Below are 72089 nucleotides of genomic sequence, written 5' to 3'. Positions count from 1 at the left end.
ATTCACACAGAAATTTTGAAAATAGTTGAATTCAATTCATATTTTAAGGATATTTATATAAAAAAAAGTAAAAGTAGAACTTTGAAATCTTATTTCAATTAAAGATGAAAGAATTTAAATTTAAAAATTCCTTGAAATTCATTACCTTACTTTTATTCAGGGACCCGGAGCGAACCGTAACGAACCGCGAAACCGTTATAAACCATTATAAATATCGGAACCGTAACCGAACCGATATAATTATTTTTTAAAGGAGTGAAAAGATCCTTTATAAAAAAACAGGTTTAAACCGGTTTAAAGCAAAATAAAATTTATAATTCTAATTTTTACATTATTATCCTTGTGGTGTAATTATATATTTAACCATTCCGTCGTTATTTATAATTTTAATTATTAAATGATCAAAATATATGTGTGATCTATCCTTATATCCTTAATAAAGTATGTATTAATTTTTTAACTATTACTTAAATTTGTCCACAATCTTTTAATTATGCAAAATATCTAATTAAACAATTTGTAGATTTTTGATTTAGTTGTATTTATTAAATTAATTTAAGTATAATATCAGGCCTTTATTATAAATAATAAATTTGTGTTACATTATAAATTCTATTTAGTTTATCAAATAATTTTAATATGTTATATTTGTCTGACCTCATTTTTTTGTATTTATTTTTATAGTATTAGAACCATATTCCTATTTTTTATGTTTTAGTATGCAAAATATCAAAATAGCCAATTTGATTTAGTTACATTTATTTAATTAATTATAATATCATCACCCACCCTTGAATATGATAGTAGGCTATTATTTAAATTTCAAAATTATAAAATTTTTGAAGTTGTAATTTTATATATTATTTATAAAATTTTGGCATTTGAGTATATTTTAAAGCATTAGTTTTCTTAGAGGAATAGTAAATTTTTAAGTAATAATATTCATATAATTTGGCTTTACAACTTGGCAGTATTATCAATTTCAATTTTACAATATTTGTTTGCACAAATCTCATTTTATTTATTGTATTTACGTTAATAATTAATAAAAATTTACTTTATTTGCTTTTAGAAATATGGTCCGTCCCAAAATTAACCCAGTCCGTTCATTTTTTAGTCATAATATTCTCTTAAATGAATCAACCTGTATAATAGATAATTGCATAATGATAATTAAAGGTGACCATGCAGCTAATTTAGAAAGGCATATTCAAAGGCATCATTCTAAAGAATATAAATCCCTAACTACAAAAAAATTAAAGCTTTCCAAGCCTTTGAAATCAATATCAAAGCCTAGCCATAATATTTCTATTGAGCAGGCATTAAATTCTCTTATCAAAATTAAAATGGATAAAAACACATTAGTAAATTCGTGCACAGAACTTATTACGGTACATAGCCGGCCATTTAGCTTATTGGATGATTTAGCTTTTAAAAAAATTATCAACCCAATTATAACAAGACTTGGGGATAATTTTTCTATAAATTCAGAAAATATGAGGAATAATATTAATAAAATAGCCAGCAAATGCCTTGCTAATATAAAAAAAGAATTATTCAATAAAATGATTTCTGTAATATTAGATATTGCAGCAAGGTATGACAGAGCTATTCTAGGCGTCAATATTCAATTTATATCTGATGGAAAAATACAATTACGATCAATATGCATGAGAGAACTTACTGTAAAGCATACCTCGGTAAATATCAAAAAAGTTATTTTAGAAATATTTAAAACACACAACATAGATATTAACAAGATATATTTATCATAACTACTGATAATGCATCCAATATGGTGTTAATCAAGCTTTTAATGGAGCATGAAGATATTGACGACAAAGATATGATATTATCACATGAGAATAATTTATCAAATATTAGTAATATCGACGACATTGATGAAACTGATAATATTATATTTAGGATGACTGGAGCCTTGTTATTTGGAGTTCGATGCGCCTCCCACACATTTCATTTGGTGATAAATGATTGAATCAAATCCTCACCTAATGAATTATTAACAAAGCCAGATCATTGTGCAAAAAAATTCGCACACATATTTCATTAAATATCTTAACTCGTCTAAATCTTAAAAAGCCCCTTATAGTTTGCTGTACCAGGTGGAATTCTATCTACCTAATGCTAGAAAGATTGTTAGAATTAAAAGTTTATTATGATGAAATAGAAATGGATCAAGACATTGATCTTTGTGAAGATGAGTGGGATATAATTAAAGATATTTTGAAAGCTAAGAAGCCTTCTTTTATAATGACAAAAATTCTTCAAACTGAACAATTAACATTGGGCGATTTTTATGCTGCTTGGCTAAATTGTCTAATAGAAACACAAAAGGTACATACACCTTTTTCTCAGCACCTTTCAACATGTATCAAGGCAAAAGAGGCGAATATTAGAAATGATGCCTTTTGCGCAGCCTTATATATGGACCCACGTTATCAGATATTGCTGATAGAAGATGAAAAATTGACTGCCAAAGATCATTTAAATAAAACATGGAAAGCAATTCAGGTCCACATATTTTATTTAGCCTTATTTTGATTATTGTCCGGATTTATTTTAAAAGTTATTTTTCATTTAAAATATATAGGCCTTGGAAAATGATGATAGCCTAGAAATGGATATATTGCAATCTACCTATCGCTCCAAAGATCATAAAACAGATGATGAATTAGAAAAGCTTCTGATAGCCCGTGAGTCGGAATTTAAAAAAGCTACTTCAAATGCACACAAAGAACATAATATTAGAAATATTATTGAATTGTTTGAAGGTGTTGAAAGGATCGCCAAAAAATTATCAGTTTTCATATTTTGGGAATCGAAAAAATTTGAATATCCAGAATTGTATTTGCTCTTATAGCACTGGCATTTCCAGCAATCCAAGTTTCTGTAGAAAAGGCCTTTTCGGGGCTAAAATTTGTGTTATCGCCTCAACGAACAAATATGAATCCATTTATATTAGAAAATATATTACTTATTATACGTTCAAATAATATATTTAAAAATGAGTTATTTTGACATATATTTTTTTTATATATAATTTATATATGTTTATAATAAAAAATAAATTAGTGATGGCAAAATTTTTAATAAATTTATAATTAAAATCATTATATGATAGTGTTGCTTCAATAAAAAAAAATTTCTAACCGGAATGAACCTTTATAAACCTTTATAATTAGTAGAACCGAACCGAACCCTTATGAATTTATTCTTAAGAAACCAGAACGTAATCATTATAATTTTTTACATACTGAACCGTTATAAATAACGGTTCGTCCCTGATGGATACACTCAAAATGTGCTAATTTTGATAATTTCTTTACATTCCCTTATTGTATTGATTAGTTTATAGAGTGCTCTAGTAGGAAGGAATTTACCTATATTATATATCATCTTAAATAGTCTCATCTATTTCTGTGATTTTTTCTGGTCCTATAAGTTCATGCACTAGGTAGTCTTCAAATGTATGAAACCTAAATTTTGTGATAATTAAATATTGTGAGTTCAAGCTTTTATTTATATACCATTTTTTAAGTTGAGATAAGCACAGGCAAGATATACCTTTTACGCTGGTCTGCCTTTTTAACCATAGTATCAATAGTCTAATAAATTGATAAATTATTATTTTAATATTTTAAGTATAGTTTAAAAATATATTAGAATTTGATATATATAAATAATATAAACCATACCATGATAAAAATAAATAGATCTCCTACATGTATTATATAATAATATATAGGAATTCCAGGAAACTTTATCTATCACACTGCACACAGCACGAATTCAATTGTACACCGCAAACCATTTATCTTCGCATCAATGGTAGCTTTATTAAGAGATGACAGGCGAGGTGTCCGCGATAGAATCTCTATGACATGAGTTCTACAAACTTTTGCTATGTGGTTTGCCTTGCCGCATCGAACCATAAGTTTTTTTTTGTATGAAGTTAGATTTAAAACTAGATTTATAATTATTAAGAATATAATTATCATGATTTTATTTGTTGGCATTAGTGTTGTTAACGGCTTGATTTGGGCCGATTTTAAATGTTGAATAATGATTATTCTTTTTTATTTTGTAAAAAATACTTATTTAACTAGTACTTTTCATTTCATTTTGCCTTGATCATTTGGTAAGTTAACTATTGTAAAAAACACTTATTTTACTAGTTCTTTTTATTTCATTTCACCTTGATTTTATATATATAAATATATTCTAATTTTTGTATAAAAATGTATATATATTTATTAGTTGTAATTGTTTTGAAAAAGTCAGTTATACTAAAATAAAAATATTATTTTAACATGGTACTCCGGGTGATATGGTAAAAAATACTCACCATAATCCTTTATATTTTATTTTTTTGAATTTTTTCTCTTCCATTTTTTAATAATGGTGAGATTTAATATTTAACATGCAAAAACATTAAATAAAAACAAAAATTATTTTTTTCTTTCAACGATATTTTATTATACAATTTCGATGTATTCATTTAAAATATCCAACATTCCATCTGCGGTCTCAGTATATGATATTTTGTGGGAGCTTACCGATAATTGTGATGTTCAATAGAGGACCTGCTCATGGAGACATCTTCTTCTAATTTTATAATTTGAAGGAGATGCTACGTTACTACGAGGCCTCAAATGGCAAGTTCTTTGCATACAATGATTCAAAATTCGTGCAATTAAGATACACATTCGTGAAAATTTAAACATCATCATTTTTATATTACGAAAAAACACATTAACATTTTTGTTTATGATATATTATGTTAATGCAATATTTTATAAAAGTTAAGTGTTGTTAAAATGCCTAACTTTAGTCAACTATAAAATAGTGTAACTATGTATTTATCCAAAAATATTCAAATCAATCTTCAAGTTGAGACTCAGTTTAGAAGCTTAATTCAATTTTTTAAGCGAAAAGCTTGACCAAGCCACAATAGAGATGGTCAGTAATTTAACAACACTATAAAAGTTAATAATAAATGAACATAAAATTACCTGATTATACACCTTACAAATTTCCTAAGCTTATTGGACTACTGACTGAGGTTTACATAGATAGGGTGTTAAGTTACTTTTCGACCAGCACATAATAGGACTCCGTTAAAATAAATACTTTACTTGCTAATTTATCTGATGATGTGTTTGACAATATAATATATTTGTTCAAATACTGAGATTTTAGATTTTAATACAGTGATTAAGAAATTAGGATACCTTTTACCAATACAGGATAAAAATATTTCAATTAACAAATTTAACTTATCATGCCAAAATTCTAATAAATTTTTTTTAGAATGGTACGTTAGAGTATCTAAATTAAATAAAAAATGTCATTTTTCAGATGATAGTAGGATAAAAGAAAAGTTAACGTCTTCCTTAAACGATAAAATAAAATATAAATTAAGTAAAAATATTAATTTAACCTTAAAAGAAATGGTGGAGATAGGAAGTAGATTAGATAGCATTAATAATAAATCAGATATTGATAATATAAGTTATGTGAATTACGATAAAAAGTCCGATAAAGATAAAAACTTTAACATTAAAGATAATGAGCACAAAGATTTAGTTAACCAAAGCTCTTCCGATAACAGTTTTCCTAGAAATAATTGCAGAAATAACAATAATAATTATTTTAACCTAATAATAATTTTAGAAATAATTTTAGACAAAATTATGATAATAGATATAATAATTATAATAGGAATAAAAATAGGAATTACGACAATAATAATTTTAGATACTATGTTAGGAATTATGGTAATAATAATTCTAGATACTATGATAATTATAATAACTATAACTACAACAACTATCGCTACAACAATAATAATCAATCTAATTATGGTAGAAATAATACATGGCATGATAATAATCAGAGAAAACAGATCCAATCTGGTGATCGAAATCGTTTACCATCCTATAGTAACAATTTAAATAATTATAGAGGTAGCGACAACAATCAGAGAAAGCAAATACGTGATGAAACTTTCAAAGATATTGAATTAAAACAAGTCATAAATCATATTAAGAACAACGTGCCTATAAAGAACAATATCTATAAAAACAATGAATTGGAATTTATAATTAAGGATTGTCTTTACAAAAGCAACAAAATCATAATTCCGTCTGCTATGATAAAAAATGTACTAGAGTCATTACATGAAGGTCACTTGGGAGCAGGAAAAATCAAATCCTTAGCCAAAGATTACATGTGGTGGTCTGGTATAAATAATGACATAGACATGGAAGTGAAAAGTTGTGACGATTGTAACATATATCATGAAAATCCTAAAAAGATACAAAAACCATGGGTTTCGGCAACCAAATCATTTGAAAGGATATACATAGATTATGCGGGTCCGTTTTTCACAAGAAATTGGTTGATAATAGTCGATGCCTATAGCAAATTTCCAATTATTGTTCCTGTTAAAAATATTACGACCGATGTTACTTTAAAAGAAATTTTTAAAACTATTTCGCTATATACCTGAAACTATAGTTACTGATAACGGCACTAACTTCACAAGTAATGATTTTAAAAAATTTTGCAATGATTATAATATCAAACATGTGCCCACGTCCGCATATCACCAGCAATTCAATGGAACGATTGGGACGCCAACGATTACGATGACTTATGAAACAACTTGATACCTAAAACGATAAACTGTTGGGAAAACTAACTTTCTATGACAGCTTTGAAGATTTTTTGGGAAGGTTCTTTTAGAAGAAGGAGAATGTTGAATAATAATTATTCTTAATTTTATTTTGTAAAAAATACTTATTTAACTAGTACTTTTTATTTCATTTTGCCTTGATTAATTGGTAAGTTAATTATTGTAAAAAACACTTATTTAACTAGTTCTTTTTATTTCATTTCGCCTTGATTTTTTATATATATATTCTATTTTTTATATAAAAATAGATATACACTACCGGTCATAAATGACTGCCCACCCTGCATTTTTACATAAAAAATTAACAACTTAAAACTTTTTAACTTATTTTGGTAAAAGCGAATTGATCAATTAATTTAAGATGTCTAGACGTGTTTAGAAATAAAAAACTCGGAATTTCTATAAATCTTTCTATGAAATTTTAGCCTTTGTAAACAACATGTCAAGAATGACCAATTTGGTAAAATAGGGTTTATTAGTTTTTTTCAGCAACAATTTTAAGTTGCCCATTGTTTTTTGGAAGAAAGTCATTAATCACATTCTAATCTGCTTATTAATACCTATTTTTAATTATTTTAAAACAAATTCCTAGATTTTTTTTTGTTTTAAATCATTGTTTAAAGAAACTTTCAGTCTTTATAAATTAATGATTAAAAGAAAAGAAATTTCTATTCCAACTAAATGCAAAATAATTAAATTGCACATAAGTGGTAAAAGTAATAGCCGAATTGCCAGAGAATTAACCCTACCTCGACGAACAGTCGATTGTATACTTAAAAGATTACGCAACAATAATACAATATCGAATCCAAAGAGGCCTGGAAGACCCTACAAAACGACTTTAAGCGATGATAGGTATATAGCAAGGATCAGTAAACGCAATCGACGTCTTGTCGCCTCAGAGATAGCTGCGGAGATTAATCTGTGGGAAAACCCGATAAGTGTCACAACTGTGAAAAGGCGCCTTAGGAGCTTTGAACTTTATGGTAGGGTAGCGGTCAAAAACCACTCTTGAGCAAAAAAAATAAACTCAAGCGATTAGACTGGGCACGAAAACATTAATTTTGGACATCTGTCAACTGGTGCCACGACTTATGGAGTTATGATTCAAAATTCGAAATCTTCGGTTCTAAAAGAAGGCAATATATCCGCCGCTTAGCTGGAGAGAGAATGAGCGATCACTGTAGAATTCCTACAGTCAAATTCGGAGGAGGATCTGTTATGGTGTGGGGATGCTTTGGTGCCGGGGCAACCGGCAACATTGTCAAAATTAAAGGAATCCTTAACAAGGAGGGATACCAGCAAATCATTTAGGACCATTTGATTTCATCAGGAAAGCGTTTGATCGGGAATAACTTTTTATTTCAACAAGATATTGACCCAAAGCATATATCCAGGCTATGCAAAGATTATTTACAAAATCTACAACAACACGGTATTCTCGAGTTGATGACTTGGCCATCCTAGTCTCTCGATCTCAATCCAATCGAACTTTTATGGGATCACTTTGATCGACAAGCGTGAAAAAGCCCTCTAACCTCTCATTTGCACCTTTGGGAAATATTAAAGAGAGAATAGAACAATATCAATTCCGAATATTTAAAAAATCTCAAAGATTACCAAAAATTTGTGTAGCAATTTTAAGAATAAAGGTGGTCATATTGATGAGACCAAAATTTGATCTTAATTAATTGCTATGTCTTTTATTTTTTGTAATTTTATGCAATAATATGTAAACTTATAAATAAATTTGATAAACATCATGTTGTGTATTATTTGTCTTATTTTAAAATGTTGAGAAAATGCAGGGTGGGCAATCATTTATGGCCGGTAGTGTATATAAGTTGTAATTGTTTTGAAAAAGTCAGTTATACTAAAATAAAAATATTATTTTTACATTAAAAAATGGCTAACTCAATATTTTAGCCAGAAAAATATTGTGTAAGCCTCGAGATTTAATTAATAGATGTTCAAACATTTGTGCCACCTGTAATCAAAATCTTAAGGCTTGCATAATATTTTTCCTAATAAAATATTGAGTTAGCCGTTTTTAAAAATCGGCTCAAAATGAGCCATTTAACCACTTTAGTTGGCATTATAACTATAATTAATAAATTTATTACCGTTATTATATCTATTATTCCTAAAATACGTGTTTTTAGAACCTTGCGTCTGCTTATGTTTATGATTTTGTTAACTTATACCTGGGTTTCCTTTTCCAAGGAAGAGAGCACGATAGCTAAACCCACCGTATCTTCAAGTGATATTGCCTTCGGTATACTTTGACCGAAGCTCTTTATCAAACTCAGGCAAGTCTAATCCTAAATCTCTTAAAGGTTCTTCAACAGGCTATTTAAAATGAAATAGTGAGGAAATACTTTTAACTTGATAGAAAAATCTATAATTGTTTCTCCGCCTCTTTTTAAGGTATAAAAACTATTACTATGTAGGAAAATACTCAGATATCCTTAAATATTTTCTTCAAACTATCACTATCAAGTAAAGTTATGTTATTAATGTTCACAATTAATTGGGTAATGGAAATTTTATATTTTAATTAAGTTATCCGTACCTATGTAAGCTATTAATAAATCTTTTTTTTATTATGATAGACAAATTTTTTTACTTTAAAGATGAGAATGGTAACGTTCAAATATTTTTTAAATAAGAAATAGTCCGATTTGGGTAATATTCATACAAAAAACCGAAATTGATTTAAAATACAGCGGGAAAATTTGTTATAACTTATATTTATTAATTAAAAGATATTTAAAAAAAAACTCAAGCAAAGCAATTGAAACACTATTTCTAAAAAAATAAATCTACCAAAAATGATATGTATTTGTTTATGAGCACATTTTATATACTATTTATTATACTAATTAGTGGTAATTCATAAAAACATAATTGACTTTTAAACTGGTTAAATATCGGTCAAACTGTTTTTTGAGGGGTGATATTGCTTATTTTAAGATATGGTTTTGCCGTTTTATATACTTTTGACCGCGCGTTCAATTTTCTTATTGCCTTTTTTTTAAAACTAGATTTAGGTATTAATAATCTGTATCAGGCCTAATTTCTCAGGCCTGGCCCGAAATTTTTTTTATTTGTCCCGAAATAAAACTGAAAATTATTTGTTCGCCAGGCTCGACCAGGCTCGAATTTATTTTAATATAGAAAAATTTAATTTTTTTTATTTTAAAAAAATATTCTATAAATAAAAAATATTAGCGTCTTGTTTCTATAAAATTTTTAAAATATATCAATTTATTTGATATTTAAAATTTAAAGCTCAGCCTGGGCAGAAATTCTCTAAAAAATGCTAGACCCGACCCGACGCAGCCCAAACTAAAATCATTTTTTTTAAATAGACTCGGTCAGGCCGGGCGGGGATTTGCAGATCTTTATTAGACATATCAATTTATATTGATGATATCTTTCATAAAATTTCTCGAGAATTATTTTTAACAATCTTACGTGTTTTTTCAAATTTCATTTCGTTTCCGTTTGAGTGAAAGTCACTTTAATTGATTCCTATTTTTACACATTATTTTACAATTCATTGCACAAGTATAGTATACATTTTTATTATTGCAAATCGTGTTACTTATTGAAATTAAATAAACCCTGGGTATATAAAAATTATAAGGAATAATTAATTTAATCATCTTGGCATGGGTCTTTTATTAATTTAAAATTATCTAATATTGAAGGTCAATCTTTGATTGCGTATTTGTGTATATTTTAAATATTAAATGTTTTCTTTAAAACTAAAAAATATGATCACTTTTACAAGATGTCAAATCTTCTTCGTCTCATAACTTTCACATCAACCTATAATAAACTATAAAGATTACTACAAATTTAAACAAAAAGATTTCTGATTTAAAGCTGCTAGATAGCAGCTAAACGAATGCCAGAAAATTCTAATAGTCTAACAAGGAGAAAGTAAAGCGATGCAGAGATAAACACCCATAATATCCGATTGATCTCTATAAAATTTTTTACTTTACATAAAAGTTTTATGTGAATAAAAGCTTATATCGAATGTGCGGTATTTGCATCAGTAATATTTTGATGAAACAAATATCAAAGTAATTCTGAAAAGGTTTTGGAAAAGGTTCTATGATTGACGATACTATTTAAGTCTCAAATCACGAAATGAAATGAAGATATTATTAGTATCAAAAATGACTAAGGGATTTAATAATAGAAATGACATAAAACAGTATAATAACAATGATTCCGAGTATAATAACTAGTGAAATCAATGCTTAATATGTGTTAATGAGAATTTTTAGCCCTATAATACCGCAACTGTATAGAGTAATATCTTTTTTGTTTATGAATGCATTTAAACATTATTATTTATACAAGTGAATTGTGAATAACATAAAAATTGCAAAAATAAGCCGAGGGCAAGTTTACCAGCCAAAATAAATTGGTGGCATTTAGTAATGTCTGCTGAAAGAGGATTGTTGGCGAAAATTCGACTAGAATAAATTCTTGTTTTTGCCAAAGTTTAAGTCAATGCAAGATTTTACTTAAAAATTATGTAATGCGTTTAATTCATTTATTTAAATTATATGTGCAAAGTGAAACTATATTTGCAATATGCCAGATTTTATATGTGCAATTTGTATGATTTTACATGTTACAACACTAGTCTTTTTATCTTTATTACATCCAACAAATTTTAATATATTTATTCCGAAAAGTCTGATCCAAAATAATAACTATTTATTTGCCCGGCTTAGATTAATTTAAATATAGAAATTAATTTTCACTGAAAACATAATCGAATTTTCGACTATTCTACAAACAAATATAAAATGTTGGTACCTTTTTTTTGGAAAAATCTTAAAATATATCAATTTTAATTGAAAATTTAAACCCGGCACGATTTTTTAAAAAATATTCGGCAGCCCGAACCGACTTTTATAAATAAAAATAGGGTTCAGACCGGGGCAGGTCGCTAGCCAAAGCATCGCTAGTCTGCCCCTTCTCACTAACACTTCACTACCATATAAACATATTCTATTTATCAATGATTATATAGAAATAACTAACTATAAGTGGCTTTTAATATATTGACCTTATAATATTTAATATTATAATTAATAATAATTTCAAAATATGATAAATTATTTGCTTTTTTTTTAATGATTTGTATAAGCTTTTATATAATGGATATATTATATTGATTGATTTTTTATTATAATTATCATCATTTTTATTTAGTTTTAATTTAATTTTTTTTTTGAAGCCAATTCCACTTTATCTATTTTTTACACCTGGCCAATATTTCCGGTGTTTAATTATAATATTTTTTAAAAAAATACCAGTTTTTCCACCTAAATATCAATTCTAGTAAGATGAGATATTTTGAAAATGATATTTAAAAAAATATATATTATATCGTATCAATTCAATTAAGGTGTAAAAAGTAGTATAAATATATTAAAAATTTTAAAATAAATTCTTTTTTTTTATTAAAATTTTTTTTTAAAAAAAAGATAATTATTTTTCTAATGGTTTGAGGTGTGAAAAGTTAAAAATTTATATAAAAATAACTGAAGAAGAGTGAGAAAAGTTCAAGGATGCTCTAAAATGTATTTTTTGAATTAATATAATATGTAAAGTATCCATATTAAATGTTATAGCCATAAAAACCAAAAACATTTATCTAAAAGGCACTTGTTTAACCTAACTGAATTTAAAAATAATTATATATAAAATAATCCTAATCCTATATACAGTGTTGTGATGATTTAATGAAACATATTGACGATTAAATTAAAACCCATCCATATAAAATTATAATCTTTGCAAAAATAAATAAAATATAGACAAAGCATTATTGAAATTTCTTTTATTATTCCTTTTGTTATTTTAATTAATTTTGCAAAGATTTTTTTTTCATTAAAAATAATAATTTTATATGGATGGGTTTTAATTTAATCGTCAATATGTTTCATTAAATCATCACAACACTGTATAGTGTATATAACGCTACATTTCAAAGTAAAAAAGTGGTGAGAGAGAGTATAATCTAAATTATCGACAAAGTGCGCAATCAGTCAATATATTTAATATATAGAATATTGCCTTGGTAACTTTTGTATGGGAAACCGGGGCTGCAACTTCAACTTGGATAACATTGCAAACTACAATAACATTAATCCTTTGAGCTAAATAGCTTAAATTTTATCAAAAAGTGTATTTTTAAATATGCTATCTACCATATGCCTTACTTTAATTGGGAGCTCCACAATTAAGAGGATTAACCCTGAAAAAAAACAGTCTTTTAGTCTTTTTTTTTTGACAATTTTATTTGACATTTCTTTCTTAGATTTTTATTTATTTATCATTTATAATTTTTATATAAAAACTAATTAAAAAGCTAGAAAAAAATATCAACTATTTGTATTACCAAAAAGGAACTGCAGGTATGTCGGAATATTTCAAGTTTAAATATAAAATTGTTGAGATATTGTATTTTTTAATTAAAAAAAAATTCAAAGTTTGAGAGATTCTCGCTATGTATTCTACATATCAGATGTAGTCGGAGTTTCTATTTTATCTAGAAGTCCTCAGTATTATTGCCCCCGGTCTGGAGTTTATTAGAGAATTTTTAGAATTTCAAATAATTAGTACGAATTTTTAGATTGTGGCAAATAAAAAATTTAAAAGCTCCCAAATAATTTCAATATGAATGTGCAATACAGGCATTAATCTATAAAATAAAATTAAAATCAAAGCTATATCTCTAACAGTTTTTTAATCAGATCATTATGAGTGAAAATCATTTTTTAGAACAGTCAACACTTCACCAGTGTTAACTCGTCATACCATATTATTTAAACAATTTATTATTAATATGAACCCTAAATATATTAAGAATATATTCTATTACTGGGGATGCGAACCCGGCAAAATTTTTGCCCGGGTTCCATTTAAGGTAAAAAAATAGTTGGGTTAGGCTCGGGTTCGATCTAGGGAAATATTTTTGAACCCGAGTTTGGTTCCGAGTTCAGCTCGGGTTTAAGAATTTTTGAATTTATAAAAGAAAAATTCCATATTTAAATCAAATTAAAAAAACTAGACATAAATTTAGTATAAAAGATAAATTTTTTATTTTATTTATTTTTTTAAAATTTACTACTAATAAAAAAAACTTTAACTTAATAAACTTACAAAGTTCTTAACACTCTAAAGTTATCTTAATCTCTTAACTGCAAGGGCTTTTTCAACTTATAAATATAATGGCAAATGAATATGATCAAGGAATACGTTTGCTTTATTAATTTAATCCAAAAGTAAGAATCATAATAATATTTTTAAAAAGAATATAAATTTAAAAAACAGCCTTTTTCAAATATAATTTTCAAAAGTATATATTTTAAAAAAATATAAATTTTCAAAAGTGAATTTTTCAAAGTGAATTTACAAAAGTTAATTAGTGAATATTACAAAGTGAATTTTTTCAAGTGAATTTTTTCAAGTGAATTTAAAAAAGTAAATATTTTTTGAGATGAAAATTATTACCAAACAAAAATCAAAACAAAATAATTAATTGACATTAAGTGTTTTTAATAATAATGATTTTTTTTTTCACCAATCACAATATCTTAGACTGTTGATTGGCATTTTGTATAAATATAGATATAATTATTTATAAAATACGCACAGACATAACAATTAACACTTCACTTAATTGGAAATTTGAAAATATTATAAAATCTCAATTAAATTATTAATATTTATTTACAATTAATTATACAAATATCTTAATATATAATTTTAAATAATACACTGACCGGTTGAACCCTGGTTCAAAAAAAATTCCCGGGTTTGGTTCGGGGTTTTGAAAATTTTATAAACGGGGTTCAGGTTCAGATTTTTTTCAAAAACCCGTGTTTTCTTCTCCGAATTTGGGTTCGGTTCGAATCCCTGTCTAAGACTTATGTAAACTAAACCTGAACTGTTATTTTTACCCATAACCCAAACTTGAACCCTAAACGATATTTATTTTGATTAAAATCCTAAAATTATTGTTATTCATAAAAGTTGTTAAAAAATACTTTTCACATAAATATAGATACATCTTCTAAAAACTTATCTCGATATAGATACGATACATCGTCTGAAAATATATCTAGATCAATTTTTATTATACTTATATAAGGTCCTAATTTAGAATTCTATTGTTAAGACTCAAATTTTGAAATGATCTAAAATTTTGATTTAGTTGATATCTTATCTATATACAGTGGCGTAGACAAGGGAACCCCCCCCCCCCCCCCCCCATGGAAAAAAATGTTTTTTTTATTAATTTTTTTTTTTTTTATAAAATAAAAAATTATTATTTTTTTATTGCGAATAATTATATTTAAAAAACGGTTTCAATTTAGAGAAATAAGATAATATATTATATATAATACTATATGAATATGAATATCACAATGAAATATATTTATAAAAAAAGGAGTTTTAATTTTAAATGATCACATCGTTTAAAAATATATATAAATTATATGAACTAAAATATTAAACAACAATAAGAATAAAGATATATTGTATTTGTAAATAATTTCTGGCATAGTTAAATTAGAATATTAAATAACAATAAAGATATTTTGTAAATATTTTCTGGCTTGGCATAGTTAAATTAGATATTTATAAATTTAATTATTAAATATATATTTTTAAATTTAAACTATTTAGATAGTTTGTTTTGTTTGATTGTATTTTTTAGCAAGAATTACATATTTTATTGCAATTTTATTTTTTTAAAATATAGTTATTTACATTCAATTTTTAATATAATAATCGTATAAAATTTATATATTTTGAAATTTATTTTTTTATATATTATTAAAATAAAAACATAGTTAAATAATAAATAAAATCTCTGCAAAATATTGTTATATGCAAAAATTTAATTAAAATAATTATTTTTAACATAGAATAAGATATATTGAGTTGATCATAAAATTGGAAGGTTTAGGGGGAGGCAAATTTTTTTTACATCGAATAGATTGAATTAATATACAATTTACTAAACATTGATAACATTTTCAAAATAATGCTTTTAGTCGCTTATTAATTTAAAATTTGTCAAACTCCCCCCCCCCCCCCCCCTTCCCCATGGATCAATCCTGGCTACGCCACTGTCTATATATAAAATATATATTAAATGAAAAATAAATTGGTAGATTTTAATAATACATTGTATAAAATATATAATTAAATGTCTATAAATAATAATTGTGAGACTTCAGTAAATGAACATTCTCAAAATTTTTATCATTAAAGCAATCTATAAAGACAGTTTAGGCCACAGTAAAAAATCTTTCTACCGGAGGTACTTAATGGCAGTGTGGTGTTATACTTTATGAATAACAATTTTATATTGAGATAATCTTTAAAAATACTAATGATGCTAAAAAAAATCTGATATTAAATTAATTAATTTTTTTTATGGGTGTTTTTTTAGATATTATAAAGATATATGAATTGATACCTATAACTAGACACTATAAAGGTACCTTATAATAGAATATAATCATATTTTAAAATTTTATTTTTTCTAAAAGTTGAAATTTTTCCTAACAAGCCCCAATAGCGGTGTTAGGCAAACCATTGCAAGATGCTTCCTAAACCATTAGTTTTTTTAGTTATAATGAATTGAAATGAATTTTTATTTATTAATAATTATACGCTTAGAATAATTTAATTATTTTATTGTTCAAAATATTATAATATTTTTAAATTGAAGCTAATTATATATAAAAATTTTAATTTAATAAACATTTTGGATAAGGAGGATTATGATTTCTTAGCATAAATCCTAAATACCAATCACACATAGCCATGAAATTTTCTCTCCAAGATTTTGAAATATTTTTCCATATTAACTGCCATATTTGTCGTGTATGGTTTAGCAAAGCCCCGCTAGCTTTAATTGAAACAATGTCTAGACAAAATAAATGTTCATAAAACTTTCTTAAATTATAAAAGAGGGTTAAGACTTTGCTATAGAATTTAATTTAAAATGATTACATAACTTAATAAAAATTAAAATTCTATCTTACAAAAATCTTTTGAATTTTGCATCAAAATTTAAATAAAATTTAATAATTAATTATTTCAAAAGATTTTTTGCTTATAGATGCATACTAATAAAAGCTATATTAGGATAAAATCTAAACCTTCTAGCTTATATAATTTTAAAATGAGATTAAGAGGGTTTCTAAGCCCCGAGTTTACCAAACCCCAGTCTCCCCTACTTTTTTACAATTATTTGTAAACTTTAATAATTGATCAACTAATCACTGCATTGATTGTTTTTTTTAAACTTAATTTACTTTCCATTTGTATTTAAGTACAATCAAATGTAAAATAAATATGAATTTTAAAATAAGCTTTATAAATTGACCAAGAAAATTTAATATTTGAACCCGCCGATGATGACTTGATTATTTCGCCTGTTTCTCATCATCATTGGTAATATTGATCTGATATATAAAAATATTCTCAATGTAAGTTAATATAAATATTAAATATAATTTACTACGTAATCCATTTGTAAGATCAAATATCTGGTTTGTTTTTGTAATAAAATAAACTCGGACCCAATATTTAATGAATTGATTTCAAATATTAATTCTTTTTTTATATTAAAAAATGTATCAAGGTAGAAAGATCAAATTTTTCTGTTTAGATACTTGTATCTATATACTTTAACAACTCTGTTATTGATATACAACGCAATATTTTATTAATTGTGTTATTTTTTTAAATATGTATTTATGCTCATTTTGTTCATTCTGTATATTTCAATAATACTTTTTTTTGATAAATTTTGAAATATACAAAAAAATATAATAGATGCACTTTACGATTTTTCGTTTTCTTAAAATATTTATAGTTCATATTTTCCATTGGAACACTTGTTCTATCTTCTTATCCAAACCCAATAGATGATCAATTAGAGTATACACTAATTAACTTCTACCCACATTCATAAAACATTGATAAAGTTTTATAGGATCCGGGCCGAGCTTGAACCCTCAAAAATATGTAAAATAATTTGATAGGAATGGTATCTAGATTGAAAAAAAATAATCGGTTGAGGCTTCGACAATCAAAAAAATTGGACTAGGTAGAATTGGGATTTTCGCGCCAGGCCTAAAGAAAATATAAAAAATATAGGCCGAATTCAAAGATAATTTTAAAAAATTGAACTGATCAGGCTATTAAAATAAATTCAAAAAATTCGGGATTGGGATAAAACAAAATAAATGTAAAATTGAGTCCGGCCAGGAAAAAATGAATTAGTAGAGCTTTAAGCAGTGATCCAATAGACGATTATTATTCATTTTTCATAAATTGAGACAATATTTTTTTTTTAAACACAGAAATCTTTAAATGTTTTGATATAAAAAAAAAATTATATAATATTTATATAACTAATGGTATAAAAATATACAATTTTTTAAACCATATGGTGATCCAAACGAAACACTGTGAATAATGAATGATAATAATAATAAAAAGGAAATAATCTTAATGAATAATTAACTTCAAAAAAAATATATCTTGGACAAATTTGGGTGCGAGGGGGGGGGGTGGATAAGATGAAGCTTTTTTCATTTTACTTAAGAAATATAATTATCATTTTATTTTATTTTATAATATAATATTTTGATAAAAAAAAATTTTTTTTTAAATTTAATATTGTTTGTTTATGTAATTAACGCGACAAAACATCATATTTTTATCATTTTTTAGATAAAATTATTTTTTTAACGACTTTAACCAACCATAAAAATTGTAGATTAATTTGTTAATTTTTATATTTTATATTTTAAAGATAAATGAATATTATTAATAAAAGTAATTATAATAATAAAATAATGCACATTACGCTGTATGTTTAGCCTAGGCTGAATCAACTTTTGAAACCACACCCTATTTTGGTTTGTTTTAAGTGTTTGGTGGCATTGTTATTTTTCGTATTTTTTAGTTTTTCTTTCACTTGCTTTTTAAACTGTTTAGGCAAATAAGTCAAACCAAGACACACCCTAACACCTTATTTTCCGCATTCACCTTTCCCGGAAATGTAAAATTTAGTTTTTAGCTTATAAAATATAATGTAACTTATTGCATGTATATTCTTTAAACTGTGTCGACGATCGGATTATTTTAACTGTTTGGCCCTAGGTTATTCAGTCCTTGAGCTAGTTTTGTTAAAATTCCGATTTGGGTCGATTTTTCATAATGGCCCATCAAGATTTTAGCTAATATAATATTATGTAAGCAATTTCGCAGCATTTCTGTCAGCTATGAGCAAAATCTTTAAGCTTATATAATTTTATTTTGGTTATAATTTTAATCGGATTTTTTAAAACGGACCTGAATTGGGCTTTTTAAGAACACTTCCTTGAGCTATTACACCTATTCTAATTAGTTTTAAGTTTTTATATTAAATAAATATTAATTGTTAATTTTTTAGGTATATAAATCTAAAGCCTTTATTTTTAGACTGTCTAGAAGAAGCTATATAGGCAGCTAGACAGATGACTGTTTAGAAATAATCCGAGCATTGACACGGCCTTATATTTTTTTTTGAATGTTTGCATCGTGGTTGGAAGATATAATATATATAATATACACCAATTTTTTATTAATATATATTAACCTATCCTATGATTCTGTTTCCGCTGAGTAGATCTAATAAAAAGAGGATCTCAACTTTAGGTATCAGAATCTCTATGTCAATTCCACGTTTAAAAAAATTATGATCCCTTTTAACTAAAGATAAATTTTTTTTTTAAAAAAAAACCTTAATATCAAAAATTTTTTATAGAAATGGATAGAGAATAATAATAACTCGTCCATAAAGTTTCTCAATGGACTAAAACAAATTGGAAACTTTTAAATGGAAAACATTAGAGGTGGGAAAGAAATGCACGAGAAAAAGCATTATCCAACATTGAGTCTTAAACGCTGTCTATATTGTAGTGTTGCTAAACGGCTAACTCAATTTTGGTCAGAAAAATATTGCCTAAGCCTCGAGATTTCGTTAATTGATGTCTAGACCTTTGTGACATCTATGATCAAAATCTTCAGGCTTACGTAATATTATTCTAGATAAAATATTGAGTTAGCCGTTTTAAAAAATCGGCTCAAATCGAGTCGTGTAATACTATATTGTATACATTATGCTATTATATAAGATATTATACAGGGGAAAATGTGTGTAGATAGAACTAACTAATTTTTTGGTAGTCGGGAGTCAAGTGGCAAAACAGAATAAAAAGTTCCTATAAATAAAAAATGCATCAATACCATCTGTCGATATTCCGTTACCTCAGGATATCCTATGGATACCAGCCATCAATAGATATATAAAAATTACAAAAAACCATAATTATCACTTAACCATATTTTATACAATAAAATATTATATAACAGAATAAAAATATAATATAATGTGTCTTATTTGCTGAGTGAAATAGAGAGACCATCATAATGTTTTATCATATAAATTTATACCTTTTTATTATGATTATTTTGATCATTACCTTCTTCATTTCATAATCAATTCTTATACATAAGCAATGATTTCCTCCATATATTTATATTTATAAAGTGCTTTTAAACTGAAAAAAATTCCATTTTCTAATATTAATGATTTATATAAATTTCTGGATTTTTAAATCAAAAAATAAAATATGAAATTTTAATTTTTTAAAAAAGTACAAAAAAATGAAATAACTCAAAGCTACATTTCGTAATACCCCCAAAATACATGCGTCATATACATATTTAAATATTTGATATTTATATGGATAGAATCCTTCAAACTATAAACACCAAGGGATTTATACGTTTTATTTAACCTTATATAAAAAACTATTTATTAATAATAAAAAGAAAGGTAATAAATGGTATCAATGAGGTTATACGATTCATGATTCAAAATTTTTCCAACAAGATTATAAATGACCATTATTCTTTTTTTATTTATAATATTTAAAATATTTGTATAATGTATAAGGACATCTATACTGGATGGATTCTCGTAAACACCAGAGATCTAGTTAAAGTCATGGTAAATGCCTATATTTGTTGTTGTAATGATTAATGAAACCTAAAATTTAACACAGTAATTTTAATATCTAATTTATTTTACAACCAAAAATATCAGATAAGAGACAAAATAATTATCTTATTTATATCACATAAATATTATATCCAAAAAAATACTAAATGAATTTTCATTTTTAATTTCGCCTTTATTACATAGTAAAAAAAACAAGGGGCAATTAAAACATAATTTTGGAACAAAGTAATAAAAAAGTATACTTTTACACTCACGATTTATATAATCAGTATTATCCGAGATCTTATTTAAATTAACACCAACGCTCATGGAGATCTCCCGATTATAATTATACACCCTGAATTCAGAATGATCCAACCTGTTTTTTTTTGCAAAATGATAAGTTTAAACTTGGTTTAATTTGCGAAATTTTAATAATATTTAGCAGAGATGTGCAAAAGGTTTTTCTAAGCCATGCTATGATTTTAAAAGAAAGATTCTTTTTAAACCTCCAAACTCTGTATGGTCCCTCACGCTTGCTTTGTGGAATATTGAACGATTGAATTATAATTTCATGTACTTCAACTTAAAATTCGGCATAGATAAAAATTATCAATTTAATTATCTATTTTAAGATAGTTTATTTAGTCAAATAAATATATATAACGAATTTTAACCAGGCGCTTACGCAGGAATTTGGTCTAAGGGGGTGGGATAATAAAATTTTTTAAAAAATATTATTGTTTCTTAAAAATATCAAGCATAAATTTATTAGGACTAATAACTAATACACAATTTTAAATTAATGTGAATTATAAAAAGATTATATGCAAAGAATCACTTAAATGACCCAAAATAGAAATTTGAATTTTTTGAGCCTTTACACAAAAATTTTATTAGGAATAATTGCATTTTGTATGTTATATTACAATGTAAAATCTAATCGTTGTGAATGAGCTAATTTTTCAATTATCTCATCCTTGCTTGTCGTCAAATGCCTATGAATATTCAAAAGATCCAAACTTTTCAATCTACTTTCAGATGTTGTACTTCTTGGTACGTTTTTCATAGACCTGCAGGCCCGGCCCCCGGCCGGACAGTATTTTAATTTTTTTAAATATACCCGGGCCGGGTTTGAATTTTTTAAAAAAACACCCAAGCCGGGCCTGAATTTTTTTAAAAAAAACACCCAATCCGGGCTGTATTTTTTAAAACAGCCTGTATTTGAAATCGTTATTATTAGCTATAAAAATAAAAAAAAATATAATTTATTTTAAAAAAACCGGGCCGGGCCTGAAAATTGTATTTTAAAAAAAGCCGAGTCGGGCCTAAATTTTTTTTAAAAAAAGCCGGGTCGGGCTTGAAAATTAAAAAAAAATATTATTGTTTTTTAAAAATATCAAGCATAAATTTATTAGGACTAATAACTATTTCTAATACACAATTTTAAATTAATGTGAATTATAAAAAAATTATATGTAAAGAATCAATGACCCAAAATAGAAATTTGAATTTTTTGAGCCTTTACACAAAAAGTTTATAAGGAATAATTGCATTTTGTATGTTATATTACAATGTAAAATCTAATCGTTGTGAATGAGCTAATTTTTCAATTATCTCATCCTTGCTTGTCGTCAAATGCCTATGAATATTCAAAAATCCAAACCTTTCAATCTACTTTCAGATGTTGTACTTCTTGGTATATTTTTCAGAGGCCTGCAGGCCCGGCCCCAGGCCGGACAGTATTTTATTTTTTTAAATATACCCTGTCGGGCCCGAATTTTTTAAAAAAACACCCAAGCTGGCCCTGAATTATTTTAAAAAAACACCCAATCCGGGATGTATTTTTTAAAAGAGCCTATATTTGAAATCGTTATTATTAGCTATAAAAATCAAAAATAAATATAATTTATTTTTTAAAAATCGGGGCCGGGCAGGAAAATTTTATTTAAAAAAAAGCCGGGCCGGGCCGGGCCGTATAAAATCTTTAAAAAAAATCCAGGCCGTGCCCTGCAAATGGTACTTCTGCAGGCCTCTGTTATTCTTCTTAAAAAAGAGAATGTTCTCTCATTTGTTTACTAATGGGAAGAGTTTATAAACCCTTTTAATATATTGGGAATTTAATCTAAAATGTGTTTGAAATAATGCAGAGCATCCATAACATTTTCTGTGACTATATCAACTATAGTTAAATAAACATAGTTATTCAGCTAATAAGGCATCATAAGATACTTTTCTTCATAATAAAAATCTAACAAATATTTTTTTTTCTATCACCATCTGAAAAAGGTTGGGAAGGCTTTTGTGGAAGTAATATTTGCATAGTATGTGCTACATGATGAATTAAAAATTCATTTATTTGGGTTATAAATGTATCTGTATTTAAGATATACTCTTCTACTGATCCTATATTAATGTTTTAACGATGAGCTTGCCTTGCTACAAGTCGAGGGAGACAAATATTAAACACGTATAGCTCTGCTTTTGACTCAACAATAAAATATAAAATATGAAATTCTTCATTAACATTAGCCCTAACTTGAGTTCTGATAAAATGCTCTCCGCTATTCTCATCTTCTTAATCAAGTCAATGTCATGTTTTTGAAAAGTAATACTTAAAATAGTTGTATAATTAAATAATACATTCTAATGAGAAATAAAATTTGGAATAAGCATTGAATCCAATAATTTTCTTGCTTCTGAGGAAATATTTCTTTCAGGCCATTGTGATATTTCAGTAATAGCAAATAATTGGCTCTTCTAACTCCTTAAAAACTGTTACTGCTTGATGGCAAAGACTCTCTCTCGTTGGACAAGGTTGCAAATTCTTTTTCCCTGTTGGAAAAGAAGTTTCAGAAATAATTATTATTTGACTAGAAATTTGAAAATGGTAGATAAATATTACGCCACTATAAATTTGAAAATAATAAGTAAATATTACACCGGAAAACTTGAAATCGAAATTAATTGATAAAATAACTTAGTAGATAAATGTGATAATAAATGTAATTATATATAAATTTAATATGAGATACGAATAAATATTAACAAATATGAATTAATATAAACAATAATATTTTTGAAAAATATATCCGTCATCTGCATTTTTTGGCTAGGGGGGGGGGATTTGTCCCTCTGCCCCCCCCTCCCCCGCTGCGTACGCCAATGGCAGCATTATATTCTGACTAAATATGTTTTTGTTTTAATATATATTTAATATATGTTTATTAGTTCCTATTTCCCTTTCATATGTGAATGTGAATAAGGAAGGTAATAAACTATATCAACACCTTTTTTAAAGTATTGTTATTAAAGAACGTTATTATGTAGAGGCGCTGAATTTTTTTTGGGAAAAAAATTATAAAAATTATTTTTGGGAAAAAAAATTATTTTTGGCACTATTTGTCAGAGTCAAAGAGGTTATGAGACAAAAACGTTTAAATCTGATATCCATTGTTTATTGGCTTTAATATAAAGTAAAGCAAGAGGAAATGAAAAAAAAATAAATAAAAAAGATCTTTTAAAAATAAATTAATGTAAGATATTGAATAGAAGTAAATTTATAACGAAATTCATAATAAAACTTTAAATATCAATATTGAATCCTTTCTTTATAAGGAGAGTTTTATTGGTATATTTTCCTTAAAAATGTTGACGCGCATATTAGTGTCGAGCAAGACAGGACCATGGCCCAAGGTTAACGGGCTCCAACGTTTTCGATAAACCGCCAAAATAATTTAATGTTATAATTTCTCCCTATTTTTTTTTGAAGCAGCTATTAGTACCCTTTTTTTCACTGGAGAATAGATGGAGGGGGGGGTATGTCTACATTTAATATTTAAAATGATTGACATGACGTGTCTGATATTTCAGCACTTGCTTGATCCCACCAAAATATAGATGTGTTGTGAGATGTGTTTAAAATTATACATTGTAAAATTCATAATTTTCTTTAAAATGACAGGCGTTTAATCTCCCCCCCCCTAACCTCACCCTCTCTTAAGGTATCTAAAAGTTTGCTATCGGATAATAACCATTTTTTCTCGAAAAATCTTACTATGGTTTTCTTAGTAATTAATCCATCCTTGTAGTCAGATTTTCAAACGTGTCCATTTTATTCAATCAAGGTAGATTATCCATTTTATTCAATAAAGGCATGTTATATGTATCGTAGAACCTTGGAAAATTTTGAGTTATGCTTTATTGTCCTGCTGTTTAATCAAATTTTTGAATCATTTACAGTGCGAGCTTCTTTAATATTGATAACTGATTTTGTCGGAGGCCTATTCCAGTATAATCCCCAAAGTTAAGGACGATATTACTACCCCCTCCACTCCTTCCAACCAAGATATCATGCGTCATACCATCCTCCCCACTCCTGATAGAAGCCCCTGATTCCATTTAAAAGTTTTACCCCTCCCCCAATCGCATGCCACTACTACAAAATTTAAAGAGTGAAGCTACGCTACTCTAAAATGCTGCAGAAACACTATTCCGCTACAATTTCTTTGATACCTTACTTTTTCATAGATAAATATCAAATTAGTTACAATAAATATCTAAAACAAACATAATTATACAAATCTTTGGGAAAAAAATATTGGTTTTTATTACAAAAAAAAAATTATATACTAAATTTAAATTAGTAAAAAGGATTCAATTTTTTTTAAAAATTTTTATCTGCAAAATATTTTATTTATTTATTGTCTTTTAAACATAAAATAATAAGAAAATAGGAGGGGGGGGGGTGGAGTAAAGAATAATCAATATATTTTAAACTAAACTGGCTTTAGAGGTTTGTTATTTCAACACTTAACACTTAACACTTAATTAACTATTAAATTTATTAAGATGTAGAATATTATAAAAAATTTTACTATGAGTGGGTTTTAGTAAACGGGATTCTAGAAATATTTTTGAGGAATGTTCCTTTGGAAATATTTCAATGTCCTTGGAGACCCAAAAAATATCCCTGAAGGAAAGGATGGACACTAAAAAATCGGGATAAAATTAAAAGTAGAGGGGGGTGGGTACTAAAAATGACTAGAAAACAAGAAAAAATAGAATAAAATCGGGTTTAAAGATGGCGCGCTTCGAAATTTACAACTTAGATAATTATTACCAATTTTTTTTAAATTTGTTTTATTTTTTTAAAAAATAATAAATATTAATATGTAACGTAATGTATGATGATGCATATATAAATATTTCTTGACTAGTTGTCGTCCATATAGAAAAAATAGGATTAGATTTTTTTTGTAAATTTTTTCGACAAATTAATAACATATTTTAAAAAATAGTAGCATATGGCTATCATTAAGATGTATATGTTTATTTACATAAATATACAAATGAATATAATCGAATTAAATTAATAAAATATACAATACACAAAATTATTAGGTAATAAAGTACTCTATCCGCCAATTTTCCAGTAAAAGAAGAAAAAACTAGATATAATGATATACAGTGTTATGCAGATTCAATTCAAATGATTTCCTTATTTTTTAATTCGTTTGTAAATAAAATTATTTAACTTGTAAAAATTTATAAGAATATATAAATATGTTATTTTAACAATTTTTTGCACAAATAATTTTATTTACAAATAAATTAAAAATATGAAATGTTTCCATCAAATCTGGTCAACACTATCGGACGTTATTTATTGGTTTTTATGTAAAATATTTGGTAACAATGTCCTATCCTTATATATAAAATATTTTTTTTGAATGGCAATGTGATTGTAAATGATGGATACTTTGTCGCAGCACTCAGGACATTTCTTTCTAGAATCAATCTACTTGAATAGTTTTTGGTTTGTATATAAAAATTGGGTTTTATTACATTTTAATAAAATTGGGCAATGTTTAGTAAAGTTATAGTATGTTTACTGACGTAGCTTTTTATCTTTACTAGTAATGTTAAAAGTAAGTTACTTTTGAAAGGTAGTTAGCTAACGCTAAATAACACTTCTACCAAAGTAACTAATTACGCCTACTCTTAAAATAAGCATCGAAAAGTAACTAGTTACATTAAAGTAAATCTAAAAATATTTTAATTAACTCTACATGTTAAATATATTTATATTTTATTTTAAAATATTATTTTTGAGAATTTTAATGAAAATACTATTTATATAAAGAAAGTATTGCATTGAAAAAGTATACACACATTTATTAAAAATTTTTTTTTAATAATAATAAATTTTTATTAGACTTTAGCAAAATTAAACTATTTTCAAATAATCTATAAAATTAAATCTAAATCAATGCTATAAATAAAATAATTTATGTGAAAGTTTTTTTTTCCGGGCCAATCAACACCTGGCATGCTTTGATTGCCATATACTGTAATTTTATTACATATATGAAATATTATTAGAATATGTGTATAAGGAGGGTTAATATTTATTGAATACATTCAAAACCTTAATACAATACTACACTAATTTATGTTTAATATTAATATCTCAATTTATCATCAGACTTATTTATTTAATTTTTTTTAAAAATTGGGATCTCAATTATATGCATGTTAAACATGCTTATTTCTATATAAATTTTTTAACATATTTTAAAAAGTAACTTATAAAGTGTTACTTTTATTTTCGATGCTTTTAAACAATAAATAGTTGTGCATTCCCATGTAATTAGGTTACTTTTATTGCACTTTTTACCCTTAATTCCATTCTAGAGTGTCAAAGCACCTTCTTTTAAAAAAAATTAGCACCCATTTAGACAAATATATTAATACTTTATTTAAATAGATTTACAAAATTTTTAAATAAATATCATTTTCTTTTTGGCAATTCCAATCCTCAATTTTATTTAAAAAAATGGAATCTCAATCTTATACCAATTTGTAATTCATTAAATGGTAGATCTACTTATAATTAATATTATGTAGATTGTATTTTTTAATAGATCATTGTACTGTACACATACACATCAATAATTAAATAAAAGTAATAATTACAATATTCAAAATAGCTTCTCAATTATTTGCCTATTAGCACAATTTTTCTGATTTCTTTAATAGATGTTCTTCCCCTCTTTTTGTTTAAAAGGTAGAATCCTAATCTTATACCAAACCAGGCGCGTACGCAGGAATTTGGTCTGGGGGGGGGATAATAAATTTTTTTAAGAAATATTTTTGTTTTTTAAAAATATCAAGCATAAATTTATAAGGACTAATAACTATTCCTAATACACAATTTTAAATTAATGTGAATTATAAAAAAATTATATGTAAAGAATCACTTAAATGACCCAAAATAGAAATTTGAATTTTTTGAGCCTTTGCACAAAATGTTTCTTAGAAATAATTGTATTTTGTATGTTATATATTTACAATGTAAAATCCAATCTTCGTTGGGATTGAGGTAATTTTTCAATTATCTCATCCTTGCTTGTCGTCAAATGCCTATGAATATTCAAAAGATCCAAACCTTTCAATCTACTTTCACATGTTGTACTTCTTGGTATGTTTTTCAGAGACCTGCAGGCCCTGCCCCTGGGCCGAGTATTTTAATTTTTTTAAATATACCCAGGCCGGGCCCAAATTTTTTTTAAAAAAAACACCCGGGCCGGATCTGAATTTTTTTAAAAAAACAGCCAAGCCGGGCCTGAATTATTTTAAAAAAAACACCCAGGCGGGGCTATATTTTTTAAAAGAGCCTATATTAGAAATCGTTATTATTAGCTATAAAAATAAAAAAAATATATAATTTATTTTAAAAAAATCCAGGTCGAGCCTGAAAATTTAAAAAAAAAGCCAAGTCGGAACTAAAATTTTTTTTAAAAAAAGCGGGGCCGGGCCTGAAATTTTTTAAAAAAAAACCCAGGCCGGGTCGTAAAAAATTTTTAAAAAAAATCCGGGCTGTGCCTTGCAAATGGTACTTCTGCAAGCCTCTGTTATTCTTCTTAAAAAAGAGAGTGTTCTCTCATTAGTTTACTAATGGAAAGAGTTTATAAACCCTTTTAATAAATTGGGAATTTAATCTAAAATGTGTTTGAAATAATGCAGAGCATCCATAGCATTTTCTGGGACTATATCAACTATAGTTAAATAAACATAGTTATTCAGCTAGTAAGGCATCATAAGATACTTTAGAATCATCATAATAAAAATCTAACAAATATTTTTTTTTCTATCACCATCTGAAAAAGGTTGGGGAAGGCTTTTGTGGAAGTAATATTTGCAGATGTAAGTGCTGCATGATGAATTAAAAATTCATTTATTTGGGTTATAAATATCTGCATCTAAGATATACTCTTCTACTGATCCTATATTAATGTTTTAACGATGAGCTTGCCTTGCTACAAGTCGAGGAGACAAATATTCAACCCGTATAGTCTGCTTTTGACTCAACAATAAAATATAAAATATGAAATTCTTCATCAACATTAGCCCTAATTTCCTTGAGTTCTGATAAAATGCTCTCCGCTATTCTCATCTTCTCAATCAAATCAATGTCAAGTTTTTGAAAAGTAATACTTAAAATAGTTGTATAATTAAATAATACATTCCAGGCGCGTACGCAGGAATTTGGTCTGTGGGGGGGATAATTAAATTTTTTAAGAAATATTATTGTTTTTTAAAAATATCAAGCATAAATTTATTAGGACTAATAACTATTTCTAATACACAATTTTAAATTAATGTGAATTATAAAAAAATTATATGTAAAGAATCACTTAAATGACCCAAAATAGAAATTTGGAATTTTTTGAGCCTTTACACCAAATGTTTCTTAGGAATAATTGCATTTTGTATGTTATATATTTACAATGTAAAATCCAATCTTCGTTGTGATTGAGCTGATTTTTCAATTATCTCATCCTTGCTTGTCGTCAAATACCTATGAATATTCAAAAGATCCAAACCTTTTAATCTACTTTCAGATGTTGTACTTCTTGGTATGTTTTTCAGAGACCTGCAGGCCCGACCCCCGAGCCGGACAGTATTTAAATTTTTTAAAATATACCCGGGCTGGGCCCGACATTTTTTTAAAAAAACACCCAAGCCGGGCTTGAATTATTTTAAAAAAACATCCAATCCAGGCTGTATTTTTTAAAACAGCCTATATTTGAAATCGTTATTATTAGCTATAAAAATCAAAAATAAATATAATTTATTTCTAAAAAATCGGGGCCGGGCCTGAAATTTTTTTAAAAGAAGCCGAGTCGGGCCTGAAAATTAAAAAAAAAAACCTAGGCCGGGCCGTATAAAATCTTTAAAAAAAATCCAGGCCGTGCCCTGCAAATGGTACTTCTGCAGGCCTCTGTTATTCTTCTTAAAAAAGAGAATGTTCTCTCATTTGTTTACTAATGGGAAGAGTTTATAAACCCTTTTAATACATTGGGAATTTAATCTAAAATGTGTTTGAAATAATGCAGAGCATTCATAACATTTTTTGGGACTTAATCAACCATAGTTAATCTTATAAACATAGTTATTCAGCTGGTAAGGCATCATAAACTTTAACATCTTCATAATAAAAATCTAACAAATATTTTTTTTTCTTTCACCATCTGAAAAAGTGGGAAGGCTTTTGTGGAAGTAATATTTGCAGATTAGTAAGTGCTGCATAATGAATTAAAAATTCATTTATCTGGGTTATAAATGTAAGTGTATTTAAGATATACTCTTCTACTGATTCTATATTAATGTTTTAACGATGAGCTTGCCTTGCTACAAGTCGAGGAGACAAATATTCAACCCGTATAGTCTGCTTTTGACTCAACAATAAAATATAAAATATGAAATTCTTCATCAACATTAGCCCTAATTTCCTTGAGTTCTGATAAAATGCTCTCCACTATTCTCATCTTCTTAATCGAGTCAATGTCATGTTTTTGAAAAGTAATACTTAAAATAGTTGTATAATTAAATAATACATTCTAATGAGAAATAAAATTTGGAATAAGCATTGAATTTAATAATTTTCTTGCTTCTGAGGAAATATTTCTTTCAGGCCATTGTGATATTTCAGTAATAGCAAATGGCTCTTCTAACTCCTTAAAAGATGTTATTGCTTGATGGCAGAGACTCTATCACGTTGGATAAAGTTGCAATTTCTTTTTCCTTGTTGGACAAGAAGTTTCAGAAATAATTATTATTTGACTAGAAATTTGAAAATGGTAGATAAATATTACGCCACTAAAAATTTGAAAATAATAAGTAAATATTACGCCGGAAAACTTGAAATCGAAATTAATTGATAAAATAACTTATGAATGTGATAATAAATGTAATAAAATATATATTTAATATGAGATACGAATATATATTAACAAATATAAATTAATATAAACAATAATATTTTTGAAAAATATATCCGACATCTGCATTTTTTGGCTATGGGGGGGGGATTTGTCCCCCTGTCTTTCCCCGCTGCGTACGCCAATGTACCAAATAATTTATTAATTCAACCTGTTGAAAGTAGTAAAAGCTATTAATAAAATACATTTTATTTTTTCGTGGTAGAAATATTTTTTTTGATAAGAAAACCTAAAAAGATAAAAGCTTTATGATTGTATATTTGTTTAGGTTGATTTTTTTTAACGAGGGTAAAGTATTTGAATTAGATTATACATTTGTATTAGGTATTATTCTGATTAGCGTGAATATATGCTGTATAAATTTATTCCAGTTGAAAATATAAATCTATGAGCATCTGGTATCTATAAATTATATATAAGTATGTCATTAACGTTTAAAATAAATTAGCACCTTATAGCAACCCCTTTTGTTTAAAAAACTAGCCACGTCCCTGATTAATATTAACCTAAAATAATATATTTCATATGCTCTAGAAGAAATTGTTACATATATTTTTTAAAATATCTATTATTATTACTATGATAGTTTATTAGCACATTGTTATAAAATAAAATTATTTTTTTATAAAGCACTAGGAAAACAAAATGAAGTTTTGCTGAGATTCTATTTCGGTCGATCCGAACAAAAATTTTAAAACATTCTGAACGGTATAACCAAACAACGTCCAAATTCTAATAAGATTCAATAGGACCCCATTTTCATATTTGGGTTTATTTACGGATAAATATTTAGTCCAAATCACCCTGGATTCATTTCTGCCATATACATATTCAGAAGCCCAGAAATAACTAGATTAGATTCAGAAAAAATATGGGCTCACCTGGAATCGAATCTATGTCAAAACGTCAAGTGATTCTCAAATCAAGTTTAGGTTTTAATCAAGGCCTATAATGTCTAAGCTGAGTCACACACGCCACTTTGAGCGATTTTATTTCTATATAAGGGTTATTTACCACGTTATCTAATATTTTTATAAAAAACCTAAAAAATAATTCATAGAAAACTCTATATATACATCATTCTGTCCTAGAGAGAGCGATACGAGTATGATCGGGAGGGGAAAGTTAGGTCAAAAGGGGAAAGTGTCAATGGCTTATGAAAAATCAGAGCGAAAAAAGATAGCCTCACTCACAAATGGAAAAGTTTCAATCAAAAAGGGAAAGTGTCAATCAAAAAATGAAAAGTGTCAATCAAATATGGAAAAGTTCCGACCAAACAAAGAAAAATGTTGATCAGAAAAATAATCAAAAATAATGTTGTTTTTTACGTTTAACATTGATTATTTAGAATTTCAGTTTGTATAGATTATTTTATAGAATTTTATCCACTTAGATATTTCTTCTAAACTAACTATTAATTTTTATATTCCACAATTTATTTTTATTTCTTCCGATCCAATCAGAGACTTTTTCCATGTGGGGGGGGGAATTGAAGTTGAAGAGGGGGGGGGGTAAAGAATTTAGTTGGAAGAGGGTAGGGGGTAGTTTTCATTTGAATTTTTATTTTTGTTTTTGATTTGGTGTAAGGGGTAAGGTAGGAGGGTGATAGAGGGTGAGAAGGTAGTTGAAAGTAGGAGTGGGTAAGGGGTAAATACTATATAACTATTTGCTTAAGGAGTATTAGGAGTCCTTGGGTCCAATAAAAAAGGAAGTGACCCTATAAAAAAATAAAAGTCATACACAAGGAAAAAGTTCAGTCAAAAAAAAAGAAAATTACCATTCAAAAAAAAATTGAAAATAGTTATTTTTTATTTATATTTTTTATATAACTTTAAAAATTAAAAATTATTTTTTATACTTCTCTCTAAGCCGATAATTTTTTATGTGTGCTGTTTTATTTTTGTAACTTTAAATCATTTATTGAGCGCACTTTAAATCTAAAATTTTTATTTTACCAGAATTCTAACATGTTATAAACTAAGGTAACAAAATGATGACATTCTGATTATTTTCTATCCATAAACAAGTTACATGTGGATATTTTGATTTTTTAGGACATATATACTATGCACCAAAATTTTTAACAGTAAATGCATTCCCGCCAATACATTATCGCGAAAGTATTAATGCTATTGTATTACACAGTGAATATATTGCAACAAAAACATTATTACAAAACCAGAATACATTACTGCAAATACACTTCTAAGAATATATTAACACAAAAAGAGCATTAGCCTATCTAGTTTCAGTTAAATTGAATTAAACATTTATATTTATTAGTTATTTTTTGTATGCATTTTAGGCCCAGGCCTTAGCACATCATAATTTCAGTGAAATTAACGATAAAAGTTCTTATATTTATTTGAATTAATATTATTCTAACCCTACATCATATCAGGCCTTAGCTTGGAATGCATCATAATTTAGCGGCAATATATTTTCTGTGATAAATTTGGGCTAATAATTTCTCGATAATACATTCGCTGATTATTTCCCAGTAGCGCATTTCGATAAGATTTTCTTACGGTAATCGACAATCTTAGTAGTATCTTCATAAAATTTAATGGGTAATGACATGTGCGTTCATTCACTTATTTAAAGGGGGGCTCCAATAATTTTTAAATAATGGGTTTAAATATGTTATTTAAATCAAAATTAAAAACATCGAGAAAATGATTTTATTTTGTAATTATATATATTTTTTTCTTATATATAGTTTGATTATCTACAGTCATTTAAATTTAAAAAGACATATTTATAATCTGTCTCAAAATTATAACCCCCCCCCCCCCCCCCCTTTCCCTTAAGTAAAATCCTAGACATGCCAAACCAACTTTAAACAATGAATATCAGATTATTTATGATGAATAAAAAAAATGGAGTACAAATAAATTTTATAGCCATGTCCTGGTTCGTCTTATTTCTAAATAGTCGTTTGTTTAGCCGTCCATATAGCTTCCGCTAAACATCCGAAAGAGAAGTGCTAAAAAAATTGTATAAATAAACAAATAATATTTATTTAATGTTGTACGGGTTCGTTCTTTCTTTCCAAATTGGGTGTCTTAGTTCAAAATTTATTTGGTCTGGGCTGACGAACCAGAAGACTGTCTCATGAGCTCTTTTAATAACCACTACCAAGGAAAAATCCTGAATATACGCGCCTGGTATATAAAAATATAATATATATAGTCATCTAGTATTTTTTAAGAAAAATGACAAATTTGTAACTTTCAAAAAAAAAATCACTTGAATTATTTTTATATAAAAACAAAACATAAAATCTAATCTAATTTGAGAATATAAATTATAAATTAAAATTAGGTATAAAATGATAATTTTTCTTATTTTTATTTATTTTATATTTTATTTTTTAAAATATATACAATTCCTAAAATTATTATAAGTATAGAAAGGGTAAAAATAAAAAATGATAAATGTCTTAATTATGCAAATGTTATTATTTCCCTTCTTAAATAAAGATATTTTAAAATAAATAAATAATTTCAGTTATTTATTACATAACATTTCAAGAAAATAAAAATAAAAAATACCGATTTCTAGGCTCATTTTAAATAAATTTAAATAAATTTTATCATAATTATTCTAAAACTTATAACTGAAATGTTTTTATTTATATTTTTTTTAAAAGTTTTTCTGATTTTGGATAAAATTAACAAAAAAACACAAATGAATAAAAATTATTACATATATTATAAGATTTTACGAAGCTTATTAGCTTCAATCATTGCAAGATAGTGTATTGATGATGCGCGTCGGACTTGCAATGCTTTATATAAATTTTTTACAAAATAAGAGAAAACGTCCATGAATTATCATTATACTAATTTATTATAATTATTTATAAAAAAAATAGTTATTTTTTGAATGGCAAATATGGCTCATAGAGTATAGACCCGAACTAGGCACGCGAGCAAGATGGCCGATCCATAACTTTAAAATAATATCCTGTAAAGTCATACTAGCATCTTAAGACTAAAGCTAAACACTTGTGGTTGTTAAATATGTTTAAAAAAACGGGTGTATATACTATATACATACTTTTATTTCAATAAAATTTGAGCGATGTTTAGTAAGCATAATATATAAGGGATCTGATGATATGCCTTATTATTATATTATCCCATTTAATCATTTTTTTAAAATAACTCAAGAATATAATGAGCAAAAATGAAGGAGGGGGGGGGGTTTAGTTGTTTATAAGATGGCCACACTAAAAATGGATGGTATATTTTTTATTAACCATTCATAATCATCGCTCATCAGCTCATCAAGAACAGGTTAGTGACAAGGTTTAGATCTCATAATTTATGAGGGTAGCATACCCAAATCGATAATATTCTAGGCATGATGAGCGTGCTTGGAATTGATTTGAGGATCAATAAAAATGTTTTATATTTTTTAAACATAGAATCGTCCGGAGAAGGAGCAAGTTGTTCTCTGGAAAATAATTAAACGTAATTTTATATATTATTTTTAAGGAGATTTTTTGTTATTTGAAAGTTTTGAAAATTGAATTTAAAGTTATATATTTTAACATTTTTCTAAATTATTTTAAATTGTATCACCCAAATTACGGGTTGTGAAAATATAAACCAATGACAATTATTATTAAATTGCATTCTTACCAAATTTTAAAGATGTTAGAAATGAGTTTTATAAAATAGAGTAACATTTCATAGAAATGTGGGAATAAAGAAAAAATAAACAGTTATATATCAATCTTCTAATTTGAATGAAATTAATAATTTATTAGAAGATAGGCCTATATATATATATTTACTATATATAAACATGCTTTAAAAGAATTAAAATATATAACAGGAAAGTTTTAACCCTATTTATAATTTCAAAATTTTTAAAAGTTAGAAAAGTAATAAATGGATTAATAGAAAGTGAATGGTATTTAAGATGAGGATTGTGAAAGATAAATTCTTTTCTAAAGCTTTTTTCCGGGTAATTTATTCCTATCACTTGGACTAATGTACGTTGGGGAACTTAAGTCCTCTAATTTTTCTTCAAATTATATTTTATAAAAAAAAGTAATCTCCATAAAATACAGAGGAGTGGCATGACTGGCCATGGTTTTACTTTTAAAAATAAGTTAAATTGAGTTAAATCGAATTAATTTAATATCAATGAGTAGCCAAATCCTTAATTTAAAAAATAACGTTCTTGAGTTTAGATGAGTTTATGTATAATTCTATTTACTGGCCAGTCAGCACATATACTCTGCACTCATGTACTGGAATTCATTATTAAAATCAAATTTTTCAAATTTAATCACTCTTATAGTAAATTACTTAAAATTGATAGCTTCCAAATCTTCGTGATATTCCAATATGATATTAATTTTAAAGTTTACTGAGTGTACATGTGTTGATAATTAATTACAAAGGAGATTAATTTTTTTGAATAGGAATCCATAACAACTAATTCAATAATACTATATTATATTTATTTCCCTTTCGAATTCTTAAAATTGAAAAAACAAATATATTTTTAAATATAAAAATTCCAAGCATTTAATTATAAATATAAATTTTCGCACATTTCAGCTATAAATTTTCTACTTTTTCTCTTTCTTTTCTCATTTAAAAATTATTGAAATTTTCAGAAAAATTTGCTACGAATTGTGAAATTAAATTAATATTTTAAAAAAGGATAATATTTCGCATTTATTTTTCTATGAATTTTTTTATTAATACCAAATGGTAACATCAAACCTTTTTAACACCTTTTTATTTCTTTTAAATTTTAATGGATATTTTTTTTAACATGAATTTATTTTATTTTTGAAAATATAAATTAAAAAATAAAATAATATATACAATTTAGTTGATTAATTTTTATTTTTTATTTCGAAGATTTCGATTTCTATTTTATTTTTACCTGTAATTTTTTTTTTTAATGAACTATAAAGGTTCATCCTTTTTCTTCTATCTTTTGAAAAATGTTTTTTTTATCGATTTATTATTTTATTTTTTATAAATGAAAATATGTTTTTATTTATCATTCCTAGGTCAATCATTTTTATAATTGGCATTTTTAAAGTAATATTTGATTGGTTCAAATTGAATTAGTTATTATTTTTTCTTTACTAAACATTAATAATTTATGAATTCTTTGTTATTTTTATAATATTTCTTAATCTCATAATATTAATAATATAATTATTATTTTGTAAAATTAAAAGCATTAACGAAATTTTTACATCAAATGAGTTATCGTCATATTTTTAGACTTTAATGGGTTAAATATCTTGGCAATAAAATATAACCTAGTAATGCCAAAATAAAATAATAAAATGACCTTATTGGAAGATAAAATATATTATAAGATGTAAACTTAAATTGAAATATTTAATGGTAACTGCCAAGAGCAATTGTTTTTCCCAATTTCATTTATATCTCATTTTTAGTATTCTATAAAATTTCGGTTTACAATCTTAAAATTTGGCAGATAAGGAAAAAGGTTATTAAATATATACGATTTATTTTACCTGATCTTTTAGATATAATTTATAAATCACGAATAATTTAAAATATAATATTATTTTTAAATATAAAAAAACTTGAATATTGCTATCTTTGTCCGATGTTAAAATTGACGATCATATTATGATTCCTTTCATAAATCGAATATTTAAAAAGTAAGAAAAACTTAATATAAGTAAAATAAGTTATAATTCTTATTATTTATGATAAAATGATCTAAATCGATTAATATTATCGTAATATTACCAAAATAATTCTTTTTAAATATTATTTTTTTAAAAAAAACAAGATGTTTGATATACCCTACTACCCAACAAATTGATTCTCCTAATTTTTTTATTGATCTGCTACTTAAAAATAAATAAATATTGAAAACGATAATTCCACGAATATTTTGCATATACAGAGGAATTAAATTATTTTTAAAAATATTAATAAATTCATATAATATATTTAATTTATCCATTTCTTAATTTAAATATTATTTTAAATTTGGAAAATTATTATTCAAAATGAAATATAAAAATTTAAAAAAAACAAAAACAAAATTCAATGACAAATATTGTAATGAGCATCGAGAATTTAAAAAAAAAGAAAAATGATAAAATAATTAATTCAAATAAAAGAGTTGAATGTTGACCTCTCAAAAAGATTCACTCTCCTCTGCCTACAATCATAAAATAGGTCAAAACGATAAACCAGGAAATACGATCATCCGTTTACCTCCCATTGCGCATTCCCTCTCCCGTTACCCAGGTCACCAGATTTATCATCCGGGGGGAGACCACTTTGCTTCCGTAAATTTTCAAAATAGAGATAATCCCTACTATGAAACTTTTTACGACAAATTAGGCTTAGTCAAAGAAATAAATAGCCACGCGTATACCAGATTATTCACGCCATCATTTACAATCATATCTACCTCCCTTCCTCCTGAGCAACACCCATGTCGAGAAGCTATTTATGCTACCACGACATCCCTCGTTATTCATTCGTCGGAGGATGGTGGTGGGTCCAGTGGTCACGTAGGCAAATGCGTAGAACTTTCTCGGGGTTTAAAAGATATTTTACGAAGTGTTAGCAAATCGGAGGAAGGCATAACCGAGTATAACTCTACGGGTGATAAATATAGGGTATCCATTTTTTCCAACACCGACATGGGGGATAGGATGCCCCTCTTCTCTCCCGTCTCATTATCGTTTCCGCCTCTTACCCCTTCACACACTACGAATCGCTTCATTATATCTCCTACTTACTTGGAATCATTGCAAAATAATTGCTGCAACTATCAAAATGATACCCATCTTAGGTTCTTAACGAAGCAACAAAAAGATATAATTTTTATAAAACAGTCAGTTACCGAACCCTGTTGTAATAAGAAGTATCTCAAAAATTTTCGTACAAGCGAAACGAATAACTGTTATCACCTAAACTCCGTAAATTCAAATACTAACAACCCACCATGTCAAGCTAGTGTATTTAGTCCCTCGTCTTATACGCTAGGGCCACCACCTAAATTAGCCTATATCAGTTGTGACATGTCCGACAATAAATGGGTGGTAGGAGAAGATGGGATCAGAGATCCCCGAGATGGGAACGATTGTATCCACAATGATATGGAACAACGCATTATGAGTATGAGTAGCAATATAGAAAGCATAAATAACGTTATCCCTCGTGGGACCAATTACCATCAACGTAATGGGTCCGTTGAAGGTTCCGTTTTCGTAACCTTGCTCAATAAAATTGAGGAACCCTCCGGTTTTAATAGTTTCGACATTCCGAATTCATTTAAAGTGATAAATTCCTTTCAAGATTCGTTTCATTCTTTCACAGATCCGAAAGAGGAAAGAAGAAGAGGTAAAAATAATTATTTTACCTATCCCTTGGAAGATAAGAATTTGATAGCACTAGATCGAACTGAAAATTTGGCATCAGGTAATACATTCAATCAATCAAATAAAATATATATTGTATACAAAAATGAATATAAAAAATAACTCAAATAAATTTTAAAAAAATTCTTATTTTTTTATAATAATTAGCTGAAGAAAAGTTATCACATTTTTAAATAAAATTAGCTTTCAATTTCATATACAATGTGTCAGCGGCTTGGAAAGAACACTGGGAGTGGCATTTTTTTTAGAGTTTATAGATGATTATCTACACTTTTACAAGGGGGGGGGTCATTATTAAAATTTAATAAGAGTGAAAAAGAGTGGAGAAAATAAGGGTGGAAGGAAGGTAGGAGTTATGGTTTTCCTAGGCTAACTTTGATGGCTTAGATTTGCTATTTCCGCTATAAATATTTAAGGAACAGGAAGGAAACTATTTTTTGGGGGGAGAGGAGGGTAATTTTTTTAGGGATATAATATTGTCATTTAAAAATGCGAAGATGATATATTGGACTAATTGTCCTGAATCAGCATATCCTTTTTTGTAGCAGGAATTATCCATTTTTAGTGTAGGGGAGATTTGCAAATATCTATGTTTCAAGCCACCCTTTAACTTTTTATCTAATGGACCAATTTCTCTCAAAATTGGTCAAAATGTGTATATTTATGATATGTACCTTACCTAAGTTCAATTATTGAATAGAGCAATTTAATAAAAAAATATTTTAAATAAATTGTTTTTAGTATCTCATTCTAGAAAAATCATGCTATATATATTCTTTTTTGTTTGGTGAAAGATTTACTATTTTAAATTACTGATATTTTATATAAATATTATCCTTAGGCATTTAGCATTATTCACACAAAAAATTAGGGTTTACAAGTTTTACTTAATATGCATATAAAGGCATTTAACGATAATAGTCAGGTGAGTATTGTCTGGCCATGTATTGACTGGCCAAAATTCATACATTCACACATTCATATTGAAATGAAAAGCTTGCATAAAACAATATTTGGCGAAAATTCAAATGATAAACAAATTTAATTGCCAATTGATGATATAATCATTATTAAATTTAACTTTCCTAGACAACTTTAGTAAGCACAATGCAAAAATACAAAGAGATTTTGCAATATCCCCTATGGAATGGAATTCAAATAGAAAAAAAATTATTATTCACCAAATCTCAGAATTAAATTATAAAAGATCATATAATACAAACTAGCAAATCATTCATGCTGTCTAGCACAAAATAGTTAAAACTTATAAATAAGTTAAAGTATTTTTTAATAATATTAGTTACATATTAGAACTATCTGTTACATAATTAGTTATACAGATTTATTAATTATATAAATGTGTTAGAGCATTTTTTAATATTATTTATTATATATTAGAATTACTTGTTAAATAATTAGTTATCATAGATTTAATTATATAAATTTTTATATGTTAAAAATCAGTTATTTTTCTATAAGAATATTTGCACATGACTAAGAATAAAAATATGAGTAAAGTTTCCTAAAGTTAATGAAGAATAATGATGAGTGGCTTTGCATTATATGCACGAAGGAATATAAAGAGCTAGAGAGAGGAATAGTGTATTAAATGCATTCATTGTGAAGAATAGGCTCTTGCTCAATGCACTAATAATCATGATTTATTTGTTTGTTATTTATGCAAATAAATATATTATAATTTTTTCATTATAAATTAATAATTGTCTAATTAATTTTAATAACATCATAAATTTTAAAATAGATGTTAAATAATTGAAATAGGCATAATATTGATAATTAAGATAATAATTGATGATATCATTAAATAGATAAGTGGTTAATTTTATATTTAATTAACACTTAGAAACAAATAATGAAGATCAGGCGTGTAATCAATGGGGGGGGGAATTCCCCCTCCTCCATCTAATCTGCCTGTTCTCTTAAATATCATTTTAAGCTAATAAAATTTTTCCCTCATTATAACCCCTATCTCTCTCTCCCAAAAAATATATACAATTTTCATTATAAGAAAATTTGAATGGAAAATTAGTAAAAATTAATAACTTTTGAAAATAACAACTATAATTCAAAATTTTTAGAAAAAAGCATTTTAACAAAAAAAAAGTGAAAACTCAAAAATTATTTTTATAAAATCTAATATAGTCAAAGGCCTACAATAAGTGGGCTTAAAGGTCTCCAAAATTTATGGGAAAAAAATTTACCTAATAGCCCCCCCCCCCCCACCTTAGCAAAATCCTGGATACTCCAGCGATATATAAATTATCATCATAAAATATATGTCTGATAATAGATAAATTAGTGTTTTTTAAATACTTAATAATGAAGAAATATTAGAGCATGGATCTTTTTACAAGTATACTTTTTTTTGTAATATTTCATATTTTAAAAAAATTCTTAAATAATATATTATAACCAGTTAACACATAGCATATGGTTAGGTAATACATATCATGTTTTGACGGGCCAAAAAATAACTTTCACATAACCTCATCTAGCTCAAATCCTATTATAGATAGAACTTTGATTTAAATTTTATTTTTTAATTATGATTTGGGCTACACATTGATATTAAATTTGTTTGGTCAAACCCAATTCTTAATCTCTTTTTAAAAAAAAAGATAGTCATGGCCAGTTATAACACATCTATTTTCCTTATCTTTATTGTGGAGATTAATTTTTTTTTAATAATCATTGATTTTATGAGTTAAATTCGATATTTGACATCTTATCCCAAAGAGTTTGTCATCTTAGTCAAGGTCGTTGGTAAATTAAACAATAATGATCAGATTTAGGTTCTTATGAAAAATAATTAGATTTAACTATGTATAAGATATAATATTTAAAATTTAAAATGATAATGCATAATTTAATATTAAATATTGCAATATAGATTCAGAATTAAACTTAATTATTTTTATGAACTTATCATTTATATAATTATGGTATAAGTTATAATTCTGTTTTTTAATTTTATTTAAAAAAAAAATTCTTTAACATTTTAAAAAAAACGGTGGTTAATTTTTATATTTAAATAATTTTTGTGAAGCTTTAAAAATTTATTAGAACTAATCATCATATAAAATATATTAGAACTTATATTTTAAAATACGATAATTTCGAACCCAAATAATAAAATATTGGAAAATACAAAATATAAAAAGCGAATATAATACGGTTAAAAAATATTATAGCTATATAAACCGATATGTAAATCACAATAAAATATAGAATCAAACATTTTATAAAATATTTAAAAAGTTAGAATATCGTTTATAAATAAAATTTTAATCTTCTTGGGCCATTAGTTTTGAGTTGGGGTTTAGATCTCGACGAGTAAAGCTAGTATAGTCAATCAATTTTAAACTTTTGATATAGGTTTTTATTCTCTGTAATGAAAAAAGGTTCTCTGATTTGTGCTTGTATTAATTTGGTATCATTGCTAAAATACACAGTAGATTGAATATATTTGGAAAACTTATGAAATATATTTAAAAGTATGCAATGCTTCCAATTTCTTGGAGGATTATCTATAATATTAAATCTTTCATACCATTTAAATTTTGAAATTAATTGGCTTTCAAATACATTTATATCCTATGAATAAAATTTAGCTAAATATTTAATTTTTCAATATCAAGATTTGATATATCCTCAGATCAGAGGGAGTTACGAGATATAGTATTTGTAAATTAAATATAGCCATTTGATAAATCACGTTCATTGATATGAGTCAAAATTAAAAAGTGGAATAAAAATGGTTATTTTATAAGGATCCACAATTGAGTCACATTAATATTGGAACGATTTGTTTGTCGGTAAAGTCGAGGCTTGTGAATCCCAAAATCCCATAATTACGCTTTAACCTCAACAATCACATAAATCTCGAGAAATTCCTGGTCGATATTATTTCTAGGTCTTCTAAGTTGTAATATAATAATATTTGCGATTCTCACAACTTCAGCCAAGTGCATTTTTTTGAAAAATATTGCACAAAATTGTTGTGTAAGAAATAATTTATTAATACATTCCAATGAAAAAAATCGGCAATCATATTAAATCTAATAATGTATTAGCTTCAGATGAATTATGTTTCAGGTTATTCTCATATTTTTCCAAGAGCAAAAATAGGCTCTTCTAGATCCAAAAAATGCTTTTTTCCTGTAGCACAAGAAGTCTCAGAAATAATTATATTCAGTAAATTTTGTCTATTTGGATACCTGAACATTTAATACTCTAGAAAATTTTAATCATAGTTATTAGTAGAGATAAATTAAATATAATTTTTTTGGTTGATAAAATTTTTATATATTTATCAATTAAGGCTTAAAAAATGTAAGAAAATAAATTTTAAAGTTAAAATATTAATATATATAAGAAATAAATATTTAAATTAATTTTAACTTTTTGCTAATTAATTTAAAATAGAATATAACCTATTTGAAATAGAATACTTTGCAATTCACAATTCATAAAGCCCTTTTATGTTTTTTCAAAAATTCTTGCTATTGGGTGTGAGTCTCCCCCTATACCACTCCCTCCCGCTGGCTACGCACCTGATTGTAATATACATTTGTTATTGCACTTTGGAATTGATATTATCTTGTGTTATTTCGTTTTCTTTTACTCTTCACTATCATAAATTATATAGTCAGTATTTCCCTTTAATCCGAGACTATTAAATCTTTGCAAATATGTGCAAATGAAACATATTTATTAATATTACTGAAAACATTTTTAAATTCTAAAACTATATTCAAGGTCTTCCCAAATACACTTCGAATACAATTGAACATCATTATATTTGTTCACGGATAACTTAGTGTCAGCAATTTATAATTTAATCAAGTATAAGACGAAATACGTCAACATTATAGAAGCCAATCGGATTTGAGGGGCTATTTGCATCATGGCTAGAGGGGAAATAGGGTTAAAGATTGATGTGGTAACCCTTGAGCATAAAGGTCTTAAATTTGATGTAAAGATGTATTTTTATATCTAGTTTCTCGCCTATTTTCATCTTTTGAAAAATCCTGGTTTGGCATATTTTGCAAAAAAACAGTCATTTTCCCAAAAATTATAAAAGTTACACTCTAATTTATTTTGCTTTTACAATAATATATAAAGGCTCATAATTTCAAAACTTCTCATGTATCTTAAATTCATGTTTATACAATAAAATTTATTGGAAGTTTATAGCTTAACTAGAAGTCACACAATAACAATTTGTAAAATGTATATTACCTTGGGATATGGGTAATAAAACGGTTAAAATGCGCAATCTGAATAAAGCTGTAAAAGGATAATTTTCAAATGTTAACGTCTACACCATATAAAAAGTGAGAGCAAAAAGAAACATTAAAATAATTTGTGTCTGATTTGGAATAAAATTTTTAAAATAGTTGCATAAGGGATGAAAAAAAAATATTTACATTTTTTTTCTGACCGGTCTTTTTCCATTTTTTTTCTGATCGGCCTCAAAAATCGGATTTTGTTGGGACCTCGTGGGAAAAAATGCCAGTCTGCCTATAAGTGTGAATGTATGGTAACCAAATAGCATACTTTATTATTTAATAATCGAATATATTGATTCATTAATGGGCTCCAAACTTTTAAAGGTTTATGCATTAGAGGTGTACAGTTGACTGATTTTAACCAGAAACTCCGCCCGTTATGAAAATTTATTTTAATCCGTTCATTCCCCCCCCAAAGTTTAAATTTTTTTAGCCCTACCATTGCAGACCTCTAGTATGCACTTGCATCTTTTATCTTTGTTGAACTTATATCCATATAAAATATTGTATAATTCATATTTTTTTTATTCAGCAATAGGTATTTGATTTCAAACAAAATTTTTATTTAAACTATTGAATAAATATTTTATTTTAAATTTCCACAAATTCTGACAGCTTAAGTCTATTTTCCTATAGAGGCTCTCATATAGTTGCTAAATACAGAAAAATATAGATTTCGTTGATGTCTATTGATAGAAGAGACTGGGTCTAGTCGACTCATAAATTTTATTTTCAGTTCATTCGTAGCATCTTAGAACAAGTTGTAATGCTTAGACGTTTAAATTCAATTTTATTTTAAATACCTCAACTTTATAAAACATGTTTCTGAGGTAAAGCTTTAGAATGCTAAAATTAAAACCCTCTTTTAAAATACGATCATATAGTTTGAATCAGTGATTAAATTTTAATAGACCCAATGAAGGTTGTCAATACTTATAATATCTCCCCTCCTGTTCGTCTACCCGGTAAATATTACCGAAATCGGCATTTTCTTTTAAAAATTAACTTTCATTAAAATTTAATTGTAAAAAGACCATCGATATATTCACAATAATTCATTATCGTAAAAATAAAGGGTTTAGTTCAAGAATTTCATAAATTAAGTTTTCAACCTTCATGCAAAGTGCATAATTATATTACTAAACCCAATACAACATAAAAAAAACTTCTACCTTAAAGCTTATAAAATTAAAAAATTTCTCATTCGATATTCATGCATTTCTTAAAAGCTTTTATCAATTTATCTGCTATTAATATTTTATTGTCTGTCATAATAGGCATTATAATATGATGCGAATGTGATGAAAGGAAGTTGAAATGAAAAGAAAATATTAACGAGATAAAAAATTATTTTAAATTTTAAATTTTTTTTTCATACTGGGTGAATTATGTATGCTTCATTCTCCCAATTTGAGGTAAGTAGCCATAACACTAATTGATGGGTTCAAGTAGGATATAGCAATGTTATGGATAAGATTCCTTAAAAATGAATTGGGAGAAAAATCTATTCTTCCCTTAAAAAAACATATTTAATATAAATAAACCTCTAATTCCCAAATCATAATCTATTATGCAACTCACTTATTTTTTCTGGCATGTATAAAGCTAAAAGTACTTCAAATCTTATCTCGCGTTAATTTTTTTAAAATCATAAATAGATATGTTCTTTTTCAAAAAAATTGGCTTCCTACTTTTTTTCTCTCTAAAAATGAATTAGTTAAAACGAAGGGCTTCATTTATTAGTTAGCATAAATTATCTTTATCGTATAAATTAAAGCCTGTATAATTTAAATGTATTCATTCACAGGACATCGACTATATCTGCTCTGCATCAAATGATTCTAAGGCTCTAGATATTTGAAAGGCTTAGGGAAGACATTTCCTGAATATAATTTGTTATATTAGTGATCCGATTTTACGAATTCAACCAAATATTAAGGGAACATTTAATGCATATTACGAGGATAATCAATTTACGATTGCTTCTAATTACAAGGAATTTCTTCTTTGATAAGTTTCACTGTCCTAAAAACAAATTTTCGTTTTTTTCCAAAAGGCAAATAGTAAAATAATCAATAAAGTTTATATTTTTCTAAAAGTATATTCTAAAAAAGAGAAATGTAAAATAAATTATATTTATAATAATAATAATAAAAATAAAAATAAGAATAAAAATGTCATTTCTCTTGTTTCTTTTTTTTTCATTCGTAATAAATATATCTTAAAATTCTGACAAATTTTTCGTCTTCCCTTTTTAAATCTAAAATATATTTTATTGAATTTTTTTTAAATATTTATGAATCTTTATTTGAATCAATAATTTAATATATATAGTAAATAACCTATCCTAGTTATAGTATTACATATATATTTGTTTTTGGAAATTATGTCAATATATTGATGTTTAAAACTTTTATATTGTACGCTAATATTTAATACTGGCAGTCATATGGCTTCTTTTTTGTTTTGTTAAAATAAGCCTTTATACTGGAAAGGGGTATACAAGAGAGTGAGGTGTTGGGAGAACAACAAGGAAATTAAAAAAGAGAGACATTAAAAGGCTTAAGAGGAAAAAAAAATTACGGAATCTTAAAAATAAATAAATGATGAGGCAAATGATATAAATTAATAAAATAAATAATAATTATTTTTGTATATTTCATATCGATTTATGTTGAAATCATAACCTTACCCCCTCTCCCTAATATTTTTCTACCTTTTCCAATTTCACGAAAATTTAAGGGTGGTAAAATTTCCCCAAATTTTTAATTAGCTTTTAGAAAACTCTTGCAAAAATTTGTTAAAACATATCTGAGAATATCTTATATTTTCCATAAATTCTGTAATTATCTAATTATCCGTATGGGGAGTCTAAAGTTTAAATTGATCAAAAAAATGCGGGAAATGGGAGACTGGGTAAGGATCACGATTTTTGCTCTTAGGCTACAAAACAAAAAAGATTAGACCTAATTACCTACCTTGATCTCTATTTAAGAGTTAATAAAAGTCAATGCTTTTTGCTATTTGCCAACGACCTGGGGTAATTTCGGAAACCATATGGAAAAAAATGGCAAAAATTAATTTTTGAAATATAAAATATTTTATTTTAATTGAACAAATCATCATAAAAATTACACATTAAGAAAAATTAGTATACATATGCAATGACGACATATGTACAAAGCCTCATTAATAACAAAACTAAAATGTGTCCATTCAGCACAACAGGGAAATTTCCCCGAATTTTTGCACTTTTACTTTTGTTTTAACTAGCCTCTTTTTTTAAACTCATTTTAGTATTAAAATCCTTTTTCATTTTTCATTTTTAATTAAAACAATTATACGGCGAGAATGCCACAGGCGCGAGCAACACTTGTGGCCTTAGTCAGATATCCTTATAGAAAGCTGGAAATTTATTTTCTTAAAACTGAATAAACCGATTCTCCTCTACCTTGATTTTAATTTTTTAGTTGGGAAGTTGTTTTTTTTGTATTTGACTAGTCACAAAAATTAGCATTTATTATTTTTAACAAATATAAATTTATATTTAATTTAATAAATGAACAATATCAAACCATGTTGACGTTGCTAATTTAAAATTAATTTATTAAAATCTGTATCGATGCTAAAACTAAATTATATATTATTTTTGCCATTTCTCCCATCCTAACACCTTGCCTTGATGACCTAAGGTTTACAAAAAAAACACTATTTAAATGATATCTTTTTAACAAATCTGAGATACTTTGCTATAACGATTAAATATTTAAAGGCAATTGCTTTTTGCCGTCCTTTTATTCCACTAATCTATTGTAAATCAACCCTAGGCCTAGTAATATTTTGTCAAAATAGAACTTCCTGATACCATATTTATATTTAGTTTTATCCAAGTTGGTATTTGCTATGATAAATTATTTCAGGTGCTAATAGAAAATAGTCAGGATTATTATCATTATCTCATACACAATAGTTATAATTCCCCATCAATATAATATGTGTTCAAAAAATTCTTCTCTCATCCTTCTTGGATATTTTCTAGAGCTAGAAGATAAAGATCAGTTAAGAAGTAGGCGTGCATCCGTTTTTTTTAAAATTCTACAATCTATGCAATTGCAAAGTTCGGATTAGGAAGCAATTTGAGTTTCCGAAGAACTCTTTGACATTTTTATTATTTCATTGCAGAGAATGCACTATATTAAGTAGGGAAGACCAGTATGGTTGATTCGTTCAAATCTAATTAAATTCAATAATATTAGACTATTCTAAATATATAAAACATCTTCTGAATCCTAAATGTATAGGCTATTTGAAATAGTGATTATATATTTTTTTAATACTTTTTTAGAAAATCGAATCTGAAAATACCATATTTTTTGGCCCAGCCATGCTATACTCTGGGTACGTTGCACCTATATGTGGTAGGTGGTCAAACACATAAAATAGAGGTCTAATTATAAAATTAAATTTTTTTTTCATATTTTTATAATACTAGAAGCAATAAATTAATTTATTGATAATATCCTATCCTGATATGCGATAATTAAGTAAATTAAATTGAATTGAAAGATTTAAAGAAATTTTAGGAAGTTTTAAAAAAAATTAAAATAAATACATATTTTTTAATTCATTTTTAATATATTATTAGTTTTTATATATATATTTTTAATTATAATTCGTAAATGAAAAATTTGTGAAATTTGTTATATAAATAAAGTATCTCATCTATTTAAAGTAATTAAATATTTTTATTTCTAGATTGATAAATATTAATTGAAAATTCTTTGCATTTTTTATAATCATAATAATAAACATGTATTAATTTATAAGACCCACTATCCTATGACCAACCATAACCTATCCCACTAACTTTAAATATCATTCTGAATCATGTAAATTTATGAATTATGTGATTCTGAAAAATTATCAGCCTAAATAAATAGGGTTTCATATTTCCTAAAATTTATTTATTAAGATTTTAAAACCTTTATTTATTAATCTAAATGATAAAGTTTGACATTATTTTTTGTTACCTTTGTTAGCTAAAACACATTTTCAACTATAAAAATTAAAATAATTTCGACTTAAATTTCCAGCCTTTTAAATGATAACTAATTGTAATAGGAATGGGCTACTATTTCCCAATATTTAACGTGTCCCGATTTCCCCTATTTTATTGGTTTATGAATGATATCATTAGATTTATAATTTTAAACTCGTTATGAATACTGTCCTTTTCAATTATATAATGACATTTTTCAAAAATATATGTGCTTATAAATGTTAACTAGATTGAAAAAAATACCATTTGTCTAAAAAAGCTAAATATAAAATGTATATTTATTGGTCAAATATTTTACTAAAATAAATTTATAAAAATTATAAAAATAAAGATGATTAGTTAATGTATTTATAGAAAATTAAATTTGCTAAATCGCTCTAATACAGAAACGATATAACTCCACTTCTCGATATTTTCTAAAGGCACAGAAAGAAAGTGAACTGATGTTCTCATGTATACCTAACCTACCCCGGTTTTCGCCATGTAATTAAAAGTCAAAATAACATAAAACTATCGAGATTATATAATAAAGGTCTATATCTGGATAGGCATACAAATAAATAACCACAGGCGTATCCAGGATTTTTTGGTGGAGGGGGGGGGTACTATTAGGTAGATTTCTCATAAATATTGTTGGAAATCTTTAGGTCCTCTTATTGTATATCTTTGCGTAAGCAAATTTTCGAAGGGGGGGGATTTCCCCTTGTCTCCTCCCTTGTTACCCACACAGAAAAAGAGATACACATATTAATAAGCCAAGTATTCATTATTTAGACATAATGGGGAGACTAATGTGCCAATTGATTCTTCAATAGAAGAAGATAATGATTATACCTTAGTTTTAAAAATCAATCATACAATGCTTTAAAAATGTTGATTAGAAGTAATAAATAATTTGAGTTTTTAATAGTCATAATTTATATGATAAATAAAAGTATTTATGGTGGTTCGACTTATTTTTGATACTTATTTCTATTTAGCTGAGGCAAAACTGCTTTTGAACTAGGATACCCTATTTTGGTTTGTTTTATGTGTTGTGATAATATATTTTTCGAATTTTTTTATCTCGTTTTCTATTTTGATTTGTTTTTTTTCTCTTACTTTTTTGGATGTTTAAACAGAACTTTATAGCCGGTTAAACAGTCGGCTGTTTGTAATACGTCGAACCAGAATACGCCCTTAAAGCTATTTTTATATAATTGAATTATATATTACTATCATCTACACCAAATGTGCGATTATTTATTAGGTTTAGGGTTATGCTGCTGATATTCTAATTTACACACTTACTACATTATATATATTACTAGATAACCCGTCAAGAATGACGGGGAATCAGAAATTTCTTCTTTTCAATGATGAATGAATAATTATTTTACCTTTCTTGAAGGACGAATCAGTAATTTTTATATTTTATGATTATTCAATAATTAAGTTTTTACATGGAAAAAATGTTTCTTATTAACACCCCAAATACTAACATTATCCACCAGAGCTCCTGTTAGTCAGCATTGTTGTTGACTCCCCACCGCGTGAAGGTAGGAGATGGATTTTAGGGGAGCAAAGAGATGAAAAGAAGAATAAATAAAAGAAGGAAGAAATAGAAAAAAAAGAACAATGATATGAATTATAAGAAAATATAATAATTGTATATACCTCAAGGCTTGACGATTATCGGATTCCAACAAATAAGCATTTGTAACCATATTAAAAAAATATAATATAGTAAATTTATAATAACAAAAATTTTACTAAAAAAGGAGATGATATTCTAAAAATTGAGAGTAATCTAATATTTTTAAGAATTAGCCTCGGGTATATCACCGTATGTTGCCTTTTATTTGAAAATGTTGTTGTCATGTCTTTGATGGTTTTGCTCGATGTGGTATTTTGGTGATGATGTGGTTTCCTTGCTCGTAGTTTGCCGTAAATAACCTGAAATAAAGCGTGTAAATTGAAAGTACAAAATAGAATTTACTGATGATGATGGTCGTGTCTTTGATGATTTTGCTCGATGTGTTATTTTGATGATGATGTAATTTCCTTGCTCGTAGTTTGCCGTAAATAACCTGAAATAAAGCGTGTAATTGAAAGTATAAAATAGAATTTACTGATGATGGTATCGTTGATGGTTTTGTTCGATGTGGTATTTTGATGATGATGTGATTTCCTTGCTCGTAGTTTGCCGTAAATAACCTAAAATAAAGCGTGTAAATTGAAAGTACAAAATAGAATTTACTGATGATGGTCGTGTCTTTGATGGTTTTTCTCGATGTGGTATTTTGATGATGTGATTTCCTTGCTCGTAGTTTGCCGTAATTAACTTGAAATAAAGCGTGTAAATTGAAAGTGCAAAATAGAATTTACTGATGAAGATGGTCGTGTTTTGATGGTTTTGCTCGATGTGGTATCGTTTTAGATGAATTAATTTGTAGGGGCAGAATTTAACACGTCCTGATATAAGCTTTTAGTGTTTATAATTTAAAATTCAAAATAGGTATTATTTTTTAATTTTAGCTGCCATGAAGGTCTGTTTTATTGCCTTCTTTACCATATCTAGATTTTTTAAAAGATTAACTTTCAAATTTAGACAGTCATTATTATAACATACAACAGTTCCTTGGATTTTTCTTCTATGGGTGCTAAAAAAGATAATTTACAAAAATAAGTTATGCATAGCTTTTTAGTGTTTATAATTTAAAATTGGTATTATTTTTTAATTTTAGCTGCCATGAAGGTCTATTTTATTGACTTCTTTACAATATCTAGATTAACTTTTCAGTGTTTATAAGTTAATATTCAAACTATTTAATAATTTATTTTTGTATATTATTTTAGCCTTCATGAAAAATCTAAGTAACTGTTATATGTAAAAATTATAAAAATTTACTGTTAATGTTGAAACAATAATATATTGCTCTTGATTTTCAGTACTACAATTTGATTGTTGATTTTCAGCATCTTTTTGTTGAAAGGTATCTTGTGCAGGAATCTAAAAATATAATAAAATAGTAATTAAATCAAAAAATTTACCATAGCCTATAACCTTTTCATGTACCTTCTAAAAAAATGAAAATTTTGTTTCGTGTACCTTCTAAAAAAATGAAAATTAAAGGAGCGGTTAAATACTATATATTATATATAAAAATTGTAAATCAGCTAGTTATCTATAATTGTGTATGAATATTTATTATTTTTCAATTCAGTAATTGTGTATGAATATTTATTATTTTTCAGTTCAGTAATTGTGTATGAATATTTATTATTTTTCAGTTCAGTTTGGTTTGGTTAATGAATGAATGTTAAATATGATTATGTGGTGATTTTTAAAAAGAATGTAAAAAATTTTAAAATATCAGAATACCTATTTAGTTTGAATTTTAAAGTAGCTACATAATCGTTCTATTTGATTAATTTTGTCAGATTAAGAAAAAAAAATATTTTACCACATTAAGAAAAAAAAACATTTGCCGGGGTTCGAACCCAAGTCTAATAATCCTTCTAAATTTGTAACAAAATTCTTGCCCGATTGGCGGTAGGCACTTTTCAAAATTAACGATTTTTTGAATATATATTATAAAGTGTGACATGAAAAGTGGGACATGAGAGCGTAACGCTATTTTTGTGACAAGGCTTATATATATATATTATAGATAATTAGTTAAGGTCCCGATCAGGTCTTTGGCCTGGACCTGACTGATGCATATAGACCAGAATAAATTATGGTCTAAAAAAGACCGGTCCTTACCATGATTGTTTTATTATTTTATTAAATGTAAAATATTTCTGTTAATAATATCAAATTATATATGAATGTTATAATAAATAATACAAATATTTTATTTTAATAAATGCTAATATCTTTGTTAGCAGAACTGCACTGAGGGGAAATAGGGACTTCATACTAGTAGAATCTATTCCATTTTGTCTATTATAAACCATTTTAATATTATTTGCTTCATATGTTTCGTTGATATTATAAGAATGGTATTGAAGAAAATGACATTATGCGCGTAAATGGCATATAAAAATTAAGAGTATATTAGATTTTGAATGTATTTTCATCTTAACTTTTTCCAAGAGAGATAAATATTGAATTCTTCATCAGATGTCTGCTTAAACACCTAATAAACAATAAATATATATTATTTTAAATTACTGTTGTTAACTATACATTAAATTTGGCATTGAAATGGCACATATTGTGTAAATGGGACTATAAGTAAAATGTTTTTTTAACTTTCTGCAAAGTAGAAATGAACTATAAAAGAATCATAAAAACTAAGATAACTCCTCTAGAAAAGTAATTAAATTAAATATACATAAAATCTTGGTAAAAAGTTATATAAAGCGAAAAAATTGACCGACCCGGAATATGGTTCCGGTTGATCTCGGTCTAAGATAAGATCTATTGGTTCACTAAATATAATTCACAATAATATATTCCAATTTTATCTAGCTTCTCCGCTAATATAATCAGTTTTTATTTTACAACTATAAATATTTGAATTTTTCTTATCATCTTTTCTGTGGTGTAATTTATAATTTATAGGCAATTGAAAAATATTAGATATTATTTTAAATATAAATATGTCCCATTTTCTATCTGACTTTAAAATTTTATACTTTTTTTTATTTAATGCTATTTAAAAAACATTTTATATCTTTCATAGATATAGTGGAAATCGGGGTCATTTGATCAGTATTATCCGAATTTTAAGAATTAGATTGAAACTATTAATATACTAAAATATTCTCTTATCACAGCTATAAAATAAAATAAAAACTCAGAAAGTTCGATCTCTCATAGATTAGGATCTATTCTTGAATGTGTGAGAGGTACCACTCATGAAGTGGCAATAGATTCGAGATATATTTCTAGAGGAGCTAGAAATTCCTGAACACTTTTAATATGTAGCAAATTGAGAATCTCTTAAAAATTTGGAAGGTTTATATTTATAAAAGAAAAACTTTAGACGTAAATAGGTCAAAAAATTGTTTTTTATAAATATCATTTTTATTGCGGAACTCCCAATGGTTGTAGAAAATAAGAAAATATTTATAAAAATACATATACTAATTAAATTTGAGTTATTTAGCTCAGATAGTTCAAAAGGCAGTGGTATTTACTTCTTCTTTTTTTTTATCTCGGTGGCTCCGTTGCAACCGGGGTTCCCTTACTCATTTTTTCTTTAAAAAATTTAGCATTTTTATCTTTTATCTTCTTAAATTTTTACTCCTGTCTTGTATCTTAATTAAAAATTTTCAGATCCCTGCGAATTTAATATTTTATTCATTTTTAAACCCGAGTTATATCCGACTTTATTTTATTTTTTATTACCCACGCTCGGTCATTAGTCATCCTTATATAAAATAAAATAAGCAAAACGTACTAATTTCTTTGTCTTAATCTCCCCCCCCCTCCCCAAATTAGATTTTGATTTAAAATAAAACATTATTTTCCATTATTTTAGATTTTATATAATTTTTAAAGCTCGGGTCTACCCTGGTACAATAAAAAGTTTCTTTTTCGCGTCCACTTGTAGAGCTTTAATATAGTTACATATTTATCGATGTTCTTATATACCCGCTTTGATATGTATATTACAACTACTAACCAGGCCACGGCAGACCCTTTTAGAGGAAGTAATAGTAAAATTCTTTCTAAACTTACCTAGTTAAATTGAACTAGATTTTTACAGTTAAATCCCTCAGAACCGAATTATTAGCAAAACTATTTTAAGTTTGCCTTTTTTTAGACGTGAATAAGTAAATTCTAATATAAATATTAATTTTTTTAAATATAAAAACAGATAAAGCAAGTCCTTCATGTGCCAAATGTCATTTGAAGATAACAGATAAATATATTTTGAAAGTGGCGAATGATTATTGGCATGCATCATGTCTCAAATGCAGCGAATGCGGCGAATTGCAGGAGAAGAAATGTTATTGTCGAGACAATCATGTCTATTGCAGGCCCGATTTTTATAGGTGAATTATTTTAAAGAATTTTTCAGTAAAACTCACATTTATAGTTGCTATATATCTTTTCTTTTTTAAAAAATTAATTATAAAAAAATTAGAAATATATGTCTGATTCTAGAATAATCTAGCAAAAAAAATGGTTTTACAATTAAGAAAAAAATGTTCGATGAAAATAATCATTTATAGATTATATGTTTATCTTTTATACTAATTATAAAAAAAATCCAACACTTTAAACAAGTTTCGCTTTTTTATGTCATATACCATTGAACCCCGTTAAATTTGTTCTTAAAAGAATATATGATAAAGTCAGAAAAAATATTTGGAAGCAAAAAAAAGATTTTAAAATAATACAATTGTCCAAATCTTAAAAAAACATACAAATAGAAAATACGGTATAAAATGTCCAGCATGCGGAGTGGGAATTGAACCTGCCACCTCTGTTCGAAGAGCCAACGATAAAGTTTTCCATTTAACTTGCTTTTGTTGCGTTATTTGTTCCAAAACTCTAGACACCGGTGATCTATTCTATCTAATGGAAGACGGTAAATTAGTATGCAAATCGGATTACCAATCATCTAAAGACCGAGGTTTAATATTTGATATATATTTCCCTTTCCTTTTATTGTCCCCTCTTTTTGAGATTATCTAGTATTTTCGATCATCTTATACATTAATGTCCTCGCGGAATACCACGATATCGTTCAGGAGATGTGTAATTTATCTCTAAACAATAACATGGCTCATACCTGAGGACATCGCGGTATTTCGCGCTTATACTATAAACGAGGCCATATTAGTCATAGTTAAATTTTTAAAAAACGATATACTCTCACGATACATTTATTTTCTTCTTATTTATGGGATTTTACTTATATAAAATTTACATGTTAAATAAAAAGATATATAATTTAAAATATAAAAATATACAAGATATTATATGCACCTATTATAGTATGTCACAGGCGAAGCCAAGGGGGGGGTGGCAAGGGTAAATCCAACCCCCCCCCCCTCTTCTAAAATTGTTTTTATTTGTGAATATCATTGTATAGTGTTATCAAATCTTAAAGACAACTTTTAAAAGTAGCACGTTACCTTGAATGCTATTTTCATTAAAGTAGAGTGCTATTAGCTACCATTTTTATAAGTTAGTTATACACTGTTTAATTTATTTTCAAACTTAATTTATACTATTTTATTCTTTAATTATAGAATATATAAAAAGTTTATATTTCGAATTCAAACATTTAGAAAGAATTTATTTTTAAAAATATGACTAATACAATTTACTAGAATCATTTCCATATATCATTCATTCATAGGTCTAAGAACGGCGATTACGTTAAAATTTCTCAAATTAAATAAATTACTTGTTTATAGATGGGATTATATTTGGATCCCACTATATTATTTCCTCCATAATATATTCTTGAATGTTCTTGGAATAAAATAATGTAAAACTAACTATTTAAAAAGACTCGTAGAAAACCAAGAAATGGGAAAGCTTCAGAACAGAAAGTCTATTTCAATATTTCTTCTTTTTTATTACTAAGAATAAAATGGAAAATTTGTGCCATGATTGTCTAAATTTTTTAAACATTAAATATTTTCAGAAAATTTTCAAAAATAAGACCTTTGTTCATCAAATAATACAGCACTTCATCGTAATCCAGTAGAACCCGTTGTAACAAATTTAGAGTTAACCAAAGTTCTCGCATGTGAAATTTTGAAAAACAATTATTTAAAAATAATATTAAAAAAATTTGATATACAAATATTATAATTTAAATCTTATTTTATTGTTTTTATTAAATCAACGTTATGTTAATGCGTAATATGCCGACATTTGCTAAACTACGACCAAAATTTATTAAAATACAAATCACGAGGTCGCTTCTGATATTTTATATATCACCAAACCCTGAATTCACAGTTAGTCCGAATTCGCGGTAGAGAATGTTAAAATGCACAAAAATAAAGCATAATTTGAATACATCGCCGTCGATCTGTTCTAACTGTGAATGTGGGGTCACTTCATTTCCAGTAAGCGCAAATTCGCTGCGGAGAATACAAAAATATTTTTTAAGAATTCGCGCTAATGAATGAGGGATAAGGACAGTACAACTTAATTGTCTATAGAAAGAATATGGTCTATGCTGGATTTAAACTCAGAACTATTGGATTGTGATACATGCCACTGAACCGATTAGGCCACAGGAATTACTCTGAAACATTAACATTTTTGGCATATAAGGATAAAATTACAACCCTATCTAATATTTTTATAAAACACATAAATAATCAAGAATGTTCAACGCTATACATCATTCCCCATAGGCGTATTCATGATTTTTCTATAGGAGAAGGGGCAGTATTAGGAGGGATTTTCTGTCATTTTTATAAGTCTTTAGGTCCACTTATTGTGGGCCTTTGGCTATATTATATTTCAAATAATTTTTGTGTTTGACTTAATATTTTATAAAAACGTATTTTTTACTAAAAATTTTGAATTATAGTTGTTATTTAAAATTTTATTTAACCTTTACTTCGGAGAGAAGGTCACGCGCCTGTCATTACCCTATGTTAAATATGAAATTTATATGTTTAAATATATTATTGAACGCAAATAAATTTTGAAAGCGACCTATTCAGTTTTTACCAATGAGCGATGAATGCCATTATATGATCATTTCACATCCTACCTCCCGATATCTTACGTTTATTTACAAGATTATTAAATATTCATAGAAAGATAATGTCGTCAAATTCAAAGCACTTAAATGCTAAAAAAGGATAATGTTATAGTGCCCAAATGTTTTAGACATAATTATTAATATGTATCTTTTACTATTTAATCAAAAAATTTAATTAAAAAAAAATCAATTTATCTTGAAAAAATACTAATTTATTATTTAAAATTATTTCAACCATCAAATTGGGAGTGAGAAAAAAGAAATTCTCATTTTTATTATTACAAAATATCAACATTTTTGACGCAATCTATATTAAACCGATTCTGATAAATAAATTTAGATTCCGATTCTGGAAGCAAAAGACCAAGGACAACTATAACGGCCAAACAGCTGGAAACCTTGAAAAGCGCTTACACTGCTAGCAGCAAACCAGCTCGCCACATTCGAGAGCAATTGAGTCATAATACTGGTATATTCATTTTATTGTTGTTGAAAAACAAAAAATTAACATATAATAGAAAATTGAAATAGTTTAGTTTTTATAGCTTATAAGATGTATATATTAATGTTAACATAAAAGAATACACAAATTTGTTTAAAAATATCAATATATATAAATTGTATTCAACTATAAATATTGTAAGTTATTTATTTTATTTAATCCACCGGCAAATGAGTGTACAAGGATGCAAATATATGATTTTGCACAATATTATCCTTATTAAATATTATTCAAATCCCTTTTTATTTTTAGGTAAGGATTAGTTTCAATTTTTCAAACTAAATTTTGGTTAATTCGGTTCCTAAATCACAAGTCAAACAAATTTCGTTACATATTTAATCAAAATGAAGGAAAACAATGAATTAAGAACATTGATTGAATTTAAATTAAACCAAGGATATTTCCTTGATTTAGTTTAAATTTTGTAAAAGTGTACAATTATGAAATGATTGTAAAAGGTTTAGATATGCGAGTTGTACAGGTATGGTTTCAAAACCGACGAGCCAAGGAAAAAAGGTTAAGGAAAGACGCGGGCCGACTCCGATGGGGGCAATATTTTAGGTCAACATCCGGTTACGCATCTAACAATCAAACCAACCAGACAGCGAATCGAATTGGAGACAATGATGATGCAATGAGTGATGTCACGTCCTCAAAGGTTGAACAATCACAGGGAGCCGTCAAAAAATACGCCATTAATCATCACGAAGAGTTGTCCCGCCTGACACCTTCTTTTTCTTCACAGAGTTCACAGCTATTGATGATGTCCTTGGATGAATCTAACGATCAAATTATATATGACGGTAAATTATTACATTTACAGTTTCTTAAAAAATTTTTGATGGGAAAATTATGTCCATAATAGGCTATAAATATAATTATATAGAATATTATAGAATTTCTTAAAATTATGTTCCCATTGTTTTGTTGGATATTTATATAACTATACATCAATATAGAATAGTTATATATCTTTCCTGTGGTGGGATAGCAGGGATTTATCTTAGGGGAAGGATTATAAACATTCATTGTGGGTTTCGTCCCCAAATCCTCATTGCCCTGTCTTTGACAGGGTCTCTCCTATGATGATTTGATATTATATTAATTTCCCAATGGTTATTTATATTTTACTCTTAAATAATATGTAATATTATCTTTATATCTTCTCAGTTGAAGTTGTCTGAACGATTGGTAACATTAATGCCAATATATATATAAATGTTTTGTGCTTTTAGACCCATAGCCAAGAATTTTAAGTTGAGGTCGGTACTCGGTAATATATATTTGAAACAAAACAAATCGTTTTTAATACTTATAGAAATACTTTTGAAAATTAATAAATTGGCAATTAAGAATATTTAAAATAATTAAAAATTAACTAAAAGCTAGGTTTTGGGTTATTTTTCTTATCGCATGGTACTAAATTTGATTTTTGTTCATCTTTCATTAGTTATATTGTGGTCGATAAAACTATTTTAAATGTGGAGGATGAGGCCTCACAAAAGGCTGTTCATACCAAAATTATTCATTTAAGGAATTCTTTAAAAGGAATATGATACCTTATCATACATAACTATTTTTAAAAAAAGTATTTTTTCTCGCATAGTTAAATTAGATATTTATAAATTTAATAATAAAATTTATATTGTTAAACTAATCAGAAAGTTTTAAAAATTTTAATTAATTTTTTATAATTTTTAAATAAAAGAAAAATCATAAGGAAAAATTTATAGGCCTAACCAAATCAACAATTCTTGGAGAAGAGAATATAAACGACCAATCCAAATCATAAGACTATATAGTGGATAGAAATTCCTCTTAAATGACATGATGGAAGCTAGATAAGTAATTGAGAAAAAATTGTGAGATATTAAATTTCTAAAAGATTATCTTCCATTTTTAATGATATATAAACAACTACACAGTTGACCATTGTTGCTTATAAAATATGCAATCATATGCTCTCAGCAGCTGTAATAATAATCGTAAATTACATAGCCACACAAATAATAGATGCTGGTTAGTTTGCAGTCATAGCCATGACACTCACTATATTAACTTATATCAGAATTTATTAAGCTAGATAAATTGATAAAAACAAAAACACTAAAAATCTTTAGAAGAAATTATGCAAATGTATTGAAGCCTTAAGTTATTTACAAGAGGCAGGGATGCCATATTAGAAATGAAACATTTTGTAACTATAAAATAAGAACCAGAGTGATATGATATGATAAAAGAAATTAATTAAGATTTTATATATTATTGTCGCACCACCTCTAGTTGGTATATTATATTTTTAAATAGTAGTAGTTTATAATAATATCAAAAATATGCTAGTATTAAAAATTTAACTCAAAACTGTTTTTCAAATAAGAAAAAAATAGCTTTCCTAAAAACACGTAAAAAAGAGAAGAAAAGTTATCTAATTTATTACATCCATTCTGGGCAGCGTCTACATGAGTAGGAGGGGTAGGAACAGTTCGCATCCTATTTTTTGAGGGGTGTATGGGATAGGCTGCTTTAATGCGGGTAGGATAAATTTTTTGGGGGGTTATCTATTAAATTTTGAGATGGAATAGGACAAAATTTATTGCTGTAAAAATAATACTTTTATTATAGAATTATTATAATACAATTCATCGACCAAATCTATATATTGCAAACAATCATACACATTGTTTTCCAAATAAAACTTTTTGCTATCCTTTTAAATGTTTTAATTGAATTTATTATCTAAAAAATAAATTCTATATATTCACAAAATATCGATAGTTGGTAGTAGAGATAGATTAATTTAAGTTATCCTAGATAAATTATCTGAAAAGAGTATCAATAAATTAAAAAGGTGAAAATAATAATAGACAGACACCGCCGCCGAAGGCTGCGAAATTTTTTATGGGGTAGGTAAAGGTTTTTGAAGGGGGTTTGCATCCAGTGAAAATCCTGTCATGTAGACGCTAATTCTGGGATAAATAATAAGATGTAAATTTTTAAAATATTTCTAAATAAATAGATGGCGTTAAATATTTGAAGGCAATTTATTACTTATATTTATTATTAAAAGCATTTATTAGTAAAAGTTATTAAAATTAACTGTCAAATACGCCTGTAAAAGTGGTATTTAACCTAATATTTTATAACCAATTATATCTAATAGAGATTATAAACTATATGTTTACTTACTTTTTATAAATAAATCTCTTATACTTATTTGGATTTGGACCTTGAAAATAATTTTAAGAGGCATGATAATTAAATTTAAATATCAATAATATAGTTGATTAGTGATTTTGAACTCGGCAAATTACAATATTAAATTTGTTAGTTTTCAATTAATATCTATTTAATTAGGGTTATATAATAATAATAATAAAAGTCAATAAAGCTTCTGCTAAATTAATATTTAGTGAGTGATATTAATATTTTATTTTTAACACAGAATTTGCAAGCTGACATAGTGATAATATAATTTATAAGTATTAATCTAATCTAATAATTAAAATAGTATTCATGAATAATTTAGATAGACTTATTAATTTTTAAATTATAAAATTAAATTTATAAATTACTCAATAGAATTATAAAAGAAATCATTCAGTGGGCAATCAAAAAAATTTATTTTTAGTTCAAAGGGATATTAAGGAGCCATTAAAAAAAATTTTTTTGCTTCAGGAGGCTATTCAAATTTTTCAAGGGGCTCGAGCCCCTGCGCCCTCCTTCCTAGCGACGCCACTGACTTTTTATCATATTTCAAAATATAAGACTATATGTCTATGGCTATAGTTTAATATTATAATTTAGTAACAATAGCATAAATAAAAAAAATAGTGAAATTGACTAGAGGGCATCTTTGGAAAATTTTAATACCAAAATAGGATTAATGGGTTATACTTTGAAATTGAGAAATTGACTAGAGGGCATCTTTGGAAAATTTTAATACCAAAATAGGATTAATTAGTTATACTTTGAAATTGATAATATTAATTTTTTTAAATATAACTTAAAATTTGATAATATGAGTAGAATTGTTAATTCGTAGATTTTTAAGATTTTTGCACAAGAAAAATTTCTGAGATTATTTCATAGAATTAAAAAAATTAAAGAGGAATCTTTTTTCAATTCAACAGAAATGAATACAAATGAAAATTTTTGCCTAAGATATCAATATAAAAGTATTATTAAAACTAATAAAGTGCCAGCCGTGAATTCAGCAGACTGCTAGGAGAGGGGGGGGGTGGATTAAATTCTATTTTAATCTTACCTAGACGTTCTTATAAAAAGTATGTTTAACTACACTACGGATGACATTAATTAGTAGAGTTTCTTTAAATTTAGAAGCGTCATTTTATTAATTTTCCATTGAATCTTTTCTGAAGTCTCCTTCACGAGTAATTGGAATTATAAAAAAAAATTTAGAATAAAAAAAAGGATTAAATTTTAATTAAAGTATGTATGATATGATGATATTTGATTTTTATTGAAAATATATTTGTATATAAATGACAAGAGATAGCAGCTTAGAATATAAATTAAGCAATATAGAACATATATATGACGTAAATTTCGACAATAGATTGTTGCAAAGACCAATTCACCTTATGTACACCAATTATTTCAGAAATATGCATATCCTACTATAACCCGGCGAGACCCCAGACTAGGCTTTAGAATAATGTAAAAAATTAGCCATTATGCAAATGATATCAGAATGATATTTCTATAATCAATCTTGATAAAACCAAAATGAATTTGGGAATAATTAAAGAATAAAACATTTTACTTTATTAATAAACATTAATTATAACAAAAAGTAAATATATTTATAATTTTGATGTTAATAGTAAATTAATAAAATTCAATCAAAATCATAAAAGAAATATTAAACAGGATAACCAAAAAATATATTTTCATAAAATTGGTATGGCTTATTGATAAAATTTTCAAACCTTTTTTGAATTAATAATAAAGATCTTACCTGCATGCATTCATGATCTATTGTACAAATAAAATCAAGTATTAAATTAATTAATATTTACTTTATCTTGAATAAATATAGTATACTAGAAGATAGCCCGTCAAAAATGACGGGGAATGAGAATTTTCTTCTTACTTTTATGATAGTTGTTACCTCTTATTTGAAAATAATATCCAATTATTATTCTTTTAATCCCCCCCCCCCCCATCATGCCAGGTTTAATCCATTAAAACTAAGTGTAAATACTATGGTTTGGTAAAATTAAACTTAAAGCTTTTACTTGATAATACCAATATTATTTGATAAATATTACTGATCATTTATACCTAATATTTAATATTAAAAAAATTCCAAGGCAAAGGATAAAGCCATAATAATTTTGAAAAATTCTTCCAAGCCCAGTGAATATAATAATTTTGGTAGTGGAGAACTGAAATAAAATATTTAAATAATCATAATGTTAAAAATACAATCAAAATCAGATTTTCATGGGCCTAGGTTTTTTGATCAGGCCGAGCCCAGGCCTGCATAAAATTTTTTTTAGGCCATAATAAAAAAATTCTCAAGCATTCTAGCTCATAATATTTTTGAAAAATTATCCCCAAGCCCAGCCTAATATAATTTATGAAAAAATTTTTAAACCCAGCCCAACCTATAAAAATTTTATAAAAAAAATTTTCCCAAGCCTAGCCAACCCATAGTAATTTTCAAAATTTTTTCCCAACCTCGGAGATAGGTAAATCTCTAAAAACCATATCTATTTTTTATACCCCTACTTCAGACAAAGGCCAACCCATTAAGACTGAGAATTAATACTATTTTTGAATAAAAATATATTTAAATTAGCTTTTACCTAGGGGTATATAAATATTCTGTGTTAAATATTACACTTATGCCTAATATTAAAAAAATTCACAAGCCAGGTCCTCGCACTTGGGGAAATTTTCTCAAAAAGACCATAATAATTTTGATAGTTGAGAACTAAAATAAAATATGTAAAAAGTCACAATTTAAAAATACAATCAGAATATGAAAGTTACATGGGCCTTGGTTTTTGATCAGGCCTGGCCTCCAAAAGAAATTTTCAGGTCAATTTCTAACCCATATTTAAAATTAAAAATTTTTCAGGAATCTAAGACTATATTAATTTTAAAAAATGTTTCCCAAGCTACTTCCAAGCCCATATTAATTGTGAAAAATATTTCCTAAACCCAGGAAAACTCAGAATAATTTATTTTTTCCTTGGATCCAGAATAATAGGTGTGATGTAGGGGTTTATAAGAATTAAATCTGTCTAATATATATATATTTTTTTTGCCATTTATAACATTGGGAAAATTTTTCAAAATTAGGATCAAATGAAGGGGAAATATCTGATTTACCTATCATTCTACTGGTTAGCTCCTAGTATTTATATGAAAATCATGAATACATATTAAAGTACCATGCTAAAAATATGTTCATCCTAATTTAATTAAACAAACCACCACCCTTCCAAATGATTTATTACTTAATTACATAATATAAATTTATAACATTGTTATTAAATTACAATAGAAAAAATAAAAAGATATTCTAAGTTAACAAATAATAGGAGGTTAACTTTAATCATAGTCAAATTATATATAAGTAAAACAAAAAAGTTATACATTTAATCAAAAATGTTATAATAAGTTATGAAATACATTTTACAATTAAATTATTAAGTTATGAGAAAATTTACAAAACTATGGAATGCATGTAGAAATGCCAATTTCAGATAAGAGAGATGCAAATATTTACTTATGCATAAAAATTACCTAATTAAGAGATATAAAGTTGTATAAAATTCAATGTGGAATGGATCCTTCTTAAGGGTTTTAACATAAAACTCTCATCAAGCAATAATAAATTTTTAGATTATAATATACAAATGAATAATAATTTATTTTAAAAGACTTTTTAATTGTACACATAAATTAAAATTACTAGATATATACTTTATTAACATATTTTATAGATTAATTTTGTCAGATTAAGAAAAAATTTTTTTTTACCAGATAAAGAAAAAAAAAGATTTGCCGGGGTTCTAACCCAAGTCCAATAAACCATCTAGATTTGTAAGCGAAGTTCTTGCCCGATTGGGCCATAGGCACTTTTCAAAATTAACGAATTTTTTGAATATATATTATAAAGTGTGATATGAAAAGTGGGACATGAAAAGTGTGACATGATTTTGTGACCAGGCTTTTTTATATATTATAGATTATATTATTAAGTATATTATTCGATTCTATATAAATACCCAATTTTAAAGGCCCCTTTTTGTAAATAAAAAGGAAATGCAATTTTCTTGAGTTGTATTTTAAAAAGATTTCTATACAAAATAATGAAACACGTAATAGTACAAGCGTAAAGTGTTCTCTTCTGAGACCGACTATCACGGGTTCAAATCTGGTAGGTTATCAAAAAATTAACATTAGGTTATAATCTCCTTAAATTTCTATACTTAAGATGATAGGAAAACTATCATATATCAGATTATATATATATTAGAGCTAAAATGAGATTGTAAATTTTTTAAAATAATTTAATCTTTAAGGGTTAAGCTAGTTTTTATCTTATTGCATTAAAAGTTGTTAATTAGAATAGGGGAGACCGGGGACAATTTGTCCATAAAAAATTGAAGTGCCATAAAAAATAGACAAAGCAATTTTCTAAAATGTTTTAACGTAATTTTATTCTTTACATATATCTCTACGGTAGAAATTAATATTTAAGAAAAAAATCATAGTTTTTAATTAATGAGAAATTTAAAAAAATGAAAATTTAAGTTTTATGAAAAACACCCGGGGTACCTATTATCCTTTCACGTTATGTGCATAGCGCTTTTTTATTTTTAGATTTTTAAAATTTTTTTATATAAAGTGTTGATTCTAAGTAAATAAATAAAAATAAATTGTCAAATATGTTAAATTTATTGGGGTTCATCTATATCACATATCTCACCCGGAAGTACTTGTTGTTTAAATCTGTCATATAATTACAAAAAATAAGTCAATCATCTTCATATTGTCATTAGTGGTCCTAGGCAAAATAGTAACTTCTAATGTTTTAATAAATTTGGTTGGATTTTTTTTATTCAAAATAATCCCTGCTTAAAAATGGCTAATATGTACCCCGCCAAAACCTGCATCAGGTCTTCACAATTAATTAAAATTTAATTTTAAGATATTAAATTATCATAAATTGTGTCAATATTTTTATATATGATAAAATATATATTTCTTTATCATATAGAATAAATATTAAGTCTAAACAACGTTTAGTTATTAGTGAAAATGTAAAATTTTAAAAATTTTTAGTATGATAAAATTTAAACTTGCATTAAAAATTTTTCATGAGCATATTTGTCCGAAACATTTTTGGACCTACTTAAGCACCTAATTAAAATACATATTTGGCTTAAATTTCAAAACTTAAACTTTATTAATTTTTAGACTATTCGAGAAGGAAATACCTACCCCGGGAACCACTATCCCTGGTCTCCCCTAATTGTTTTTTTTACAAGAATCAGAAAACTCTTTAAAAAATATTATAGATAACTCCTCTAGACTGAGCTCACCTACGTCCTCTCTTTCTGATGATGATGAAAGAGACACGAACGATGACATAGATGAAGACAAATACGTCATATTGACTCCAGAACCTCCCAAATATTCCCAAAATGTTTTCGAGAAAATTCCCCAAACACGAATGGAAAAAAATGATTCGTCTACAACGGAGGATGATGAAATTATTACCAGCGGTCGAAAAAAACCGAATGGCAAAATCAATCACAACCATATTAACAGCAATAATGATAACATTTGTAGCAATAACTATAATAAGGAAAGAAATGAAAAAAAAAGGAAAAAAAGGAAGAAAACAACTAGCACGGGAACAGGTATAACTTTGAACCGAGATAAAACCGAAAATTCTAAAACAAAAACCGGCGGTAAATTGGCGAACAAATTAAGCAATGGAGGTTTTTTATTTGAGCAATTATAAAAAAAACTTTTTTATATTGAATTCGATAAATCAATTAATGTTTATACAAACTTCTAGAAATATATTAGAAAGTAAAGGAAAGCATAACTTTAGGTATTTCCACATTGTGCTTTATTATATAAATTAAAGAGTACTTCAGTTCTTCCTTTAATATAACCTGTATTTATCCATGCTTTCATTTTCCATAAACTTCCATTCACTTGTAATGTGGATCTCAAATATTTCATAATTCCTATCTTTGCCTTTTCTTCGTCTTTATATCTCTTATATTTCGTTTTAAACAGTATTCTTCTCGCATTCACTTATTTCTTAACTCTTTTCATTACTTTATTCTTTCTAACTGATCGATGTCATCTGTAAATATTCATGATGATTGAATTTAAAATTTCTTAGTATAAATGGTATTAATTTAAATACATATGAACGGATTTTATGTTGATAGGACTGTATAGTAACGCGCTACAAAATTAATGTTACTATAGAAGTTACTTTCACTTTACTTTATATTTTAATCATTTTTGTTTTATTATTGTTTATGTTCAACATTCAGGTTTATAGGCACATCTTTGGCAAACCTTAAATATTTTCTAAACATTAAAATCTAATTTTTAAATATAATACACCACTGTCATTCTCAACACTTTGAAGGTATTCATTACACCAAAGGCAGTCTGAGATTGTTTATCGTAGTAGAGCTTTGAAAAACAATTTTTAGTCAAAAATTATTAAAATTTTTTATCAATATATTTGTCCTATATTAATAAATCATTCTTTGAATTTTTGGGATTTGTGTAAAAAATGTCAATTAATAAATTAAAATGAATATAACTTATGCACTCTTTTTTCATAATGGTTTCGGTACGTTAAAAAAATGCAAAGTAGCGGTGCATTACTTTTAAAAAAAGTAACGGAGACGTAACAACATTACTATTTGTAGATAATAAGGCAAAGTGTAACGGCGTACTTTTTTTAGACAGTTATACTAATCGTTGAACACTCTATTAAATTTTATATGTCAGGAATCTATATGACCTTCATACATGATCTTGAAGAATTTCTTTAGCTCTATATATGTTTCAACCTTTTTCTTAAATTCATATTAATTTCTTAGTTAATTGAGACCTTCTTCAGATAAACAAAACACAAAATTATTTTATTTATCCCCATATTATTAAAATATCAGTCGTTCACTTACAAAACATAAAATCAGATTGGTTGTCTTCTATCTATATTTATGCTCAACAGTCATTTTTAGTTTTCTCCATATCTCGTCAAATATATTCTATAATTTTTACATTTTTTCTTCCTTTTTCAAAAGTTATTAGCCTCTAGCCCCACCACTGACACCGATGTTCATTTTTAAACATAAATATGAAAAGTTAAAACTATATATTTTTAAATGTTAAGCTCTTGCTTAAGACCCCCACAAAAACTAACTTAATGTAGGCAATGTTTTTTTGAGATGTTTACTTTTAATATCCTACCTAAGTATATAATAGATAGTTACTATACTACATAAAATCAAATTAAAAATAGAGTATAACCTCCACATCGTGGCTATTCAAGGGCGGTTCATTAAAGCTTAGAGTGGGCCAAATTATGGAATAATTTTTTTATAAATCACTATAAAACTAGGAGGAGAGACTTCTCTCCCTCTATCATAATAATATCCATTAATTATATATAATTTATTCTTACTTTTTCTCTTACAATATATTGAAAAGACGGTGCGACAAATCAAAGAATTAGAGGATCACTCCTTGTGGATGAAAAAACTTACGATCAAAGAATGTTCTCGGACAACGGTCCTGCTTACAAAACTCATTTCATAGACAAAATAAGCAACCAATCGAAACCCACTGTTGATGATTACGTCACGGATTTTACTGATTACATAATTAACATTCCATCCCATCATAAATCAACTATGTTAGGGAAAGAAGGATCGATAGGCAACTTGGAATATAACAGATTATACGATGATAATTTTTAAAAAATTCTAAGCCTCATTTCTTCAATCTGTCCCATTTCAAATCTTTTTTAATTATTTTTATTAATAACAACTTATAACATTTTTGTTCTATGTGAAGGGAAAAAAATTTTCACAGTGTAAGCATTAATAAAACTATTATATAATATATATAAAATCATTTCAAAGGAGAAATAGTACAGTAGTATAAAACAATTTATTTTTCATTTAGCAGCGATCATTTAAAGATTCCTATCTAAAAAAATCTTAATATAAAAATTTAACTTAATTAGTCATATTTTATTTATGTTTAAATTTTTATTTTCCTATTTTTCTCTGATCAATTCCTCCGATTTTATTTCTAATGCATATAACTGTTTGGATCATTTTCTATTCAATTTAGTAGGCAAACATTTACAAAATAAATGAAAAATCGTTAATGTAAAATTAATTAAATAAACCCATGCCCTACATCAAAATAGAAACCTGGAAAAAAACCATTCTTGCATTTGGGTGTTAAAAATTCACGCATATTTTTTGATTTTTCTTTGTTTTCACTTCAATCAAAAAAGTAAGTCTTAATTGTTAATTTTGAGTTAAATCACATGTTATTTTTTTTTTTAATTTATTTACTTATACAAAATCTTTAATAATCATTGTTATTATTAATAATTATATACTTCAAAAATAACATAATATACTATATAATACAATAAAATGATTTTAAAAACCCATTAAAAGGTAAAATATCTTTGGAACCTTTTTAATTAGTAGCATAATAATTATAAGAGAATAACAGGAATGAAATAAGTAAGTATACAAATCAATGATATTGGAAAAAGATAATAATAAATTTTTGAAAATTCTGTGATATCTTGTAAAATGATAAGATAAAAATTTGGAGGCCAAAAAAAATACCAGACTGGACCTAATTTTTTATCTCAACATCAGAAATGTTTAAATTGAGTAAGGGCGGCGTGTCCCTTTCAGATATAATAAATTTTTAATATAGAAATATTTTAGTGTGTTATTAATATCTTTTATCCAAAAATAAATATTATATTTAATAAACAAAATGGTAATTTATTAATGTAATTGTACATTTTCAGTCCAAAAACTAACCCTTCCCCATTTTAATTGATTTTAAAATAATAATTTTAGAAAGAAATACGGGAATGTGATGGTTATCAGTTTTGACTAACCAAGTATGTGTTAAAATAAAAATGAAAATATTATAAATTATTTTTATAACCAGAACAAGCATTAAAAATGATTATGCAAATTGATAACAAAGTAAGATATTATTGAATATTGCATATTATCTTACAAAATCAAAAGTCCATTTGGAGATTTTGAATTGTTAATAGATTTACAGGAGCACAGGCGCGTAACCAATTGGGGGGAAAGGGGGAAATTCCCCCCATCCCCATCGCAAATTTGACTGTTTTCATAAATATCATTTTAAGCTAATAAAAATTTTACCCTCCACCCTCTCTCCCTCCCCCCCCCCCCCCTCAATCAAAATTTTACAAATATTTGAATATCAATTTTCCAACATAAAACTTATTTTTTATAAATAAATTTTATTAAAATTTCCTTTCCTTGTGAGTACATTAACATTATTCAAAAATATTAATAAAATGGAAAAGTTTTAAGTCAAAAAGATTGAAATCAAATGATAATTTATTATATTATTATATATAATTAATTTATTAAATTCAAAATTATTAGAAAGTTAGAATTGATAAGTATTTTTAATATTAATTTTTAATAAATATCTATAATTTTTTAAATATTTTATATTTACTTCGATTTTGTAGAACAGAAGAAATAGAAATACAAAAGTTAAATAAGGCTGAGCATGAAAAAAAGTAATGTGTCGTCAGAAGCGATATCATTATTGAATTCAATTGATCAATCAGAGTTTATCAAGTTGCATCAATAAATTATTTTCCTATAGCTCACTACTTTGTAGAAATTTACAAAAACCAAATTTAGACTTGGTTCAGGTTATTGATTTGGCGGAAAA

The 72089-nt window shown here is 26.2% G+C and overlaps 2 protein-coding genes across 2 annotated transcripts; both read left to right on the top strand.

Moving 5' to 3' along the window:
• Nucleotides 1-7364: 7364 nt before the first annotated feature.
• On the top strand, nt 7365-7733 carry LOC135923821 (uncharacterized). Its single transcript, XM_065458778.1, has one exon. It carries the CDS (start codon nt 7365-7367, stop codon nt 7731-7733), a length of 369 nt encoding a protein of 122 aa, XP_065314850.1.
• Nucleotides 7734-38267: 30534 nt separating this feature from the next.
• Nucleotides 38268-70084, top strand: LOC135923814 (uncharacterized). The gene is made up of 7 exons (XM_065458768.1): nt 38268-39573; nt 55718-55895; nt 56277-56479; nt 58923-59051; nt 59543-59887; nt 67643-68068; nt 69816-70084. Exons 1-7 carry the CDS (start codon nt 38268-38270, stop codon nt 70082-70084), a joined length of 2856 nt encoding a protein of 951 aa, XP_065314840.1.
• The last annotated feature ends 2005 nt before the right edge of the window (nt 70085-72089 follow it).

This window comes from Gordionus sp. m RMFG-2023, chromosome 1, assembly GCF_954871325.1.
Source record: "Gordionus sp. m RMFG-2023 chromosome 1, tfGorSpeb1-WG-v2, whole genome shotgun sequence".
Classification (NCBI taxonomy): domain Eukaryota; kingdom Metazoa; phylum Nematomorpha; class Gordioida; order Chordodea; family Parachordodidae; genus Gordionus; species Gordionus sp. m RMFG-2023.
Note: the sequence above shows the minus strand (reverse complement) of the source record. Positions and strands in the feature narration are given on the sequence as shown.

Coding starts and splice junctions, on each gene's coding strand:
- LOC135923821 (XM_065458778.1), top strand. CDS start 7,365: ATGATTAAAAGAAAAGAAATTTCTATTCCAACTAAATGCAAAATAATT.
- LOC135923814 (XM_065458768.1), top strand. CDS start 38,268: ATGTTGACCTCTCAAAAAGATTCACTCTCCTCTGCCTACAATCATAAA. Junction 55,896..56,276: donor TGCAGGCCCGATTTTTATAG/GTGAATTATTTT, acceptor ACATACAAATAG/AAAATACGGTATAAAATGTC. Junction 56,480..58,922: donor CCAATCATCTAAAGACCGAG/GTTTAATATTTG, acceptor AAATAAATTTAG/ATTCCGATTCTGGAAGCAAA.